Source organism: Leptosomus discolor, chromosome 3 (assembly GCF_034619465.1).
Source record: "Leptosomus discolor isolate bLepDis1 chromosome 3, bLepDis1.hap2, whole genome shotgun sequence".
In the NCBI taxonomy this organism is placed as follows: domain Eukaryota; kingdom Metazoa; phylum Chordata; class Aves; order Leptosomiformes; family Leptosomidae; genus Leptosomus; species Leptosomus discolor.
Window position 1 is genome coordinate 43,554,042 of NC_141393.1, and position 70,019 is coordinate 43,624,060.

General features: G+C 46.1%; 4 protein-coding genes across 5 annotated transcripts in view; 1 reads left to right on the top strand and 3 right to left on the bottom strand.

The window, feature by feature from the left end:
* Positions 1-8,111: 8,111 nt before the first annotated feature.
* SPINT1 (serine peptidase inhibitor, Kunitz type 1) lies at positions 8,112-26,080 on the bottom strand. The gene is made up of 11 exons (XM_009947736.2): positions 26,073-26,080; positions 25,412-25,890; positions 16,664-16,815; positions 15,300-15,438; positions 14,032-14,202; positions 13,297-13,323; positions 12,232-12,357; positions 11,296-11,346; positions 10,307-10,477; positions 9,564-9,620; positions 8,112-8,415 (listed from the first exon to the last, which is right to left on the bottom strand). Exons 2-11 carry the CDS (start codon positions 25,878-25,880, stop codon positions 8,219-8,221), a joined length of 1,560 nt encoding a protein of 519 aa, XP_009946038.2. The 5' UTR covers positions 25,881-25,890; positions 26,073-26,080; the 3' UTR covers positions 8,112-8,218.
* A 9,363-nt stretch (positions 26,081-35,443) lies between these two features.
* Positions 35,444-42,278, top strand: PPP1R14D (protein phosphatase 1 regulatory inhibitor subunit 14D). The gene is made up of 4 exons (XM_009947735.1): positions 35,444-35,626; positions 39,808-39,903; positions 40,113-40,145; positions 42,210-42,278. Exons 1-4 carry the CDS (start codon positions 35,444-35,446, stop codon positions 42,276-42,278), a joined length of 381 nt encoding a protein of 126 aa, XP_009946037.1.
* A 5,346-nt stretch (positions 42,279-47,624) lies between these two features.
* Positions 47,625-58,214, bottom strand: ZFYVE19 (zinc finger FYVE-type containing 19). Of its 2 annotated transcripts, none has more exons than XM_009947734.2 (11): positions 58,158-58,214; positions 57,461-57,582; positions 55,586-55,639; positions 54,914-55,074; positions 53,533-53,678; positions 52,554-52,668; positions 51,779-51,988; positions 51,571-51,650; positions 50,716-50,826; positions 49,270-49,412; positions 47,625-47,886 (listed from the first exon to the last, which is right to left on the bottom strand). In XM_009947734.2, the coding sequence occupies exons 1-11, from the start codon at positions 58,209-58,211 to the stop codon at positions 47,820-47,822; spliced, it is 1,263 nt and encodes a 420-aa protein (XP_009946036.1). In that variant the 5' UTR covers positions 58,212-58,214; the 3' UTR covers positions 47,625-47,819. The 2 variants fall into 2 exon arrangements, with proteins under 2 accessions (XP_009946036.1, XP_086319051.1); XM_086462925.1 differs by having other exon boundaries at positions 58,100-58,195.
* A 7,830-nt stretch (positions 58,215-66,044) lies between these two features.
* LOC104344050 (embryonic protein UVS.2) overlaps positions 66,045-70,019 on the bottom strand; it is an 18,462-nt gene continuing 14,487 nt past the window's right edge. Inside the window, exons 9-11 of the mRNA XM_086462994.1 lie at positions 69,627-69,852; positions 68,401-68,519; positions 66,045-66,275 (exon numbers count right to left, since the gene is read on the bottom strand). Of these exons, the coding sequence (XP_086319120.1) occupies positions 66,045-66,275; positions 68,401-68,519; positions 69,627-69,852 (576 nt within the window). The remainder of the gene's footprint in view (positions 66,276-68,400; positions 68,520-69,626; positions 69,853-70,019) is intronic.

A 70,019-nucleotide genomic window follows, 5' to 3' on the forward strand; every position in this document is an offset into this window, starting at 1 on the left:
TTTTCTCCTGACCTGCTGATGGTCACATGCACAACCCTGCTATCTCAGGCGACTTATGCAAAATAAGTGGCCGCTTTTGCCCCAAGCACAGGTTCTGCTTGAGGTTGTGCTCCCAGGCTGTCGCTGCCCACTCCACCTGCTGCTGAAATCCAGGCTCAAAGGAGAAGCTTCTGCAGTTTTACATGCAGGTTTCACCACTGCCATTTCCTGGCTCTTTCCTCATGGCCTCCTTGGAACAGTCTGTCAGAAGAGTTTCCAGCCCACAGTTAATTATGTACAATTAACATAAACCTGAACGCAGTGGGGAACAAATGAGAGCTGGGAAAGCCCCCTTTTCTCATCAGCTGGATGAGGCAATTTACAGAAAGCCTGGAGGGATGGGGAAGAAGGAGCCTTTCATGAGGTTGCAGGTCCCTGTGAAAGGGTGGATGAGGGTAGTTGGGGGCAGCACCCCTGGCCCCCTCAGCTCCAGCACCATGGGCCAAACCAGGACAGCCGGCAAGCCGCCTGCCCCAGACACCAGCCCCACTGCAAACAGTGCAGGAGAAAGCTCTCCAAACCACAGGGACGGCTGAGAGGTGAGATGGCACTGTTATTCCCAATACACCAATGAAGAGATACACGGAGCAAGAATATGACTTGCAGGACAACAGCAGAAGCTGGACGCAGTAGTTTTCTAGAGCCTCAGTCCAGTGCTGTAGACCTGGTGCATACAGGACTAGAGAAGATGTCAGGGCTGACAGGTATGGTTCAATGTTTCTGGGTTAGCTTCACTCAGAGATGCTCTCCAAGGCATGCTCCTGTAGGTTTTTTCCTGACAGCACTGATGTTCAGCTGCCCTAGCAGAAAACAAATCCCTGAAAAGCGAATAGCTTTTTGCCAGGATGTTTCAGGAGGGGCAGCGCTGATGTGTAGCAAGCAGCTGGAGCATGGGACTACCCCTTCAGCAGAGGCTAGCTGTAGGACACACTGGTGTTGCTCCCTCAGGCTCAATTTTCACCATCAACTCTGCAGGCTGCTGCTCACCCAGGGGTCCTGCCCTGTCTTGTGCACTTGGCTGGAGGCTCCAACCAACACAGAGGAACAGGCCAGCTGAAAGCTTACCCAGCAGAAAATCGGAATGTCCCTTCCAGCCTGTCCCACCAAGCAGACTGGGCTGGTGCTTGATGATAGGAGGACCAGTGCCGATGCAAAGGAGCCAGGCTTGCCTCCAGTGCATGGAGACAAACACGTTTGCAGTCTGGGAGAAGTGCTGCAGTGGATTGTGAAACATCAGCTGTGAGGTACAGCACTCTGATCTTAGATTAGTTCCTTGCATCCTGGGCCATGGGGAGGAAGAAAAGCCTAGTGGTGAAAAAAATATTGATGAAAACAAATAGCTACTTTCTTGGTATTTGGTCTTCCTTCTGGACTTCATCCATTGCCCTAGGGCTGGCCAACAGTGGAAGTTCCCCCCTACAATGCTTTTAGTATTCAAATGGAGTATCTGCCTTCTTTGACTATTTCCAAGCAAAGTCCTTCAGATGCTTACTCATTTTCTTGATGGCCAGGTATTTGCATGGGTTTTACAGCCTTGTGTGCTTAAGACACTAATGTGACAGGAATGCAACAGAAAAGGAAGAAGATAAAGCCTTGCTGGCTGAGAATGTGCATGTACAGTATACAAGGTGATGGGAAGAATGATACTGGGCACACATATTGTACCAGCTCTTCCCTTTATCTACAGGGTTGTGCTCAGAGCAGATTCTGTCCCTTAGCAGCTGAACGAGGAGATAAGTGGAAGGAGGGTGGAAATTTCACAGCTGAGCAAGCGGAGAGGTGGTGGAAAGATCAGTTAGCAGAAGATACGGCAGGCAAGAGGCAATTCCTGGGCAAATCTGGTTTCCATTTAAAACAAGTTAGTCCATGCTTCTGGGAAAGGGGGAAAGACCTCCCCATCTCCCAAAACACTAGGACAGGAGGGAGAAGAAGCTTTGTTGACAGGGTGTAATTCTACAGCATAAGCAGGGATAGTTTCTAAATATGAGAGAGAACCAGTTCAAACTGGTTTAACAGAAACTTTGTGCACCAAAAACCTCTAGCAAGGACATTAGAATAAGAGCATTGCATCCTTTGCAGCAGCTCCCATCTGCTCAGCTGCAGAGCCACACGGTCCATGCAATGACCCCAAAGCTCCCCAAAGTATCTGCCTCTGTCGTTAAGCCTCCCCAAGAGTGTCACAAATGCCCCTTCATCCTCTAATACAGATTTGCAGCTGCCTCCAAGGCAGAGAAAAAGGTTGTGTGGTGAGGTTTGGAAGACATGGCTACCCGCTTCTGAATGGGATGACCCTCTACAAAAGGACTAGTTTGGCTTGCTTTGGTTTTAATGAAAGCTCTACTGCCTGAAGTCCTCTGATTACAGGAAAAAAAATCCCTTAGTTCTTTCAAAACACAGTGTGTGTTGAGGGGAGGAGTAGAAGACAAAAAAAAGTCTGGGAAACTAATCCAGATAGATAAAAAAACAATAGGGAGAAGTACCTACATGCTTTTTTTTTTTTTTTTTTTCTTTTTTTTGCTTTTTTTTTTTTTTAGTTCTCACTGGAAAGTTTTTGCTGCTGGACTGGTGACCTCAGGAGCTGGGGCTAGCTCTGTATAATCCATACAAAACCCAGGGCATTGAGGACCCATAAGAGGCTTGGGAGACCTGAGGTCAATCCTCTGTTCTTCTGAAGGCTGTACCAGCTCTCCCCTGCCTTGGAGGTGGCTATGAGGCTTCGAGACCAGGAGCGGTATGGTAATATGGACCACAACATTACCAGACAGGGAGGAAGAGAACAGGACCTCACATCTTATGGAGCTCACAGGGGCCTGGATCATGTCACATCTTAGCAGTGCATTATGTCCCTGCTGGTTTGACAGTACAGTGTTCAAGGCAACACCGTGTGGGATATTAAGATATTGCTGCCCCCTCTTGTGGACAGCTCAGAGGAGCTGGCAAACCACACTGGGCAGCTGCTCTGGCTGAACAATAACCCCATAATGAATCAAAAGCAGTGCAGCCCCTAGCCGGCAGTGGAGGCGCAGGCAGGACGCAGGCAGCAGAGCTCGAGTCCCCCCTGGGGATGCAGCTGGGGGAGGGAAGGGCTCCCACGATGCTTACGTGAGAAGGACACCATCATTTAATTTAAAGAAGAGTTTCTGGATGGGGGAGTCCCGGCAGCTCAAATTCCTTGGCCAGTGCTTCACTTGGAGACTGGTCACAAATACTTTTTAACAACCCTGAAGCAGCCAGCATGTAGGTCAGGTGTGTCAGGACAGAGAACAAAGACACAGACACTTTGTCTGCACCGAGACTTGTGGATAATTTCCCCTCTTCTTGCCGGAGCACCTGGCTGGCTCCAGCAGAGCTCCTGGCCTGTGCAGGTCCTGTCAGCTGCTTGCTGTCATTTTGTATATCCTCTCATGTAGGCTGGCTCTGGGCAACTTAGCGAAGAGGGTAATTAAATGTTTGGTCTGGCCTCCGTCAAATCTCCTAGAGCTGTTACAGGAACTGATGGTGTGTTTGAAAAATCCTGACACAGCTGGAGATGAGGACATCTCAGAGAAGCAACAATTGACTAAGGGCCACAGAAACTCTGTCACACCTCAGGTGGCACCTTGCCCAGGAAACACTAATTTCCCTATGACACTGGTCAGCCAAGTTTCCTTGCAGAAAGGTTCCTCTATGCCCTTTTACATGCTGCAGAAGAGATCAGAACTGCTGTTAGTATCTATAGCTGACTCTATTTCTCTGTGACTATAAGCTATTACGGTAACATGCAGTTCTGTGCTTGATAACCGAGGGAGAGTATTTCCAATTTCTCTCTCCATTTTTTCAAGGAGAAAAAAAAAGAGTGTCTGGAAAGTTTTGACAGGCTATTTCCCACACGAGTACTAATTTAGCAAGCAATGTTTGCTTACCACGTGCTGGACTAGCTGTGGCACTTCACATCAGCATCATGTCCGTTTGGGAGTTCGAAGCACACTTCAGTACGAACAAGCCTGGTCATTCCTAACACTTGCAGTGAGGGAGGAGGAAACAACATTCAAGATTTATGCAGAGCTTGTAGACAACTCTGTTCCTTCTTCCCCCCAGCTTTAGAGCTCTCTTTTTAACGTGAATGACCTGTTTGACCTCAAAACCAAAATAATTGCTTCCTTAAGCAATAAATTAGGCTGGAGAGCTAAAGTAACTTATCAGAAAGTATCACATCACTGTGGCTTTTGTGCAGGGGACAATATTCTGGCCTGGCACTATGGAGCCATCCCTTGTCATGCTGGGTCAGCTGCTGTGTTTATTTGTAGAGCCATTGTGCCATGGGGAAGCTGGAGACACTCGATATTTAGCTGTGAGCTAATGCTTCCTGGCCCTGCAGCCACACAAAGCCTGAGGGTTCCTCTCCAGCCTGCTGGGATTAACTCGGCCAAAAGCTCAGGCAAGCCCTCCTTCCCGACAGTCCGAGCAAGGTGGGTCAAAAACTTTGCTGGTCAGGAAGGGATGAGAGGCTTGATGGTCTTTCTTCTGCCCAGGTGGAGGCCACCAACAAGTCAGGTAGCAGGTTGAAAACAGACAGCAGGTTTCCCTTGGTGGAGCAGCACAGTGGGCAGCAGCTCCCGAGGCCTGGCAGGAGCTTGGCTCTGTAAACCATACAAACCACTGACCTCAGTGGGGAAAACACTGCCAGCAACTACTGCAAGGACAAGGGACCAACCTCAGCCCCCCAGGAGCCTCCCGTACCACAAAGCAGCTGCGCTGGGGTGACGGGCTCAGTAGGGACACAATGGGGACCTCCATGCCAGGAGGAGCAGCTCTGCCCATAAACGACTAACACTTCACATAACTGCTTGTTTCTGGCCACAGCTGGGGGAATCATAAGGATTTGCTCACTGTCAGGCACAGCCAGTGAAGCAAGGCAGCGCAGTTTTCACCAAAAAATGTTTCTTAATCAGCTGGCAGCGAGGCAGCCTTCAGTTCTGGTTTTTGAGGAGAAGGATCTTCATTTTGCAGAAAGTTTCAAAATCTGGGCTCCCATTCCCGTTTGAAAACCAAACCCATTTGAAAGAGCTGGGATTTCCCACAGAGCAGAACCCCTTGTTTCTGTCAGGGGTGCGATGGCTGAAGGCGGGTGGGAGGCCCAGGGGGACACAGGGGTGCAGGGCCTGTCCGCAGCCGCCCCACGCGGGAGCTGCTGGCACAGCCCAAGTGACCCCACACAGTAAAAGCTGGGGAATGCAGACCCCGGCGTGCACCTGCAGGTGTGGGTGTGCGGCACGGCATCGCGGCCTGGGCCTGGCCCCAGTGCCAGCTGCATGTCTGAGCCGCCCTGGGTTGCCTTGTACCGAGATGGTGGCACTCCTCACAGTCCCTGTCCCCACTGAGCAGCAGGAGCAGCAGCTCCCCTTGGAGGAGAGGGTGCCTGCCGGGTGCCAATAGGGAGCAGGGTCTGGCCCCTTCGCTGGCCACCAAGCCCCCTTTCCCTGCCCTCCGGCTTTTTGGGCAGAAGGAGAAAGTGCTTTGCAAGCTGCAAAGCAAAACAGGGGGCTCAGGCTGGACCTGCAGACTCCACCAGGGCCATGTCTAACAAAGATGTGCTTTAAGTGAAGGAGACTGTAATACATGTCACCTTCTCTCTTTGGAGACTATCGAGAGAAGCAGACTTAGTTTCAAACAGCACTCTCATGCCAGGTGTTACTCGCACGGTGCTGGGACTGGTGACTGCATCAGCTGAGCAAAGCACGGCTCAGCAGAGAGTTGCTCCTGCGGCTGCTCTTCAGGGTACATGGGGGACAACATAAACATAAGTACTTGGAAAGGGCGGGATGGGAGAGCTGGTGTAGAGTGGGCAAAGAGAGAGGTGGTAGTGACAGAGCAAAGCCCACAATCCAGAGCAGAGCTCAGGGGAGAAAGCCTTCCCGCTGTGCAGCAGCATTTGGAGGCCCAACACTGCCAGGTCAGTGACGCAGGGGCAGGTTCGCCTGTTTCCCATACATATCCATTGCCGATTAGCCAAATTTACATTTAGCTAACTTTACATTGTGGTGCCTGAGCGATCACCAGCCTCCAGACACAGCTAGAGCAACTCCTGTTCGAAGAATAGTGTCTGCTTTTGGCTTCAGACCCAAACCTCAAACCAGTCTGACCAGCTGGAACCCAGTTTCAGGTTACACCCTGCCTTGCTCTCTGGGTGACTTAGTGGGTAACGAGCTCACTCCTAGCACACCTCGTGCAGTAGTTGCCTCTCCAGATATCCACACATGTTGCATCCCCCACTCCCAAACCTCTCCAAGCCATGGGACCGCAACACCCATGTGCTCTCCCCTGAGCTACCACAGTCTGGGCAGATGAAAGGATGCAAGATAGCAAGCATGGGAACGGTACCTGCCCCCTCTGTGGGTCATCTCTTCTCAGACACCACTCCCAAGGCAGATAAGACAAACAATTCCTTTTTATTATCAGTGAGCACACAAAAAAATAAATCAAGATGTTAGGTTTATTGCATAGCCATGATAGGCTGTGAGAGAAAAAAAAGAGATGGAAGAAATTATATGAGACAGATCACGAAAAGTCGTGGAGGAATCTGACTGGCCCCAGGGACACTGAGGCAGGTGCCCGTGACAGGGAGAAGCGTGCAGCCAGATTGCCAGCAGGCTGTGGGCAGTGGTTTTATCCCTTCCAGCCCAGGCATCGGCCCAACAAGGCAGCTCTCCTGGAGCTGAACTTGAGAGGACCTGGGCAGTGCCCTGAGCTGAACATGGCTTCACCAGAGCCTGCCAGAGACACTCTGCCCTCAGCCCTAAAAGGGTCCAAGTGTTTAAACTAAAGTCTGTACATAGATTTATGCTTCTTACACACATGCACACACACGCACATGCACACAAACACACACACACTGATCTCCTCTCTTTTCACAGCAGTTTTCCAAGAGCAGCAGGCACTGGGAGTTTGGGTATTGGTGCCAATCCCACAGCCGACAAAGTGTACCAGGCACTTCAGAAATATCAGCTTCTGCTCCCAACAGAAACCAGCTCCCAGAGGTACGAGCCTGGACAACAGAGATGCAGCAGCACAGATCTGGGAAGCACCTTACTGCAAACAGCCTATGGGGCAACACAAAGTGGGGATGGCACACACTGCCATGGGGCCAGGGATGAGCTCTGGACCTCCCGGGGCTGGGCTCATCTTGAACCGTGAGGGACAGGCCAGCAGGAGCAAGGAAGCCCAGAGATATTAGCTGATGATATCCATCCCATTCCTGTGCTCTGGGAGATGCCAGGGACTCAGGTCAGGCTGCATGCTCAGAGAAGAGCGCAGCGAAATCCAAGCTGCAGCAAAGGTCCAGCTGCGAGGGAGCTGGGTCCTTCCACCCTCTCCTCACTGTCAGCAGGAAAAGTAGGGACATTTCCTTTCCTTTCATATGAGAATAAATAGACATTTTCTCAATGTGTTTGGGTTCAGACTGAACACTGGAAAAGCAACCAGGACAACTCACAGAGAGAAAATGGCGGACACGTACTGTACACAGAAGGCTGCAACATGGCAGCGAGGCAGAAAAAAATCTAGGTGTGCTTTTCTGTTAAAAAGCAAACTGTAGTGATCAAAGCAGGTATTTCTGTTTCCTTCCATCTTGAAAATGGGAACTACTGGAGCGTGTCACAGAGCCCTTGGAACAGGTCTGAACAGTTACATGAATCTCACAGCCCTCAAGAGGCTCACCATGACCAGGAGGACTACTGGGAGGCAGGGCCACCTTGCAGAGGACTGGAGGAAAAGGAGGAAAATATGAGATTGGGTGGAAGAAAGTGGCACTGCAAACAAAAAATTGCTGGCTCTGGTGAGCTTGCATGATTCACTAACGTGAATGCTACACGGATCCAGTCCCAGGGTCCTTCAATAAGTTGAGTGGAGCTGTGCTCTAGGTTTGAGCAGGAAGAAAGATGTAATTCAGAGTTTCACTGGATTGTTTGAGGTTAGAAAGGGATAGACATCTATGCTTCCAGATCCTCACTTTCCAGAGCAGCCATTTAGCCAAGACAAACACAAACACTAGTACTGCCAAATCATGGCTAGATCTTGGCCTGATGCTACAAATGTCTTCAAAGAGAAAGAGTCCTTCAGGCACAGGCCAGTGTCTAAAAACAGAACACCAGAAGTTTTGGAGAGTGCCCCAGTGCTGCAGTGGAGAGCGAGAGGCTGTAGGTCAGACTGGTTTGGTGGTACTGCTGTAAAACAGATGCTCAGTGTCCTCTGTGGTGGAGAGGGTTGAGTTGGTAGCAGTGGTTGGCTGGTGGCGGCGGCTGTTCTTCTTCCAGTTCTTCAGGAAGAAGTAGCCGATGATTGCCAGGACCACCATGATGCAGATCCCCAGGAGCACGGCAAGCACTACCTCAAAGGCACCTGTGGAGGATACACGAACACGGTAGAAGGGCTGCTCCATGAGCTCTGATGCAGCAGGAGCAGTCAGGGAGAAGCAAGCACAAAAGCCGCTGCAGAAGATGTGCTGGCAAAGAGAAGAGGTGGGCAATAGCTGGCCTGACAGCGGAGTGGTCACTGCACAACTGGGCACAAAAGAAAGAAGGCAACCAACTGCATGGCATAATGTATGGTCAGGGTATAGTCAGCCTGTTTCTCCTAAATTACGGTTCCCGTCATTTCCCAGATTCACCACGCCCTCTAAAGGCTATTTGGTGACTTCGTCAGGCTTGGACATTTCACACCCCTATGAATATGAAGCCCTACTACAACACTGGCCTTGCTTCTTATGTCAACAGGGAGGCCACCAAGGGTGGTCGCAGAAGGTGCCTCCTGTCTTGCATAACGCTATCGGAGTGACCTATGGTGGATAGGCTGAGTTTGTGGGGAAAGAGCTTGTAGCAGTGCTGTGAGCGCTTGATCTTCAACAGCCAACCAAACTCCTGCATCATCAGTGGAGACAATCAAACATGATGCATTTGAGAGCTGGTGTGAATTTGAAGATTAAATCAATCTCTAGGGTTGAAGAATAGAAGCGTATAATTTCAGGAGTTTTCTACTGAAAAAAGAGGCCTCACAGCTCTGTGGTGAAAGGACACCAACCTTAACGTGATATTCTTTTAAGAACTTGTAATTCAATAGCTTTGGTGTTCTTAACAGTTGTAGAGAGAGTATATATGGTCATCAGATTTCCCCACAGCCTGGCACCCAACATTATTCACATACCTATTTGGGCCTTCCTTCTTGCAGAAGTTATTGTTCTTTATGTGAATTTGGCCCTTAGGAAGAATTATACTTGCCAATTTTTGATGTTGAACAGTGAAGCGTTTATGCAAGTTGATGGAAGGAAAATCAGAAGTCTCTGATATGAGCTACTGAGTCACAGACAAAGGAGAAATTGGACCACAGACACACAGTGCTTGCCACTGCTAGCATCCCACAAATCCCACATTGCTCCCTCAGCTTCAAAAGGGGGTTGGGAAAGAAGGCTATTATTTGCAGAGAAAGACAAAATATTTTTCAGGACAGGGTGAAAGCAACAAGCAAGATCTGTAGGAAAAACTGTTACTCACTTAAGATAGCACTTTGGGACTCAAATGATTCCCATCTCCGGCCAATGACATCTGCTTCTGAATTGGGAGCAGAGAGGGAAAAAAAAAGTTTTACAAAGAAAGGTGTGAACAAGGGATAAGATACGTTTCTGAGGAGTATATTTGCAGTGCTCTGAAGTGACTGAATGCATACAGCATCCCTCTTGACAGCCACAGTACTGAGCTCTCAGGGCAGGCTGTGAGGCACAGTGTAGCTGAGGGTGCAGTTTGGCAGAATTCCTCCTGTTTCAGCTGTTGGCCTCCACAGCAACACGTACAAAGTTCTACAGTGTAAAACCTTCCCTCTTGTTTGTTTAAAAATTCTGTCTAATATGTGTCATTGAGGATTTTCTTAATTTCTCCCCTTGCACTTGGGGAGAACTGGAGCCAAGCTAGAAAGTTAGATTCTCTTTAAAGAGGCCATACCATATCTCTGGTTAGTTTTGTCATCCTCCTCTGTCCCTTTTTCAACATCAGCACCTAAAATGTTTTCCATCTCTGAGAAATGACAGACTGCATTGCAGAAAGATGCTGTAGACGCACACCGTTCCCCATAAGCCATCGGTCATGTTGAAAAACACTGTGCGGCATGGACAGGGTTTGAAAGCAGAGCTGCTTTCACTGAAAACTCCCAAGTTGCCATCTCTTTGGGTCCACAGAATTTAATCTGGAGTGATTTTCATAGTTTGATCAGTAAAACTCCAGCCCTCGCCATGTCTGCTTACTTGTGATTCCTGTACATGATTTCATGCACTCTTCCTCTTCTTCAAAGTTGTTGTTGTTGCCACCACAGCCTCCGTAGGTGAAGGGGTCACATTTCTCAGAGAATGGGTTATAGTACCAGCGGGGGATGCTCTCGGTGCACTGTCCAGTATCAGGCAAGTCCACACAGTGAGCTGGCAAAGAAAGGGAGGGGTGCTCTAGCCCAAGCAGTATGTTCCCAGAGTAGCAACATTTTCTGCTCATAACAGAAGAGCACAAGCTCCACAGCAGAGGGAATCCATGGCCAGAGCAGTGGCTCTCAGGTCCCCACTGCCCGCTTGCCAGTTACTCAAATTGTCATTGCCAAGGTGAGCTGCTACCTGCCCATAAACCCGACACGCAAGGACGAAAAAGGAACATCAGGGCGTGCAGTCATGCTAGACTTTGGACTCAATCCCCTGCAGAAATGACCTGTCCTCCTCAGGAGGCAGAAGGAGACATGGAGAACCCTGGACACACAGAAACCAAAGTTCAGCTTGGGTCTCATCTACAAGCAAGCCACATTTAAGCTGACTTGGAATATACTCTTAGCCCAGTGATAGTACTACTGTCTACACTAGTAAAAACAAGGCAAAGGTATGGGATCGAGCACAGGCATATGATTACTCATATTATGCCACTGTTGTGTCCCCTACACTGCTTTGGTTTGCACTATTTCCAAAAAAGCGCTGCACGGTTTTGTACAGGCCAGGTACAGTGCCCAGCAGGCAATATGCATGAGACCCGCTTGGGTGGTAAAACTTAAGGCAGGAGAGTGAAAGCCTGCTATAAACAGCTGTTCTCAAGTTCAGAGAACAGGCCCTTGCTCATTTTCAGTACAGAGACTACCCTACTGAGATGCTACACCTGTTCTTGGAATTATACAGGGAAACACTTTTACCATGAAACAACAGACTGAAGAAAAATACAAAAGCTGGTGGATGTCAGCCTAGATGCTCTGGATGGTACATACCTTGCTTATGTGTGACATTGATTTTCTGCAGTCTATTGAATTCACGAGCATCTGCGAGAGAAATAGTTCATGTTAAAACTTCTCTCACCAGTTAAACAGATACAAAAGAAATGCCTCTGTCCATGCAGACATGGGCAGACAGGACTTTCTTGCACATTCCTTTACTATCACAAGCCATGGAAAGGGAGATATAATTTGAGGTTCTTAAATACCTCAAAGCTATGAAAGGAACATGGGAAAAATAAAATGTAGTAACGGAAACTGTTCTCAATTTCCGTTCCACAAATACAGACAGAACTAAGGAAAACAAAGGCTGCTTTGTTATATATATTTTTTTCCATCAAGAGGGAAACTGCTGTCACTCCAGGTTTTAAGAAGTGTGAAAGAGCACTAGTGCACGACATAAGAGAGGGAAAGAGAGATGAATTGTACACTTGCAACCTAAAAAGGCAACAAAACCTATAGGAAAGAGACTGTGAGAATTCTATCAGAAAAGGGAGGGAGGGAAAAAGGAAGGATTGCAGACTTGGGCAGCTCACCACTGATACATCAGCATAACGTGAGGATGTTAAGGGGGCTGTGACACTGGATAGACTGGGAGAAATCATGGTTTCATTTCCAATCTCCCAACTCTAGGAAAGCAGGTAAGATCGTTCAATGAGAAAAATATTGGAAGGAAGGGAGAAGCTCTGAAGTCTTACAGACAGATGCAGAGAAGAGAGTCGAAGAGTATTTAAGAGGCAGGAAACATCCCAGAAGGAAAACCAGCTCTTGCAGTCAGCAGAGGTATGGGAGATGGCAGAACCTGCAAATATAATACTGCGGAAAGAGATAACGCAGTGTCAGGCAATAAGGACAGAAGGCACCAAACCCACTCATTTGCACTCATCCCTGGGGAGACACTAGGTTGTCTAAGACAGAATTTGAGGTACTTACATTGTTCACAATACATCTCGTCTGATCCGTCAGCACAGTCGAGAGTCTCATCACACTCCAGATAGGCATCAATGCAGCAGCCATCTTTGCATCTGAAGAAGGGGGGCTGACAGTTCCCATTGCACACTGCGTCACAAACAGTTCAGATAGATAGCTCATTAAAATTCATTGTTTCTCCTCGCCACACAGTTTATGTGTGGCATTATGAAGGACTTAAAAGCTGCTGATAGAGCTGGCAAACAAGAAACAAGGCAGACTGGTTAAGGTCTCTCTTCAGTGCCACCCTGGACTCAAAAAAAGATTAAAAAAAAAATATTTCTTGTTTATAAACGAAACATTGCTCTGAGAACAGCCATGCTTCCTCTCAAAAAAGAAGGCAGAAGCAAGAAGAAGCTACTCGGGAAGAATATGAAGACATTGCCCAAGCATGGGGGATTAAATTAGGAAAGCCAAACGGAAACCTGCACATCAGGCTGTGAGAGGCAATTGAGAAGAGCGGTTATTCCCCTCTGCTCCAGAAGTGGTCCCAAGTGCTGAATACTGTGCCCATTTCTGCGCTCCCCATTGCACAAAAGACACTGGCATACTGGACTGCAGAGACTCAGAAGGGGCTGGAGCAGAAGACCTTGTGTGAAGTTACGGAAAAGACAGAGAGAGACTATTTTTGGAGGTGCACAGTAACAGGAGGAGCAGCAACAGACACAAGTCGCAACAAGGGAAAAAAAATTATAACGAGGGTCATCAAAAACTGGCACAGTTTGACCAGAGAAAGTGTAAAATCTTCTTCATCAGAGATACCCAAAACTGGACAGATGCAGTCCCAAGCAACACAACGTGACTCAAACCTGACTCTGCTTTGAGTAGTGGGTTGGACGAGTTGACATCCAGAGGTAATTTCCAACCTGAATTATCCTATGACACGGAAGTGAAAGCCTTAGTAAAGAAATTAGCCTTCAGTGCCTCACTTTCCACTCTGACAGAGTACTAATCAAAAGCCACAGGAATGGACATGAGACACTGAGACTGAGCTCTCAGCAGGATTACACAGTGGTACAGGAGGCTCACCTGGCTGTTGTCGCCCACCAACAGAACCTGAAGAAACAAGAGGAAAAATAAAATAAATTTACCACCACATCATTTTGTCAGTTCAAGATCAGCTTTATATTGCCTTCATATCTCACCTAAGAAGTGCATATTTTCTGGAAGCAAGGCCTATAGGGGTCAGGGAGGGGAAATATGGGTGCCTACCACCCAGAGACCCCAGATAAGTAGAACCCGTGTGAGGTAGGCCTGGAGGAGCACAGGGGAACTTCCTACCACTAGCTAGACCGCTCCTAAAGGGTCTTTCTTTTCCAAGGCTTTTGGCTTGTCTTTAAGCTGTGCACTGCAAAGGACCTGGCAAAGACTCAGCCCATTTATATGAGACAGGGTTAAATCATTCTCAGACTTTGCTAAGAGGGTGCCAAGGAGGAAGATTAATTTTATTTTGAGAGTGAAGCACTTCTGGCTCCCCTACAGCGCAATGCTACCCTCTGAATTTGGTTTTAAATGCGACATGAAGATTTGGTGAGGGTTTCTGCAGCCAGAGACACACCAAGGACACTGACCAGGGGAGCAGTGCTCCAGGAGCTGGGTCAGATATGTTGGCAGTGTAAGACTAGGACTCCCCATCCATAATTAGCCCAGTTTCCTCAGCTGTCTGGGCTGTAACTAGCTGCCAGCCGAGAAGCTGCAGTACCTGCCCACAGGGTCAGCACAATCCTAGGAGAAAGAGGTGGCTGATTTTCGAAGAAGACTCACCTCTAACATTCTTGCAGGCAAGTTTACACTCCTCTTCCCGTAAGTAGTTATTCTTGTTGGGCTTGCAGCCACCAAAAATGAACTCCTCACACTGCTGAAGGCTCGGGTTGTAAAACCAACGTGGAAAAGATCCCCGACACCAACCCACCTTCTTAGGAGTCAAACAATGCTCTATCAAGAAAGTTAATATAAAAGGTTCTGGTTAGCTTGCTTTGCCTTCACATATACAAAGGAGAAAATCTTCCAAAGGAAAGTTTGTCAACAGTGTGGACACTTGTCTGAAAGCTATAAGAAATCTTGAGCGGCATGGAGAAGGCGAGTAGGGAATCATGGCATATATTTTCTTATATGAAAGGCAGGGTCACAAAATCAAATTAGAACATAAAACAAAAGGAGCTGCTTCTCCACACAGCACATAGTTAAGCTGTGAAACTCCTTGCTTCATGATGTTGCTGCTGTGCAAAGATTACATGAGGTCAAAAAGGGATTCATCCATGGCTATTAAACACAAAGCCACCATTTTCTGCTTAAAAAAAAATCTACCAGCTGCAAATTCGTTGGGCACTAGCCAAGCATAGCAGGGATTTACTGATAGCATGTCATGTTCTTGTACTTCTTCCAAAATATCAAACTCTGGACGCTGTTGGATGCAGTGTACTGGATTGTGGACTGACCATTAGTGTCACTTGACATGGCTGTTCTTATATTTTTATGGCACCTGTGGCAGGAGGAGAAACTCCCTGCTTAGCTACTACTAGTCAACCATTTGCCAAAGAACTCCTCGCTCCTAATGCACTTGTAATGATGAATGTTTTGATCATTAAAAGAGGCCATTAAAGTAAAACATATAAATAAAGCCAGGGACACTTTGAATGTCATGCAGATGGCTCCACCTATCCTGCAGCTCAAGGGGCCTTCACAGCAAAACCATGAAGTCAACAAGACCTTTCAGGTTCTCCTGTCTTACACCCCAGGGTTCAGCCACTCTGGTGTTACCCAGCAGAGGGCAATGACATTCAGAGAGCATGGGGTTATTGCAGGCCACCTCTGCTGCAAGAGGATGCAAAAGCCCTGAAATAGACTACTATGAAGGCAGAGACCTTCCACTACTGGTCAGGTTCAGGCTTTTATTGGGAAAAGTTGACATGCAAGTCTGGTCTCTTGGTTGTGCTCTTTTCCCAACCATTCCTCTGAGAAGAGCACCCATAATGCCAGAGCAGCACCCATAACTGGGGACTCCAGCTGGACATCCATGGGCTCAGGCTCACCTTCAGTCTGCTCAGAATTCAGCACCATGATGGTGATGTTGGTGAAGTCTTGCTGTTGTGCAGTGTCTGTGACAGTAAGCTGGAAGACGTAAGTCCCAGCCTGTAGGTTGGAAATTTCTACCTGATCTTCTTCATGCTTCTGAGAATGGAAAAGAAAGGCTTATGCAGAAGGTATCTCTAATGAGGGAGTGAATGAAGCCATGCAAAGCCTACATTCCTGCCTTAGGAAGAAAGGAGCTTGGCTGGAAACTCCCAAGCAGATGTCTGACATGAAAAGTGTCTCAGTGCTATACAAGCCCCCCAAATCTGTGGGCTGGTACACAGCTGGAATAGTAGAGAGAAAGACTACAAGTGTAATTAGATATTTCATGTTTTGGGGCATTGTGAAGGCATGAGAGGAAAAAAAATAAAAATCTTTGGAGAGGACTGAAATACCTATAGTTTTTATTTTACTTTTTTAAAAAATAAAACCTATTATGAATCATTTACTTAGTACATAGGGAATAAGCTAGGTGCATTTGAGAAACATATACTCTTTCATTCTGAATATGACAAGTATATTTAGTTTGAGAGGTGGAAACGAGTGCCTATTCTTTGCCTGCTGAGAGGTTTCTAAAAGAGAGTGAATTGTTTTGTCAGAATTGAAAGCTGTGATTTTATTGACACAACCTTTTCCCCTATATTTGCTAACAATATTTGGCCTCCATTTCCATGCTATCCGCCTTTTTGGTTAGGTTTCAAGAGAACACAGTGTTGCCGTATTTGTGGCACTTGTAGATATGGTTTAGCGGGCATAGTGGTATTAGGACAACGGTTGGACTTGATGATCTTAGAGGTCTATTCCAACCTAACGATTCTACAATCATCTTTGTGTAGTTAAAAATGGCATAATACTAGAGGACTTCCCCCACCCCCCCCGCTCCACCCCTGAAAGTTGCTTTAGTTGGGCTAGGGGAAAGGGAAAAGGAGAGGAGCACTTCCAAATTTCCACAGCCCCCTCTGCACCCTAGAGCTAGGCATTGCTGCTCTTCAAAATAAGCTGTGGCCTTGATGCATTCACTTGCTAATGCTTCCAAAAGGTGCCACAAGTCTCCATATGAGTTCCAAGGTTTTCCAGAGCATTTTGCAGAAGTTTAACAGTAATAATTTGCTTTTATAAAGCCACAATTCACGTCTCAGTAGTGTGCAAGAGGGCAGGGGCAACCGTGAGGAGGGCTCCATAGCTTTCGGGAACAGGCTTGTGGGTAGACTGCCTCAAGGAGGGAAGGACAAGGTGACCTCTAAGTCAGTGGCTGTGAGAGCCCAACCTAGTGCAGACCACAGCGTGACACTGAGCAAGCTGCTTCCTTCCTGCAGCTCCCTACCTTCATCTCCACGGAGGGGTCACCGAGGACCTGTTTCCATTCATAGCTGACTATCCCTCGGTCATCTGTGCTCTCTGTGCCTCTCAGCATCACTGGCTCTCCCGGCTGTACCCTCATGTCCACGCCAGTGCGGGCTACTGGAGGATGGTCATCTGCAGAAGAAATGCAGAACAAGGCTTGGGTAAGAGGCTGAAGGGTCCAGGACTTGTCTCAACTACGGGAAGACAAGTGAGGGGGATTCTTCCAGGCTAAATCAATACAAACTTCAATGACTGAAAGGAAAACACTTTTATACAGCTGTGCATCTTGCAGCCTGAGCAAGCAACAGGTGATCAATACCGTTATTACTGCCCTCACTAATTTAGTAACTCCGCAACCCACTCTGGCAGTGCCTTTGAGCCAGTTGGCTCCCTGGCCACTTCTGCCCACAGAAACCACCATAAGTGCACTTCTGACCATTGGACGGCATCCTCACAAAACAGCACAGAGCAATCTCCACCTTTCACTTAGGGAGATGGACCTGATGTGGGTGTTGAAGAATGTGGAACTGACTCTCATCACTCCTACCACCATCTCTAAGCACTACATTAGCATTCTTAACCAGAGCTATGCAATGCAGGATTTGAATGGATTTGAATGGGAAATATCCCTCCTCCACCTCACCTTCCACCTCACTTTCTGACACGCATGCCTTAAAATATCAAACAAATGCCATTCATTAGATCAATATTCTTGTGCCATTCCATGAATTAACTTCACAGTAGCCTCCACAATTCATTAAACACTTTTCCAGACTGTAAGTGTAAGAGATGAAAACTGATCCCTGCCCATGCCAGCAAGAACAGCCAAACAATGACACCATTGAGCCTGACTCATAACTCCTTTCAGCCTGAACATCTCTGATCGCAGGCTTCCTGCATAGCTCAGCTCATAAAACTACACCTGGCAGTGCTTGTACCAAGTCCAAGACTCAATGTTCAAATTCAGCCTGAGTCTTTTGTAAAGGCATCGATCAGCAGTTATGAGCTACGTATAAATCACTCTACCATTACACTGCTATATCGACTGTGACTGAAGAAGAGGACTGGTGCCCAAATCCCTTAGAAAACTACTCCATCAGCTACTTTTTTTCACTGTTGTAGACTTGCTCCTAATTTCCTGTTTGAGTGTTTCTGAATTCAGGTCCCAGCTGCTGACTCTTGTATCAGAGGTCCCTTCAGTAGGCTCTAGCAAGAGAAACAAAACAACCCTGACATTGAAAACAAGCTACTTTTTAGCTCTTTCATCACTACATTCTGTAGGATGGAGGGCTTTGCAACACATATTCCAGATCGGTTACCACAAATCCATCCAGAATCTTCTATTTTCTAGTATCTTTTACCAAATGAAGACATTCTCATTCTATCCTGGTCTTACAAATGCTGCAGAAAGCCACACAGAAAACAACAAACCTTCGCTTGTTCCCACGTTCAAGCATTGCACTCAGGCTGTTCAGCCGCACAATGGGGGAGGGTATGCTCATGCCAGCCCTCTGAGGTTCCCCCTGCAGCCTGCTCCCCAGCTGCAGCCCTGCAGCTTGCCTCCCTCATCACCAGGCTGATGGGGCTGTGGTTTTACTGTCTGAGAAGAGATCAGCCACTTCCAGCTTGTGCAGCTGCAGTGCTTCTGGTTACATTTATCGCACCAATCTGTGTGCTCTCTGCAGTCTGTCACTGGTTGTATCTTTTATTCCATCTTTTCATGAAAGTACTGGGTGGGAACAATACGGGACCAAGCTCATATTATTGATCTTGATCCAATCACCAAAATAGGCAGAGTCCAACTGGACTGAAAGGGGCCAGGAAGACAACACAAGCAGAGGTGTCCACCCTGGTGTCCTCTCACCTTTGGGTGAGGCACACCTCCCTGCCACTCCTTCCTCAGGGCTGCGTGCCAGAGTGATGGGTCCTGTCCCAGTCAGGCATGAAGACTGCTGAAAGACATTGAGCAGGGCCGAGAGAGCCTGGCACCTCTTGGTTTTGAGCAGGGCCAGTAGAACAAATAAAGAGAGTTTTGCTTTATTTTCCAGCAGTCTTGCCATAAAAACATTCATAGGCGAAAGCCGTGACTGGAGCTGGCAACACCTTCCAAACCGAACAGGAAAAAACAGCCCCCCCGCACACCTCATACACAGCACTACAAGCTCTGGAAAGGCGGAATGTTCCTGTCATACCTGCAAGGCAAATGCCATGAGCCTGCTAGGGAGAATCGCAGGCTGCTCCCTGCCACCCTCCTGCCAGCGTGAGCCCCACTGCACAAAGGAAAGACCAGTTCTTCAGCAACACAGAGGCTGACCATTAACTATCAACTCCAAATCATGTTTTTCCTTGACATTTTTAAGGATGTACACATAAAAACCCCAAAATTGCAGGCCAAACATTTCTCCTCAGGTCAATTTAGTTACTCTGGTTTGTGGATTGCATGGTAAAATAAAAGCTCAGTTCTGACCAACAGGTGAGCAACTTCTCCAGATCCCGTCTCTGACCAAATTCCCTGACCCTCCTCACCTCCAGAAAAATAGTCAGAGTATTTGCTTATCTGCGGTGACTACCAAGGAGGAACTCCCACTAGAAATTAAGGACTTAATTTTCAAGTCCCTCCCTTTTCTCCTTTGGACATCTGAAAGCTCAGTGACTTTGGAGTATTTCTGCTACACTGACTGTATGAACCCTTCAGTGACAACGTGGCTGTTCTCCACCTGAGCTTCATAACCAAGTGCTAACTGAGCCACAGTGAGTATCAACAACCTGCTCGTAGAAGGGAAATTCTCCATTCAGTTTGTTTGCTCTGAAAGTCCATTTGAAAAATGAAAGTCACCTTTGCTATAAAGCTCTTTTGATTATGCAAAGTTTCTGCTGTAAAACTCTGTAATTAACAGGGCGATTAAAGCTTTACAATGCTGTTCTGTGTGGTGCTCTTTACTATGGAACACATGCTCCTGGAGTCATGTAATTAAGTGACAACTTCTACTTCCATTTTTAAAATACATCAGAAGGTGAAACCTATTTTCTTTATGATCCCAGAGAAAAGCTTCATACCCCATTTTTTGCTTTTTTAAAAATTCCATCTAGTTTTAAGGCTTATGCTGTCAGTGGCTTGTCTGGCTTAATCTCTAACAATGAGTAAACTTGAATCAATATTGATGGGGGAACAGGAATCTAAAAGATACTGAATTCCAACAAGGGCTGCAAAAGTGAGCATCTAGGTCGGGGGACAGACCCCACTAGGGACCTGCTATCAGAACATGCAGGCACCAGTGAAATCCCGCAGCAGAAAGCACTTGCATAGCTCCCAGTTTGCGGACTTCTCTTTTGGAGCTCAGGTATCAGCTCTTGCCCCCAAGACACAAACTCACTGAAAACCAGATTTCCTCCATTCCAGCGCTCATGCAGATACACCCTGAGTATGTAAGACTATAAAGGAATGCTTGAAAGTACCTCAGAATGATTTGAAGCTGCACTAGAAAGAGCTGGAAAGCTTTCTCATGGTCACTGAGGGACTCTTGCAGCCTGCTCCTGTCTGCAGTGGCAGAAGCAGCTTACAAACGAGACAAGTGCAGTTTGCACTGGGGACACCGAGGCACTGCAAAGGGAAGGGCCTCACTGGGGACAAAAGTCAATGCTCAAAGCCACTGAGAAGGCCAGGAACAGAGACAGGAGCAGAAATGAGGCCATCCAAATTCCAGCGTCCATGAGATGTGCAACCTCAGAGATTTCAAGCATCAGACGCCAGCTAAGCCTGCCTGCTGCAAAAGCAGGTGGGCAGGGGCAGGCAGCGGCGCTGCTCTCCCCGCAAACACTAAAGCTTTGCTCTAACCTTGCTTCCAGGTAAGTAATTCAAAAGTTAACAGCTTTCAGGGAGGGTGCATTTAAATCTCACCCATCGACACTAGAAAACTCTCCATAGTAACAGGCAAAGGTAAGGAAGGAAGATGCTGCTGCCAGAATGTTAATTTGCCTGAGGAGGAGGAGAGGGAGAAGAGAACAAAGCAACACAACACCTGGAGAAAGAGAAAAACAGGCTTTTTCTGTAGCGATTCATCCTGGTTGGACAGCAAACACAGTTACAAAAAAGCCATATAGTTTTTGGTCAACTCATGCAAAGCCAAGCAGTTCTCAGTGTTAACTTCTAGAGGTTTCTGTAGTGGTTTGTAAGAGGTGCACACAGCAGGCCAACTTAACCTCTCTAAAACAACGCAGCATGACTGAAAGGATTATATTTTCAGATTAATGCAATCTGCTGCTGCCCCAGGCTCCTTCCATCCTTCCTCAGGGTGTGGGAAACCAGTCCGATTTGCTTTAGCAGGCAGAGGGAGAGTCTCCTGTGGGTCTTTGTGCCACTTTACTAAAGATCAGTTTGTTACTCCAGATCAGTTCATTACTCTGGTCTCGTTAGATAGCTCCAGAGCCATGATGTGAGGTAGGCACAGCATGTGGCACTTCAGTAAATTCTGCCTGACAAACAGTAGTTTCACAGTGAGTGGAAGCTGCTCATCACCTGCTCTGAGCAGGGAGCTGGACCAGCTGATCTCCAGGGGCTCTGCCACCATACATTAGCCTCTGCATCTGTGATGTGGGTACTGAACATGCGATTCCCCCCTCTCCTGGCCTGAGCTGGGTGCTGGAGGATGAGCAGCTGGCTCAGGGCTGAGCAGCATCAGCCAAGAAGAAACCAGTGACCAGACCTGCCTCAGCCCCGGCTGGGATCCCAGCACCGCTCATTTTAGTTGCACTGTACCCACAGAATGGAAACCAGCATGGACCAAACATTTGATGAGGGATGAGCTTCAAATGTGGGAAGCTCTCCTTTTTTAATGCATTACCAAATTTTTAACCTGCAACTCTCTCTCCATGGTGAGGCAGGAGCAGACACATCCTGAACCCTGCAGTTTCCCAGCACTTCCCATCTCCCACTCACAAGCCCTGAATTCAACAGGAGGAGGAGAGTGTCACCGAGCATTTCACAACCAATGCAAAAAGGTTCAGTTCAAGAAACGAACAAAGGTTCAGGGAGGTTATTTTCCAGTTTCACACCCAGAACTGGTTTGCCTAGACCAGAATAAGCTCAGGTTAGTTACTTAAACACTGGGCTCCATTATTACCAATAAAGTGCATGGTGAGCCTGCCCCTCCCGCATGAGCCAGGCAGAAAACTCGTACCAAAGTTCAGGCTGGGGAACCATTTAAGAGGATAGTGCCTTTTAACAATAACATCAGAGACTTCGGGCTGTACGTTAGCTGGAACAGGCAAAAGAGCCAAGCTGTCATCACCAGCTTATAAAGGACTCGGAAGCTCTTGTTCTCCAAAATACTGAAAATATACTCAGATGGTGTGCAGAAGCTAGATTTCAGCTGTATTCATTGTTGCCTCTACCCACCATTTTTTCTGAAGTCATGACACCTTAAGAGCAGCTGCAGTGGGTTAGAACAAGACTGCCTCTGACCCTGTGTTCTGTTGCCACCAGTCTTGCTGTGGATGCTCAAGCAAGAGCAAAGAACGGGGCAAGCACACACAATGTTTCCCGTGTAATACTCCATCAGATTTCAGCTACTTCCATCAGGCTCCAGAAAGATTAAATTTGCCCATTCAGCAGCTGTGCTCTCTTTCAAGTGTTATCTAGTCTCCTCCTGAACATATTACATAAGCCTCTTAATTCAACAGGTCTGCTCCCTTTAGTAGTACAGTGGGCCTTGCAATGTGCGGCTTTTTTGTTTAATGTCACCCACTGGGATCACTAAATAGATATTTCACTATTCACTAGAAAAAACATGCTTTTAATCCTTATTATTGCAGAGGACATTGGAAGATTGCCACATGGTCATACCCTAAAGGCTCCTAGGACACCTGACAGCAGCACATAAAGGAAAGGGATGGATAATAAAGCAGCATATAAGCTTCCTGCAGACCTTTAGAGCCAGTCTCAGGGGGCTGACAATAACCTGGGCTCAAGAGCAGCCATAGAGCTTCACATTTTAACAGTGATACAGCACAACAGCAGGAAGACTAGACAGTTTTGTCTCCAGTCCAAAACCTTGGCCAAGACTTTTTGCCTGTAAACATTTGGGTGGAAAACCTGACATGCCAAAACCAGCTTCCTCAACACTCATTTCACCTGGCCTCTTCAGACATCATCCAAAGGTCTAGAAGCAAAAATGCTGTAGAGCTTCCTTATGCTGCCAGGTGGACATACTCAGTGCCCAGGGGCTCCTTCATTTGGCCTCCTGCACCTGCACCTTCGTGCCCTTCCCCAGACCCACTCAGTGTCAGCCAGGCACCCACCTTCTTGCCCAGACAGGCCCATTCCTCCCACATGAACCCAATCCCAGCATCATGGCTGGAGGGGCTTGGGGTTTTGTTTTGGATTTGTTTGTTTGGATCTGAACCAAAATCAAGATCTGCATTCTTAAGTGTCTCATCAACTGCTGTGGGGAGGAGGGCCCAGCTCATATGGTCTGATTTAGCCCTTGTTATTATTTGCCGTTTCTCCAGTAAAATAACTCCTTTTCAGCTCTGGATTAATAAATAGTAACAATCCTTCATCTCTTTTCCTGCCACCTTCTGATGTAATTCAAGGTGATTCAGAAAGCTTTTGGTATCAGTCAAAGACAATGCCTAAAAATTTCAGGAGAGGAGGGAAACATGTTTCCCATTGAAGCCCAGCATGAAGGTTGCAGCCTGATCCAAACACAAAGTAGTGAGCTTCCCAGCATCTGTCGCTACAGCTGGAGACCTGTCGGGCATCTTGCACCCCCCCGAGACTGCAAACACAGGGTGTAGAAGGGACTGAGCCTTTCCTACACCTGCAGCAGTATTGTGGCGCAAGCTCCATGTGAGCAAGGAGGGGCATGCTGCCTCGGCAGGCAGAGTATCCCCAACAGCATTTTTGGCATGTTTTTGACTCCTCACTGATAAGCCCTCCTGGGTCTTCCTGCTCCACTGCAGCCATCCCAGCCTCTGTGGAAGTAGCATTAGCGATGGTCTGCAAGGCAGCATCTGCGTATTGGTGGCAGAGCTGCTCCAGCTAGGTGCCATGGAGTGGTAAACACAGCACCGCTGGCGGCACAGAGAGCTCAGTGACCTGGGGACACTTTCTAGAGACCTGCACACATGCAATGCCAGGCCCTGCAAACAGCTCAAGGAGGAGAGGGGGTTGCAGTCTCCTCATATGAGGTGCTGGTCCACAGAGATGAAGAGTAAATTGCTCAACAGTAGCCTGTATTTTAATCTAATCTTGTGAAATCAGGATGTACTGGAGATGATGCATTCCCTTCTCCTTTTACAATAAAGCATGTAGGAGTTCAGACAGCTGCCAGCATGCCACCTCCGGTCCTGGAGGTGTGGGCTTCAGTTCCTCACTAACTGCAGCTCCTATGGAAAGGATTTTGAGCCTGAAACGGAGGCGCAGGACAATTACTGCTACAGAGATTTACCAGAAGGCCCTAAAATGGGGTGAGAGGTGACTAGCAGGGACAGAGGACAGGACAACCACTTCTGCCACATCACTGCTCAAACCAGCGATGCCCAAGGGCTGCTCCAGAGCAGCTGTGCCCTCCTTCAAACCCCCCACACTGCTACTTAGGATGAACAAAAGTGGGCAGTGTGGGGTTTGGTGGCATTTCACACCTCTAGCACTTACAACCCTCACAGGCTGGCACATCTCAGCAGAAGATCAAAGACCTATTCATCTCACACAGTCCAGCCTAAGCGCATGTGCCCACCCAGTGCTCCCCTTGTCATCTTCACAGATGCTTTCTGTCCACACCACAGGTGGGCTGGCAGGGGGCGTGAAGAGGATTAACCATACAGATATACCCTAATGCCTGTGCATCACCACATAATAAACTGGTTATGGATGGTTGCCAAAGACCCAGCCAGGCTACATATCCCCGTCTCATGAGGCTTCCTCCAAAACATGGACCAAGGAGGCAAAAGGAGGAACTGCCATGTTTTCAGTGTTCTGAACACTCTGCGTTTCTTTGAAGATGGCAGAGTGTGTGGCAAGCGGCCAGCTCCAGATTAGTTTGTTTTCCACCTGGTTTCCTGGGTCCAGGTGCAATCTTTCAGAGCAGGGAACCAGGGATTGGGGAAGAGAGACCCACCCCCAAAGGGTAAGTTTTCTAATCAGCCTCCCCCAGGTGCTCCCTCTCCCTCCCCCAGCAGCAAGAACCAGCCCCAACAAGCAGAGCGATACCAACATGCCTCACCATCCAGGCTGCTGCTCACAAAATTCAGGCTGTGGCAAAATGAAAAGTAAGTAGATCGTGTCCTGCCTCCAGCCCCTAAACAATTAAGAGATTAATGCAGCTCTTTAAAACGTGGTGATGTGTAGACTTTTAGAGGATTTCACTTTCGAACCTCAAAGGCCCAGGGACAGGGAGAAGGAAAATCAGTATCTTTTTCTCTACATTGTGAAGTATCAAAAACGCCGCCTGCATTTGGTAATCACTCGCTCCATCCTCTTCAAACAGGTTAAAGAACAATTCCCTTTCCATTTACTAATAGGTAAACTGAGGCACAATTCTTAAGCGAGTTCATCAAAGTTAAGGAAAACCTTAATGGCAGAGGGACATATAGAAACCCCATCTTTACACCACTTTATCCCAACCATTTGGCAGCACAGCTGCACAAATGACAGCTGGAGGAGCTGGCACCAGCGGCTGTTAGTGCTCTTCCAGCCCTGGTTTGCACAGATCCACTACAGGCACCTTACCACTAGATCCGTGATTCTGCATTGCCAGGTAGGAATCATACACGTCCTTCTTCAAGAAGTTGAGAAAGCCGATCTTCCTGGCAAACCTGCAGACAAAAGCCTGCTCGTAGAGGCAGTTGAGAAGAAAGCAGCCCTGGATGTGATCTTCCTCCGTGCCTGGGACCTGCTCCACAAGAGCCAGATTACAAGCCGGTTCCTTACAGCAGGCTCTCATGCAGTCCCTGCTCCGATGGACCATGGGGGACGACAAGAAGGTGGCTCCATTCTGGACGGAGGCGTCTGTATCCAGCACCAAATCCGGCACCCCTGCCGTAAAGTCCTCCAGGCACGTTTCACCGAAGGGTTTTTTCTCCTGCCCTTCGCCAAAGCCAAAGTCCACCGCCAGCACCAAGCCAACCCAGAGCGCAAACCACGGACCCGGACTCCTTCTGGCCATCTTGGCGCCCCGATCCTCAGCACCTCGGGACATTAAGCCTTTCCTAAAGGAAAGGAGAAGGCAGATGAAGCCAAGAGGGGTGGCGTCCAGGCGCCTGCCACCCCGGGGAGAGCGGGGGGGACCCGGAGGCTGAGGCTATGCTCCGGGTCCCTGCTCGCCCCAGGGTGGCCAATGCGTGCCCCTACCCTGCAACTCACCCCCAAGCACACACTCTCAGCCACCCACCTGGGCGGTCTCAGCTGAAGCCGATGCTAGGAGCGGGGTGTCCCCCTTGGCCCCCGGCTCCTTCACCCCTCAAGTGTGCCTTCGTCTGCGCCCAGCGGAGACAAAGGCACCGAGAGTGCAGGAAGTGAAAACCAACTCCCTGAGAGAAGGGGGGGAACCGAGTCCCTCCCCTGCATGCTGAAGTGCGTAAGAGGAAGGGGAGGAGAGCAGGGCTGATACCATCTGCCACGCCTCTCGTGAAGGGAGCGGAGGGAGCTGGGCGATGCTCTTGCTCGTTCTGGCAGGTGCCGGGGCACCCACTGCGGTTGAGCATCCCACCAGCCGGGTGCTTGCTGCATCCCCGTTTCTGTTGCGAAGGAACCCGAAGCCCGGGAGCTCCCGGTCTGTGTCCTCCAGTGGTAGCCTTCTGGCATGGCCAGCAGCATGGCACTGAGCACCATTAGCCCAGGTCTCACTAGCCCGAATGAGTCAACCTTGCAGCCACAACTACAGCGCCCGCTGCCATCACTGCTGTGAGAGGTTTCGTGCTCAGTGCAAGCATCTCGAAATCACGAATTCCCTGCTTTTAGGATACAATATTCCTTTTGAGTGAAAGCACTCAGTCGCATGCCTGGAGGTTGCCCGTGTGGCAGAAGCCCCACCACCACAGCACTGAAAACTTCTAGTAATCACCCCTCACTGATGAGCAGTATTCCACTGCTCTCCTCAATCTTGTATAGGGTGGTCACGGTCCATTTATAGTGCCCTTGTTAGGCAGGACAGTGCTGTTTGGGGCCATGGGAACACAAAGGCCACCTGCCATAACTTCCATGTATTTTCTGCCTTCCTGCTTCTACTCGCAGATGCATGATCAAATTCCTCTGTTCAGCAGATACACCTGTGTCATCCACCCCCTCTGTCAGTAAACAGTCCCAAAGCCCCTGGGTCGTAGTCCTTAGGAAAGTAGGGAGTGCTTGTGAGTTGCTTGGACATTATTTGTAATGAAAGATTGCATCACTTAGAGCGGCAGCAGCAAACGGGAGATGGTATTGAATGGCATATCTTCAAAAAGAGATGGTGAGCAGCAGCTATGTATCACACAGCAGCTGGCTTGGCGGTTCCGGGGACCATTCTGGTGTCCAGCATTTCAGTTCTTGCTGCGTCTTTCTGTACCACTGATCCAGCTTTATGTATCCTCACAGGATTTATTCAGAGCCTTTAGAGATGTGTTTCCCCCTTCTGCCTGTCACACGCAAACACTATGGGAATGTAATGTCATGGAAATATTATTTTTCAATACCTCTTATGACTTTCTGCGGCCTGATGCTGACATTCATGTGTAGTACTGACTTCTGTTTAGCTTTGATCTGGCTATGGTAGGGTATAAAAAAAAAAAAAAAATAGGCAAAGCCTAAACCATGAAAATAAATGGTAGGGCAGTAGGAAACATGCATGTCTGCAGAGCACAGAGATGTTTGTTTTCCTTATTGGCTATATGAATCTTTGTCAGAAGAGGCATGGGTGTTTCCCCCCACACACTCAAACCCCATCTCTACACTAGGTCTTTAGGACCCACCTGCAGACCATGCAAGTGGTAAAGGGAGAGCTGACCTCGCTGTCCTGAGAGGACATGTCCGCATCTTCTGAACACACGCAGGAGAAATAAAAATGGCAACAAGGTTATCTCCTTCTTCTATTCTGCACTGCCTGAGGCACTCTGCTGGGGGCTCTTTCTCGTATTTAACCTGGAGGAAACCTTTTCCTGGATGAGTATTTAAAGCCTTCAGTCTGGAGCCAGGTGAGGTGCAGTGCAGTTCCCTGACACAAGACCATGCTGCTCAGGTGCTCAGGAAGCAGTTGGCCTCATCCCCTTTGCAAACCAGTGACCGTGCTTGGATATCCACACTGGCAGAACTGCTCCTAAACAGTCTGGTCTGGTATTTTTGTCTAACTGCCAATAACCCAATCTACCTCAGCAGTAGTGTTGTGTTACAAAATCTCTGTCAAGGGTTTCCTGCAAACCTGAAGGACATGACGTCTCTTCTACTTGGGCCAGATTATGTAACTCCTACAAACACAGAGCTGGGAGGACTCCTTGATTGGCATCTCTAGCTCCACCCCCTTCTTTTTTTTTTTTTTTTTTTTTAATGTTTATGGAGGGATGAGCCCCTTCACAAGCTGATCAAACCTCGTGTTTAGAGCTGGGGGTTTTACTAGCTTTTGCTCTCAGTAGAAGTCTGTGTGAATGTCCTGCTGCAAGGTTTTCTGCTGATCACCCTAAAGGTATTTATAGTTACTTTATATTCAGTTTTCTTGTGCAGTATTGTCCTTTCATTTCAAAATCTTCTTTCGTCTTCTTCAGCTGTATTTATTTTGGTGAAATCATATCCTAACTCAGTCTTCAGCTTGCTAGTGCAAGCAAGCCACGATCTTTCAGTCACTTCTTTCATGGTAGAGTCTCCATTTCCCCTCTGTTACCCTAATGGCCTTTTTTCTGCACATTCTCCAGTTTCAGTTTTATTAATTATTAAATATGTGTTACAAAATTCTATGCCACAGTCTAAAGAACCAAGTGTTTAATCTTCTGTCTTCTCGAACTATGTTGTTGAATACATCTTGGGATCCTATTAGTATCACTCATAGGCTCAGTGCAGAGCCAGCTTATAAACAGTACATGTTTTCTGGATCTTGGTCTTTTACTCTCTGCCATTTTCAGCTGATCAGTCTCCAGCTTTTTTTTTTTGGTGACAATTTCCTAAGTATGTGGTCTTACTTTTTAAATTCTCTATTATTCTTAAATTTGACCTATTTTCTTCTGCTTAGCAGATGGGCCTGCCTTGTTTATTTGACCTTCAAATGTCACATTTTTGGTTCTCTACTGTAGGAGGAATGCATCCCACCACTGTGCCAGTAGTACAGTTTCTAAATCTGCCCAGTTCCTTCAGGAGAAGTTCAGTAATTAAAATTTTAATTGAGATTAGTCCCAAGATCAAAGACTTCTGCTAGGAACATCTCTCTGTTGCAGGAGCTTTCCTTCCAACTCAGTAACTTTCTCTTTGCCCTCCTAACCTAGAAATCCCATCTCAGCCCCCATCTTCTGCCAAAACAATGATTTCACATAAGCTGTGTCTTATTCACATCAGCATGAAGGGAAAGTAGGGTGTGTGATTTTATGACTTAGGAGTGTTTTTAAGGGGTCCTGAAACAGTGAGTCAGCGTTTGTCTGTCTTTGAGAAGTGTCCGCTCTCAGTCTGGCAATAACTATTCAGGAGATGACTCGGGAGGGATAAACCACACCATAGTTTAATATTTGACTAAGATTATAAGAGCTCTTAGACACGCATGGCTTGCAACAAACTCAGTGCAGGAGCCTGCGTCACCTGATTTTTGTGATTGCTATGGAGACCCCAGCACCCGTCAGCAGGTGAACACCCACCTTTCAGAAGGAAGTGACCCCAACAAGCAGAAAAATAAGGACAACTTGGACCAGGTCCTCTTTGCCCTGCTCTGCAGCCCAGCTCCGTGGCATCACTGTCTGCAATGACTTCCTGGCAGCACCTTGTCCCACCAGCTGCTGCAGACAAATCCATTCTGCTGCACTTTACCTGGGAACCGCTCCATGTGTAATTAACACTTGGGAGACAGGTTTGCTTGCTTGTTTTGTTGTATTGCCCTCAAGTTAAACCTCCTGGTGTTGTTTAGGGGTGAGACCCGGATGCAAGTGATGGCATAAAGATGTGGCAAAGGAAGGAGACAGGGAGGGACCTCATCGGGCCATGACTAACCACTGGTCCTGTGAAACAAAGCCAGGGAAAGGATGACAGGCTGCTGAGTCCTCCCAAGAGCCATTCCCATAGCATTGAGGGTAGCTTTGGGGAAGTGAGTTACAATGAGGGTATATTGTTTCTTTGGGGAAGTTCTTGTCTACAGTCCTGCATGGCACTGGCTTTTATTTTAACGTTGCTGTCAATGTAAACCCTTAAGGGCAGGAGCACTGGGAAAGGAAAGGGAAAAGGAAAGAAGCCTAGTATTAAGACTAGTTACAGCCAGAGAGTATCTGCATTTTTTCCTACACTAGGCTTTTACAGGGAAATGGGTATGGAAATGTGTGAAGCAAAGAACCTTCAATTTGCAGGAACTAGAATAAACTTAACATTTCCCATTGAGGTCCCCATAGGTAACCTAAGCTGTTCTTCATAGCACCGGGTGGAACGGGATAGGCCGTGGGGTTCCCTACAGCCTCTCGTTCTCTGTCACTTCCTACAGTGACTGCATCCCCAGAAATCTTGTGACTTTCAACACATTCAGGCCAGCTGCCACTGCCTCCCACGAAAAGCTGCTCTCCCTGTGTGTGTGGAAGGCGATTTCCCTGCAAGTGTAGTTGCACTCTTTCAAAGGGGATCAGGTCGCAATAAACTTCTTGGTGCAAGCACTATACAGATGGGCTCTGCAGGCCTGAAATGTTGAAAGCAGGCTGTAAAACAAGGAGGATCCCCTTCATCTATTCAGCCAGTGCTTCTCTTGTCTCCAGCTATACCATTCAGGGACTTGCTGAAACATCTGTGCCACATGAAAACACTGGTAAGGCTTTCAGTGCCGCAGGCCATTTTCTGTAGGGAGACAGCAAAGCAGCACAAGAGGAAGGGCAACAAAACAACACGGACAGGTTTTCAAAGATCCCCAAATAATCCATTTGGCATCTAATTCATGTTGTCAGCTTCACTTAAGTACTCAAGGGGAGGCAGAACTTCCTCCTCAGTGGAGATGCTTACTCACTCCACTACCTACAGGATGTCTGAGATGGACAAAGATAAGCAGAATTAATTGCCTAAATAAGGAGAGAGTCCAGGGTTTGCTACTCCTCTGGCGTGCCAAAGCAGTAAGTACAACTATTTCTTGTTTACCCTTCTCAGCTGCTGATGAGCCATTAGCCCTTACGCTTCACTTGACTGCCAGTTACAGAGGCAGGAGGGAGGGCAGGCAGGCAGGCTGGCTCATCTGGCCTCCTATCTTTATTGCTGAGACCTGTCTATTTTCTAAGGCAGTGCCAAATAGTGCAATTTTGGGTTGATCTGTCAAATACTAAGCTGGGAAATGTTTTTCTCTGTCTCTCAGCATTCTTCCTTCTCAGTGCCCTTTCATTGCCTTATGAAAGATGAGACCATTGGGGAGAGGAGTAAGACTGAGTACTGATTGCCTGACTGTGTACTGACTGCATCTCTGTGTGCTGGTGGGAAGGTAGCAGTACTGCTCAGGTGAGAGGTGGGGACTGTGTGAGCTGGAAACTCCCAGCTGCTTCCTTAAGTCTCCAGGAGTTGAAGAAGGTGATATGCTCTTCTTCTTCTTGCTAGAGCTCTGGGGCAATAGTGCAGCCTTTTTGGTTTCCAAGCTCCTGTGGAGACACTGGAGGATAAGGGGAGCAGATGATGGATGTCAAGATACTGGGTGTACTGGGATTGCCCACTGGATTTGGATTTTATGAATCTCCAGCCCTGGCTACATTTTCTGATCTGCCTGTTCCTGTTTACAGGAGGGTGCGGAACCTCTTTACCTTGTGGTGTCAATGTAGTATTGATAGTCACCTCCGCTGTCTTCCCTGGTTTACTTTGTGTTAACTGTCATGTTTGCAACCACAGGGAAAGTGATTATTTTCGAAAACAGGTGGAGGGACTGTCTTGCAGGGAAATGTTCCTCTCTAGGCTGGGACTGAAGGGAAAGGGGCCAACCTGGTTCTCTGGAAAGATGAGCTGGGGCCTTGCTGAATTATTGATCATGCACGACAGCCGTCAGCTTGGAGAGAGAGAGAACCAGCTTAGGTCGCAGGTGTGGGATGGAGATTATTAGCTTCAGGAACAGAGGAATGTAACCAGATCTGCCTCATGCACTTGGCTGCTCTGCTGCTGGGATCAGTGTCACAGCTGCTTGGCACTATGACACGGATGCTCGGCTTGGTTTGGTGGCTCTCTCTGGGGCCATAGACAGTCACAAAAGCCCAACTCCACAGTATCAAATCCCTCTCTCATTTCAGAGGCAAACCCTCACTCTTAGGGCAGGCCTGGAGGAGCAGCAACCCCAGGTCACACACGTGGAAACTGAGGCGCAGTGTTTCAGCCTAACACTCAAATGTGTTGGCCACATTTAAACCCCCTTTATTCACCTACATAAATGATAAGCAGATTTGCAGAGGACGTGATCACCAGCAAGTGCAGCAGGAGCTCCATTGGAGCTTACGTGTGTGCAGCTCTTGCGAAAAAACAGGCTGTCTGATTAGATGACTTAGTTGCCCAAGTGTGTGTTCACTTCTGAAATTTTGGTCCAGGTTGTATTCCCAAGGCTATAAGGAGAGATAACTAGGTTGAAAATAAGATCTCATCTCCCAGCCATGTCTGAGATCTCCCAGATCCCCCATGCTGTGCATGTCCAAACAAAATGGTGAATGTCCTTCTGTCCCTTTGGCCACCTGAATCTGCTACGGTGTGAGGAAAGGACAGGATGGGGTGCAGCACTTTGAAAAGAGTCATGCAGCTGCTTCTTGTTTGGTGGCAGCTGGCACTTACCAGTACTGGCAGGTGGCTGGTGCACCTGTAGGAGATGCTGCTGTGTTCAAAGGGGACAATATCGCTTACCCTGTATGAGGGTCCCAATCCTGTGCCTGCAGGAACTTCTACCACACTCTCATGGAGTGCTCTTGCACACTTTTTCTTCTTCCTCTTGCCTTAATGATAGATTAAAATAGTTTATTACTGGAGGAAGCCTACTTCATCTGTAAACATTTGTTTCTATACTGCCACCTTATTACAAAGAATTAATGACTAAGCTTATGTAACCCAAAGCAGTATGATGAACATCCTGTAATCTGGCTCATTTGGCTTACAGCTTTCCTGAGAGGGCCTCTGAATGTCTTACTCTGTTGTAGGGTGACACTGATAGAGCATCACAAGGGCACCAGGTCTGCTTATTACTTTGTCGACAGAGTACGGATGGTGGGATGACTCTGCCTGTGGACCTTTTCAGATGTGGTATCTGAGCACATTTCTTGTGCTTAAGTGAGATTACAAGTCAACAGTGGCTCAAGCTGTTTGAAGAGCCATTAGGGCAGGTTGTATTCCCCTTTCCCTCTTTCTCACACCTTTCCCATGATCTCTGGATCCTGTGCTTCATAAATTCAGCTACGTTGGCAGAAGATTAACAGGGCAAACTCCACCTTTCATGTAGAGTTGGACTGAACTGCTCAACGAAGAGCACCAGAGTCAGCACAGGGCATGGAGGAAGGGAGCAACTTCTCTGCCAGCCCTTCAGCTGCTGCAAATTTTTAGACTGACTCGGGGATGCCAGGTAACTTCTCTTATAAGTCTGGTACTCTTTCTCTGGTCTTAATGCCAACCTGTCTGGAGTTCCTTAGGACCAAAGAAAATATAGGTTATTTTCTCCTGTTAAAAAAATGTCAGTCCTTGAATAATAAAATAGAGCACTTCTGTTTGGAGATGGGAACTTGTCATCTGGCAGTGTGTGTCCTTTGTTGTGAAAATCTGTCCGTGTTTGGCCAGCATATGAACCTTTGAAAAGCCAATAGTTGTAAACACGTTATATGATGTTCCATGGGTTTTGCAAGGTTTCTGACAGTTAAGAATCTCTGAAGAATCTGCGCTTACTGAGTATGCTCTGAGCCTCTCACAGCATGGATTTTTCTGGGAAATTTTGGTCTAAATAAGAGAGTTTTAGGAGTTAAATTAGAGGGAGGATACAGCCAAGCAATGAGGAAAAATGGGTAAAGCTGCTTAAATTGAATAGCTGACAGCTGTCTTCTGAATGGAAATTTTAGGCTGTCTGAAATGCAAAGGAGACGATAGCAGTTTCAGGTATACTTCAATACTTTATCCCTTACTGATGTGGAAGCAAGTTTCAGGACATTGTTTTGTGGAATTTTCCATCAGAAAAATCTTCTAATTTTTGCTCAAATTCATCATGAAAAGAAGGGCTGGAATGGCCCTGCCCAGTTTTCTATCACCCTGTGTACAAGTTGTTGCTGGCTGGCTGTACCACCATCCCTCTGGGCACAAGGATGTGGCTTTGGCAGGGGGACTGGATACCACTTCCAGAGGACACCAGCCCCCCTTCAGACTGCCCCATGCTGCCCAGCAGCAGCTATCAGTGGGAGAAGGGTTGACTACTCTTCCTTTGGTTTATCTAGCTCTTGGTCTCCAAACTGGAAGTACCTTGGCTGCCAGGAGCAGCAGAGACTTACTTGCTTTTTCCACATAAATCATGAGACTGGGGTTGTTGGATCTGCTTCATGATGGAGGGTCTCAGCTGGTTCATCCATTTGATAGGGCAGCTCCCTGGGCAGGTTGCCGGAGGGCTCTGGGAACAGATGAATAAAGGGATGTGATACAGTGTCTAGAGGGAACACAGGTGTCCCAGTGCCTTGGCACCCTATAAACACAGCCGGCCTGATTTCCCTTCCTCTGAACAGAGCTGCTTGCGCACATCCTGCTAAAATGGCATAGGGCAATAATGCTGCAGACCTTTAACCTGACTTCCAGTAAGAAAGAGATTGTAAATGAAGCAATGATAATATATAGTACAATAGCAGTTTATAATCTCAGAAGTGCCTTGCTCAAATGATCTTAAATTCAGGCCACCGGCATTTCTACAGAAATTTTTGAGAAAGCTGGAATAAATTTACAAATAGTAGAACAATGAAAAATGGGACTGCTGAGCCCAAGTTTGGCTTGCAGTGTCACTGACCTAGTATTCCCACTCTTGTAAGTGGATGTAGCCACCTGACTCCAGACCACTTCTCCTCATCTGTGCTGGGTCCAGTGCTTTCGCCACAAAACGCTAAATACACCATTTCAATGGGAGCTAAGCCCTGTAGCTGCAGACAAAGTAGTTTACAGAGGCTCCTGGCCCTTGAACACAGCAGGATTCAATGCATTATGTATGGATCAGCCCTCTGGAATTGCACATGCATGTAAGTTATGCCTGTAGGAAAACAGTAATTTAAAACCTCCTCCTTCCCCATCTCTTGGAGCTGACTTGTGTTAAATATTAACAAACTCGGTTCATCAATTCCCCGGTTCACTTGGCTTCTTTTAACAACAGATGTTATTACAACAACTCTTCTGCCTGCCTCCCTGCTCCTGTCAGCACAGCCAATGGTGAAACCCAAGAATCTGCTGCTGTAACTCTGCCTGCAGAGCCTGGCTGCTGCCCCAGCCGTATGGTCTCCCCCTCATCTCTCCCTGGGATCACCAACGCTGCAGCTTGTACTGTGAGCCACTAGTTGCAGCGAGGCCTTAGTTAAAGGAGACAGAGAAAAGGAGCAAGGGAGCCCACGGGAAGGTGAGTTCCTGCTGTCAGAGGAGGAGAAGGAGGAGGAAGCGGTGAGCATGGCCAGCAACTCCAGCGCGCTGTCCCGGGTGACTTTCCAGACACCAGAGAAACCTGGTGAGGAATCGTCACCAAGGAAACTGGGCAAGTTGACCATAAAGTACAACCGCAAAGACCTACAGCGCTGGCTAGACCTGGAGGAATGGATCAACACCCAGCTGCAGGAGCTGTACCAATGCCGGGTGAGTAGCTGGGGCAAATCAGCCCCTCACTCGTCAGGTGAATGGCACGAGAGGCCCTGTGTGCTGTGACTGAAGTTTGCTTGCTCTGCCTTACTGGAAATAGCTTCTCATCTTCAGTCTTCATTAGGTGTCTTATTGCCACCTGCTACAGCACTCTGTGTGACTGGTGCGCCTGCAGTCAGAGAAGCTTGCACCAGTATAAGCCAAGTAGCTTTAAACTGCCTGGTCTTGTACCTGCTGGGGGTGTGTGAGGGTGTAGCTATTACTCAGCACAAGTAGCAGAACCTAGAGAGATGTACAAACCCAGGATGCTGCTTGTTGGTGAGCTCCAAGTGGTGTCTAAGCTAGCTGGGTTAGAATTATCAGTGTATCCCTTGTTCCTTTTGGTCACAACAGTGTAGCTGTAGCTGCTGTTCAGGTGAGACACTCTGGATAATGCCATTTCTGTAGCTGCAGAGTCTGGACACGCTACTGGCAGAAGGGGAAGAAAGAAAAAAAAACCCAACATGCTCAAACAGAGACATCTTAAACCTTCATCTTCATAAATCCCCAAAGGTGTCTTCTTTGCCTGAGATTCCCTTTGCACTAAGGAACAATCCCTGCAAAATTCTTCCTGCCTATCTGAGAGCTGTCCCACTAAGACAGATCCAGGAGTACCAGTCTTTACTTGAGCTGTTGCAGGGTATGTGACATTTTTTTCTTCAGGATGGTGTGACATTTAAGTCTAGTTCCAGCACTGGCTGGGTACACTGAAATTTTAACCTGGAAGTATCACTTCTATTCATATTTTGTGCTTAGATGGATAGCATTTACACTGGGAGCTTTCAGAAGGGATAGTGCTTTTCCTTGTTTGACGTAATTCCTTTGGAGTATGCTACAGGAAAGTGTGAAAGGATTTCCCACATTGTACATGATGGTCTTAAACCCATTTAAATATCTTGACTAAGGGTTTTGCTTTTATCTGTAGGGCAATGGCTGATGCAGTAAGAGAACATAGCTTTCTTGACTCACAACCCAGTACGTGTTCAACAGAAGAAGTAGATGGGTTTAACAAATTGTGTAAAACAGCTTATTCATGTCCTGGATGAAGACAGAGTAAATGAACTGTCAAGCCCTTTCTGCCTTGTTTTCTGTATTTGCACCCCAGCACAGTGTTAAGCACATTTTTGAGATACAAGTTAAAAAGAGCTGATGATTGCTTAGTCTTCCACTCTGAGCATCAGCAGTTCCAAATTGCAATCAACAGTGGAAGTGGGCACGTTAGAACAGCCCAGGAAAGGCGATTTTTGTGCAATATGCCATGATGGTACAGAGAAGCTTTTGCCTGCCCAGGCTGGTTTTTTGAGCCTGAGAGCCATAGAACAATGTCAGCTCTGCAGCTGAAGAGCCAAATTTCAGGAACTGTCTCTGAGGCTGTCTTTATTATTGTTGTTGTTTATTAGTATTATCATCATAATTATTATAATCATTTTCTGTGTGAGCGTTTCCTATTCGAAATTTGTGGGAACATACCAGGTTCTCATGCCATGGTGGGAGAGAAAAATAGTTAATTTCTGGTTTAATTTCCTGCATATGCAAAGAACATGCAGTAGAAAACAAATATGGAGAAAAAAGGTCCTCCCTTCTGTCGCAAATGCATGGCTCCTCTGAAAATGAGTATATTACTGCTCCTGTTCTGTTAATTAACATTCTTAGAGTTACCAAACAATTTTATACCTTGTTTAGTAAAAATGACAAAGGATAAAAGCTCATAATCTCTTCAAGACTTAATAGTGAATTTCAAGCTGTTTTCTATAGTCTATAAAACTATAGTAATACATTCTCAGCTGTATCTTAGGATAATGCACTATGAAACATTATATAGTGTACGTAGGAGCAGATGTTACTGCTAGACCTAGTCAGGCAGACAAAATTCAGCATGTCTGAGAAGTGCTAGAGTGGTGGTCCTGGTGAGTGAAGGCTGTGCAAAAGGACAACGGCAGCGACAGTGTTGCTTGGAGCCATGCCTGCACTGGCATTTAAGGGACTGTCCCTGGGGTTCGTAGCTCAGTTCAGAGAGCCCTTAGCCTGACTGTTGAGATTTGCCAGAGATAAGCAAGGAGAACATCTTGCCCTTATTGCAGCTTTAAAGAGATGGTTTGAGGGGTTTTTTTTTTGAGACTGACAAGAAGCACTTGGTACTACCAGTACCATAATCCAAGATGAGGTTCCCTGAGTGCTACTCCTATTTGTCCAAGTCTACAGATGCACACTTGTAAAGGTGTCAGAAAAACAAGTCAGGTTCCATTATCACTTCTGGGTTTCTGAGAATGAGGATCTGTTTACTGTCATCAGAGTCGCTGCCCAAAGGGGATATTTTTTTCCCCACCACAAAATCCCAGCAGGCATGTGTGAGAAATCCAGCCATGCCCTTACAGGAATTGCCTTTGCTAGCACCTCTCCAGCACAACAGGTTTCCCAGCTTCCTGGTGTATTTGGGTCAATCTAAGAGATTTGCTACCAGGAACTACATAACACGATGCTGTGCCAGGTCAGAGACTGTTAATAGGGTACAACAGGGGGTTACATAGGGTCTTTTCAAATAAACAACACAAGTGGCACAGTAAATTACTTGTAATCACCCAGGCCTCCAGCAGGTCCTCCTGCTCTCCTCTGTGCACTGTGGCAAGACTATGCAGTTAGCCCTGCTAGTCTGGGCTTCTTTGGATCCATCCACTTCCATTGCATTGTCTCTTTGTCAGCTTCTTCTTTTGCTCCACCTCCCCTTGGCAGTGCAGTGTTCCTCAGTGTCTCCCAGAAACGTGTGTGACAGTTAGATTAAACAGCATTGCAGATTCAAATGCCAGCAAAGTTAGTTCAAACATCGCCTCCTGATACAGACAATCTGAATGCTCTGCTATTTACTGTCACGAGGCTTTTTGCAACAAAACTAAGACTCGGAAGACAATTTTGATTTTTCAGGATGATTCCCTGCATGTGGAAGCCAGAATACCATCCATACTAGGCGCAGAAAGCTGAAGGCAGTTCCTGCCCTGTCTCACCCTCCTGGCCTATTTAGCTTCTTAGCCAGAGACAAAGTCAGGCTGGATCAATACCTGTTGTCCAAACAGTCACATGAAAACTATTTATTTTAAGGAGAAATGCTGTGTCGGTCACAGTATAATGTATTCAATTCTGTTTTACTACATATTGTCAAGTCAGCTGCGTAACAAAGCTGGACAAAGGTTTTCTACTTCCTTTCTGGCTTGGTATCAGAGACTGCTCAGAACAAGTTTCTATTTTTCCTGTAAGTATTGTCTTTATTGTTTAATGTTTTACATACACATTCATAAATGTTACCCAGCGATCAAGTACTGTGCTGTTTACTCAGTATGCTTATTCTGCTGATGACTGTGTTAAAATATCACTAGTGTTGTGTTGTCAAAGATTCATTTTGCAAATACACTGGAAGCCACAGCCTGCTTTCCTTACAGTCTTGTAGAGACACGTGGAGCTAAACTGTGTCTGTAATCAAGTTTATGAGTGTTTCCAACTAACACCCCCATGCATTACAAGATTATTGCTCCAATCACCAAAGCCTGGGGTCTCTCTTACATTAAAGGAGACTTGACATCCCTCTCGTGTCTGTTAGAGAAAGCTGGCAAGATGCTGTTAGGCCTTTCAAAAGCATAATTGTTTTTCTCTCCATTATTGCAAAAAGCCTTAGTATAAATACCAACTATGTAAATGTATTTCGCCTAAAAGCCTAAAACCTCCTTGTATTAGTTGTACCTCTCTAAGATTAAGCCCACTGGATTTCCATTTAGTGAACGCTTCATAGATGGGGGTTGTCCAAGGCTCGCTTACATTGCATTGCAGTTGGCAATTGTAGTTGGATATTCTTGAAAGGGTCTTCCAATGATGAACGATCATCCCTGAGCAGTGGTATCAAGTGTTGAGGTGGGAAAAGATGAAGAATGTGCACATCAGTATGTGTGGCTGTAGCAGACACCACAGAGGGGCTGGAATCTGTGCCCTCTTTATAAGAACCTCCTTATTCTGAGATGATTTATATCTTTAGCAACTTTGTAGCATAGTTTTATTGTACTAGTTCCTTCTCAGCTGCTCAATTCTTTAAAGATGGCCTCTAGAGTTCTTAGAAGTTTGAAGGTTTGATAACTGTATTTTTTTTTGCTTTTTAGCTAAGAGAGGAAACAGAGGCAGCAGCTCCTGAGCCACAAATTGATCTTGAAGATCTCCTGGAGGTCCCTAATGAAGAACAGAAATTAAAACTACAGGTCAGATAGAAGGACTTGGTGACTTTAAGTTAGGGACTTCATAAAGAGAAGCAGTGGTGTGTGGGATACAGAATACATGCATACAGTGTTGCATGATGCTTCCCTGTGTCTTAGCCTGTTAAGTGCAGTAAGATTACATACCCTTTTTGTAGGGAGGGGAAAACAGGTCAACTTACAAAATACTAAAATCACTCCTCCTTGGTTTTTAGGAAATCCTCCATGAGTGCTCCAGCCCAACAGAGGTGAGTGAAGCACCATATATATATATATATACATATATATGTTATACTGTGCTGTAAGAGTGTGTCTTTGATGCTGCTTGGCCGGATAGCCAAGGTATTGCTGTGCCTAACATGACGCTGCAGATCTGTGTAATTCCCAATGGGAGGTGTTTGCCACTTTATCCTGCCGTGTTAGAAAAATACACGTAAATCTCCATGGGTGAGATGAAGGCAGAGCAGTGGAGCAAATAAGGAATTATGTTTTACAACCAAAGAAAGTTCATTCCATGTTTTAGACATCCTAAGCTGACCAGGCAGAGTTGCTATTTTGTCCTCAGGGAAGAAAAGCCATAGACAGTGATACAGCTTACGTAACCATCTTGCACGCTGTTAACTAAATGCATTTTTAGCTTAAACCACTCTAGTGTGAGGAGTGACAAGAATGCAGGATGGCCCTCAGATGGATTGGGCAGGTAATTGTTAAGCAGTGGCCACTTAAGTTAGTTTTACACATTTGCTTTCACATGTGAACTTTACAAGTACTGTTTTTGAGTCAGAGAGCTAAAGAAATCCCAGAAAGCTGTCACAATGTCCAAAGGAGTGGAGCCCAATACTTTGCACATAGTGCATGTGCCACATGGCAACTGCCTTCACTGCAGGGCATACCTGTGCAAAAAGGCATCCCCCATCACTGCTTCAGCCACATGCACTGCATGTGAACATTGTGTTTTGACATCATTCATCAGTCTCCACATCTTATCGAGCTTATGCAGCTGTACAATGATGAACATACAGAAAATGAGGTCGATGCATGACTATCATTGAAATTAAACTCAGCTGTAGCAATCATTACAGATAGTCTCCTGGCAGGATTCAGCAGACAAGGCTGGCAATAGTGAAATAGTTTTCAGAGTGTCTGAATTTCAGGTCTTAGGCAAGAACCCCACATTCCTAGAGACATAACTGGAAAGAGTTTGCTCTACTGATTCATGAGCCACGAAAGTGTCTTGCAGACAGCATGGTACTTGCTAACTACAAAGAGATACTGCTGCCCCATTGGCAAAAATATGTACTTTCACCCTGGTGATCTTGAATCCAGTCCACTTAGATCACAGCAGCCTGTTTGCAGAAAACACACAGAGGAAACAAACTGGGTTCCTCTGAAGGGACTGACTGAAAAGGTGTGTATGATCCTAGGCATTTACTTTCAGAGCACGCTATAGCAGGCAACCTCTGATCACCCAAGCGAGGAAGCTGGGCTTCCGCACAGCACAAATGTTAACAAGCTGTAATGCTTCCAGTGACCTTGCCTAATTACAAGGACATGTAGCTATCTGTTCAGGTGAAGAAAGGCTGCACACTCCTTCATGGTGATTTTACTTGTCATGCAGAGGGTCAAGTTTGCACTAGTCACATTGACATCTGCTTGGAATAACCAGATGGTCCAGTTTAGTTCATAGTCCCTGGCTGTGTCAGCAAAGTAGTAGGAGTTTATCTCCATTAATTGCTCATCTATCTGCTCTGCTTGTCCTCAACCCCTGCTCCAAGTTATCATTAGTCCTACGTGAGTTTTGCTGCACCTCTTCTCTGCCTGCCATTTCCTTGTAGAATTGGCACAGCTCCGAGATGGTTTGCAATCCACAACATGGAGCTTTACAGGTTCATCGAGAGGGACTGCTTGCTTTGCCCTATATTGGGAGGGCAGCAGGAGTGGGCAGGAGGTTATGGTGACAACAGGAAGCAGTGGAATCTAACAGAGGACAACAGTATCACGAGGTCATCTCAAGGTGGAAAAAGGAGGTATCTGAGTTGAAGAGGGGCAGGCTGGCTCCTGGGGAGACAGTAAACATGGCTGCTCCAGAGGGAGACAGGGGATGGGTAGTAGAGGGGCTTTTAGACGCTTCTGATCCATCAAAAGGTCTCCTTTCCTAAGCTAAAAGATAGGTTTGCTCAATACATGTCAGAATTCTGGTTTCTGCTCAACATGAAGGCAAATGTCGGAATAATGCAAATGCCATAGTACTCTTTGGGCTGGTGAGTACTGGAATTAACATGACATCCTTCTTCAACCAATTCTTATTGTAGGACTTCATTACGGAATTGCTTAGTCGATTGAAAGGTCTCCGGAGAGTCACCAGTCCTCAGAAGAAATGACCTTGCCCACATGGACATCCAGCTTTGGTCACAAGGAAACGTCTATCTTCCCCACAAAAACCAGGATCACCAGCATCCCTTCAGAGTATGTTTAGGACTTACTGTTATTGAGAAACATCACCAAATTTGTGAACTTTGTACCAGTGGTTTAAAGTCTCCACTCCTTCCAGATCTACGCATACAGAAGCGAGCTAGATTGTACATTTTCCTGATTCTTAAAGGGCATGTTAACCTGAGGAACAGGACAAGATGTCCTTCCTTTAGTTTCTTCTAGGAATTTCCATGCTGGCTGAGGAGCACTGAATACAATTCTAAGGAGCTCATCAAGACTTTTTTCTTTCCGTCCACTGCAAGGAAAACAAGGCATTGGTTATCACTCATTCATCAACATGGAAAATTACTTACTAGTAAGTTGCACCCTGTTTCAATCTGGCTGGGACCCAGCTGTGATCTTCTGCCTGTTACTGCTGCACCTGACTTTACAGCATTGTACGTGCTTAATAGGACTTAAAAAGTCTGTTGTTACTCATGAAGGTTGGACAGAAGATATACAGTAGGATGGAAGGAAAATGTTCAAGCGCACCTGGTCTGCTTAAGGGGAAGTTAGTGAAATAGCTGCTAAGGCTAGTGGAAGAGAGATTGGGTTTCCTTTTTGTGGAATTTAGGACTTAATGATTCAGAAGTGTCTTCTAAAGCAGCAAGGACTGGGAATGATTTTTCTCACAATTTAAAAAGATGTTGGAAAAATGCTTATTTTGTATATTAAAATAGAGAAAACCAGCCATGCACTGTTGCTTTTGCTCTCTTTTTAGACACTAAAGAAAAACTGAAGTGAAAAAATACCTCTCCTGATTTCCCAGCAGGGAGCATCTTGCAGCAAGTCCTGTGCAGACAGGTTAGTCTCACAAATGAGAAGTAGGACACATTGTCTTGCTGCACAAACTCTTCTGGCTACAACTAAAGTGTGGCTGGAAAAACAGAGAGGAAACTACATCCAGCCTTTCAGCAAGTCAGTAACTTGACATGTGGCTAGCAAGTAAGACAGCAAATGGAGGCTGATTTCTTAGGTAGAGCAGACTCTCACATTATGGCCTGCCCCTATGCTGTCATGCCTGCCACCAGAGATGAGTTGCTGAGTCACATCCAGAGGGGCTCCTCTGTACCAGTTTGCTCAAGGCTAGTGTTTGAGTACATATTTTGTCAGACAGGGACAGAAGAGGCCAAGTCTGGAACAAAAGGAACATGTAGGTTAGCTAACAAATGAGAACTCTTGGGCTGGACCAGCAGTACCTTAAATACATTACTCTTTCCATGTTTATCAGTAACAGGGTGATGTCTTAATAGTCCCTTTTGCTTCCCTCCTATTTTCCAGCAGAAGTGTCAGTGAACAAGCTGTGAGCTATGCACATCTCTGAAAGGACAAAATCCAAGCTGCAGTTAACAACTGTGATGTTAAGGGCTTGCTGTTCTTGTATGCAACAGCCTCCACAAAGTTAGCAAGCCATGCAGCTCATACCTTGTCCTAAGGCTGCTCTAAGAGGCTCTAAGCCTCACTCACTAGGCTGGAGAAATAGTCCTTCTTTATCAGGTCCATATAGATCTATGGTAGCCCTAGGGACATGCCATTTTTGGCTTAGTAAGGGGCTAAGAAGACATGCCTGCCCTCCTGAAGTCTCAACTTTGTAAGTAAAATAACAACAACGCAATTAAATCCAGAGCTGCACTGGTTGTAGATCTGGCATTGCTCATGGATTGACACCTGCTAAGACTCATGTATTACACCCCTTGAGAAAGGAAAGCAGCACACTGACAAAGAGCTCTGAGCACTGTTAAAACTAGGTTCAAACAGAAGTTCAGGTGGAAAATCTAGGTGGACAGGCCATGAGCTGAGTGGCCTAAAGTAGAGCTGTAATTAGCTGCAGTACAGTAGTGCATAGGAGTCCAGATTAATTACGTACCCTACCAGGTAGGCTTTGTATTATTCTGCTGAGCTGCAACAGCAGACCTGAAATGCCTCTCCTCTGGCTCAAGAGATTTTTTTTCTACCCTGGGCATTGTTCTGCATTCCCTCAATACTGAGTGACACAAAGAGAACTTTTGTCTATGCTTTAAGGCAGACATTGTCAAAAGGCAGAAAAAAAACAGGTTCTTGAAACTCTACTTGACAGAGGTTGTCTTTGTGCTTTTTCTGCAAGTAGTAGAAAAAGAGTAAGCTGCAGTTGCGCAGTTGGTTCTGACACATGAGGACATCACTACATGAGAGCGCTTCAAGAGCAGAGTGTGATCACAGCAAACAAAGCAAGATGTGGCCAGTGCTAGATGACTTCTTAGCTCACGGGTGCTGAAGAAAAAGCAACATAAGGCAATCGGAGCAACTTCTTTTTTGTTTAGTTTGTAATAGCAGTAAATTATACTTGATTTTATTTACTTTTTGGCTGTTCTCAGCTGAGACCATACAGATAGACTAAACTCAATTTTTAAATTTTTTTTTTTCTCCTTACAAACAGCTTCTAGTCAACTTCCTGTTTCTCAGCACCATCACTAGCATAAGGCTGTTTCTTTAAAGGAACTTTGCCCTCTTGATTATACCAAGGTAACTCAGAATATATGAAAGTTCACATGCTTTTCTAATTGAAGGTTTATGAAGGTGTATACAATACCCTTTACTGCAATTTTCCTTTAGTTATGATCAACACTTACTTATATGGCCTTTAAAAATACCCTGGCTGATACATTTGGACATATGACCATGTTACAACACTTAAGACCATGTGCACGCTCCTGAACCACAGCAAATGCAAGTTAATGCAGTTTAAGTAAGCTGAGACCTCTCTTTGTAAGCTAATCTGAGTTCAGTCTTGTGTTTTCACTATTTTGAATTCTTGTTGGGGTGGAGCCTACATTTGATAGTTCACATACAACATATGTTGAGAAGGAAAAAGAATCTTCTTGTGCCGTCATGGCAGGCTGTAAAGACAGAAGCAAAGCAGCCGATTCTTTCTTGAAGATACCAAGCTCTCTTCAGTTCTTGAATGGCTTTGACTGAAGTTGATCTGGCCTGTCAGGAACTGATTGTTTACCAGTATCTTTACTTGTTTACCACCACCTTTCCAAAGACAAAGACAGGGAGTAAGCAACACAGCTAAAAGTGCACTGCCCACTTAAAGGTCACGCAGCATTCCTCTTTCCCAATGACAGGTTCAGCTACGTTTGCAGACAGCTGATCTAGATACCCTTCTACATGAAGGTCACTGAGGCAACAGCTACAGTGGGAATGGCTTTTCAGGGGAAAGTGATTGGGCTGCCACTAAAATGCCCACTCACATGCAGAAAGCTCAGCAGCCACAAAAATGTCCATTAGTGGTACAGGGAAATCATTGGCATGTGTGCATAAGACTGAAGAGACTCTTCCACGTATGACTAAGTTCTATTTCAGGTATTGGGTTGGGTGCATTTCTGGATTCCTTGGGATGGCCCCACAGAAACCAAGCCAGGAAACTAAGTAAACTGCTTCTGGCTGTAACCTGCTCCTTTACTACTGATGTGAACAGGGCAGGGCTTACAAGACCCAGGCTGCCAAACTGCACGAGGAGCTCAAGGTTCGGTTGTGGCTGATGAAGCATGCAAAATGTTGCAAGTGGCGCACCAGCTCATAGGAAGATACTGAAAAACCAAACAAACAAAAAAGCAGCTGTAAAGTAAGAATAGAAGTGTCTGCTAACTGCTTGGAAAAGACACAGGCTGAAGGCCAAATGTGTGGATCAGTCTTAGAAGAGATATAAGAACAGGTATTTGCATCTTTTCCTGTGCATGCAAAACACAAAGGACTTAACCTAAGACAGAAACAGTCTGTCTTGCTATCAGACTAATTATCCATGACAAATAGCAATGAAAAAGTGTCATTCCTACAGTAACACAAAGCGAGAACAGCATTTTGGTTTAAGACTACAGCTCCTCAGGGCAGTAACTCTCCACTTAAATTTTGTGTAACACAAGGCTCATTGTGAGCTCTCATGTCAGAACAACTCAAGTAGTTTTCCTATCTACCTGTCCCAAAGAGACAGGCACTGGTGAAGCAAGGACTGCCAGGTGAAAGAAGATCCCCCATGAGAGTCAGGTTTTCCCACCCCTTCCTAACAAAGGGTTTTGATGGCACTGCTGGATACACTTGCAATTTTTAGTGTGTTAACCTTCAATATTACTATTCTACATTGTCTGACACAGGTTTCTGTTGGCTGATCCAGTCCAGCATGTTAGCACAAAAATCATCTTCAGCAGTAGTTTAATTTATTTGCAGGGGTGGCTGAGGTGCAAGCAAATGCTTTCGTCAACTCACCTACAGAGGCAGTGACCTTAAGCGCAAGGGCAGGGCAGACAGCTGGGAGTGGCAGTGTCAAACCGGACAGGCAAGATTCACTGGAAACTCCCTGTCAAAGGCAAATCCTTCATTTTTTTGCCATTGGAACCTGTCAGCCTTAGAGAGCTGTCTTGGAAGTCACATTATAGTCCTGGGAAAAGCTCATCTTGATGGGATACTAGAGACAATTTAGGGTGAGTTTAGTTGGGTATTTGAAGCAGTTATGGGTGCTATAGTTGCTGGCAAGTACCGCTTGCATCTGGACTGTCTCCAGGGAGAGGTATCAGCATATTAAACTGAGCTTCTCTCATAGCCAGATAAAGAGCATCACACAGGTAACATCTTTATCCTAGCAGGGGATCAAATAATAAACAAAGCCAAACCCCTGCTTTCAGACTAACAGACAACTCTTCGAGACTGCCATGCTGCTCTTACAGACCACATGGAACCTCAGCACAGCCGCTGCAGATCACAGCATTGTGCATCAGTAGCAGATTACCTTTACAAGGCATCCTTCATTTCCAGTATGTGAGCAATACTGCCTATCAAGGCATAGCAGCCCCTGCACCTTTTCCAGCCACACCACAGAAACATTTTTGATGATTTCATGATCCTTCATTTCTTTCCCTAAGCCACTTGACATTAGGACTAAGATACCATTACAAGAGGGAAACACTCTGTAAAGGGCTATCAGGCATTTCCAGGAGAGACTTTAACCACAGGCCTCCATAAATAGTTTTTATTATGCTTTGGAAGTTCTCATCACACAGGTGATCATGACATAGACAGTCTTGTTAGTGCAAGGTGCTTTGCTGCCTGTTTGAACCAGTGTATCTGCTGTTAGCAAAAGCGGGAAGTTACTGATCAGCCAGTCAGTACTGCCTTAAACACACAGCTTTACTGCTATTCACGTTGCCTTACCATCTGTATTGATAGACTCATATCCACCTCCTCATATCAAGTCCTCATTTATCCCCAAGCATGCACAGCAAACTCTGCACTTCTCTGGTTGTATTTGTGAGGACAAAGTCACATGCTTTCCAAGCCTCTCTTAGATTACAGCACATCCTTTAACTGTCCAAAACATCACCCATTTTGGCTGCAAATCCACTTGGACTCTTCCCATCTGGCCAACTCCTCTCTTTTCCCATCTCCTTCTCTGCCCATGAAGAGCATGATCACTTCTACTTGCAAGGAAGATGATAGCGGGAGATGTGGTGGTCCTTCAGGTCAAACTCATCGTGGCCTTCCCTGAAAAGCAAACACAAAGTGCATTCAGAAGTAAATACCCAGGCAGGGAACATACCCTTAGCCACTGCACAAGATGTCTCTCAGCAACCCTTAACTAGAAACCTATCCCAAGGGTTAGCTGTGAGGACCTGACAGAGCCACATGGACTGACTATTTAAGATATTTTTTTGTACAGAAACCTCTGAGTTGTTTTGTGGAAAGGTCTGCTCATCTTTGCCTGTTGGAATGGAAAATGACAGTAAGTCTCTCTGTCTCTCCCTCTTTGAGAGATTCATGTAACTGGTGGCTCATTTTCAGCACCATGTCTGATTCCCAGGCACATTAGCAACTCCTAACAACAGTCAAAATGAAAAATAACTGTTGTGACTAAAATGCAGTGTATTGGCAGCTGTCTTAACCGTGCTCAGAAGCAGGCAGTGTTAAGTAAGACACAAACTTCCATCTGCAGCATACAACTCACACACTCACCTGCCAGACTGATGCTTCTGCTTTTACTGATGTTTGCTGTCTGACACTTGTTTGGTTGGTTTGGTTTTAATCACCTAATACTGCCAGTCATATGTTTTCTTACCATTTCCATATGTTCTCCCCCACTCCATTTCCATCTCTTTACAAAAAGATTTGCAGGAAATTAGAGAACATAAACAAAAACATCTCTTACTGTCCTAACCAGATTCTTAGCATCCTGCTGTCTAAATGTCATGCAGCACTAATCTGAGAACCCAGCCAGCTACCCAATACTTTTAAGGCATGAAAAAGAGAAGCCACACAAGCTGTGAGGAACAGCTTTGTATTCAAAGGAATTAACCCTCCAGATCTGACATGCAACTTTTTAGTCAAAAATCAAGCTAAATGTTTAAGAACCAAGACTATAGCTGCTGCAAGGCCTGACTGATGCATACATATTTCATATAAGATTTTTCAACAATGATTTTTGTTTATATGGTTTAAGACTGCAGACTTTCAACCTAAGAAAAGCCTCTGGAATTTATACTATCTGATCTCCCCTCCTATGAGAATCCAGCCCAGATCATCCATCAACATCATTAACAAGCCATAGGAGTTGCTGAACAATGGTCTTGCTTATACCATCCCACGCAATGCAGCACATCATCTGCTCCAGAAAACACTCAGACAATGTGCCCAAACACACACTGGAGCAGTACAGATAGAACATTTCTGCCTAGGACTTGTTTAGTCCCTGAAACCTGGGATAACTGCTGATTGCACAAAGTATTTCCATAACTAGCATTCAGTTCAGATCTGGCTTCCTCAATTCTTTCCTCCTGAGGCCTGCTTTTCTGCCCAACAGGAAGAACAAACAAAAGCAGCCAAGCTTACCCGTGACCCACCTCTCAGACCAAGAGGAATTGTGAGACTTACTGAAAACACCGCTGGCAGTAGAGGTCCCCATCGCAGCCATGGCAGCGCAAAGTGGCATCTTCATTGCAGATACAGCACCAGGGTAACTCGTTCTCATCACTGTCATCTGCCCTGGCAAGAGCTGTGGTGGTTGGAGTCTGGCTCTAATTCACAAAGAAAACAGAGACACAGAATTCAAACCCAAATGGCATGATGGCCACAATGACATGTCACATGGCCCATAGTTCTCTCTCTGTTGATCCTAAGTCTGTCAGATGAACTTGCCCAGACCCCAAGGATAGGCTCCATACATAACTAGATTGTCTGCAGCAATATACACCGTCATTGTCCGTACTGTGTTAAGGGCCTGAAGCCCAGATCTTCTGGCAGGCACCACAGCAACACCAAGTGACAGACAACCCCTGCTGCAAAAGCAAGTGGTCAAGCAGTTTTGCTGAAAGCAGTTATGTGGGAAGGGAAAGCAGTGGGGAGGTGTGGGGGGTGTGTTTTCTCCCTGTTATAGAAAGAAAACTGGGGGACAAAGGAAGTGATTTGTCAAAAGGTCCCTACTATTGATTTGCACCTGAGATTGGGCTGAAAAGATCTTCTGAAAACATAATCTAAAATCTATCCATAAGGCCATCTATTGTCTCCTTCTGCTTTACAGGGAACTTTTGTGGAACTGAACAGCCCTACACACACTGGGACACAGTGCCTGGACGCTGGCAAAGACAGCTTCCTAACACAACATCAGTAAGATGGCACTATCTTTTACATCAGTAATCTCAGAAGTGCAAGGTGGCGTACCTACGAGATGGACGTTTTCAATAATGCTTACAATTAAATCATTTTTTCCACTGGGGACAGGCCTGTCAGGTGTCTGAGTCACAGGTTCATTTCATTCTTGTAATATACATTACAGAAGGTGTATATATTTCCATAATAGGCTGGAATCCATTCTGAGCACAGGATATCTTGTTACTAATTCCTTCCTCTGATGTTCTATGAGAACACAGACAGTCGGTTACTATCTAAACATTCTATTCTGCACATGCTGAAAGCACTAGCAAACCTCCCACTTACCCTGGTTCAGGCTGTATAGTACCAGACCATGGCCTTCTTGGTCTAATTATATTGGCGAATTAAAAATCCTTTCTCTAATAGCCATCTTGCGAGGTCTATGCTAACTTCTCTGAGTTTAGAGGACACCAGCCCATTCAGCAGAAAGCCAGCCTGAAAGGAATTGTATTCCAGGGAGCAATTCCTTTTAAAAGTACAATGATGACTCACAGCTGTGCTCAGGGCTGGTCAGCCTTGCAGAAGCCACTCAGTTTGTCTGCTCTGGAGAAGCTGGTTTGGGTTTTTTTCTGCATCAAGCCTAGGATACAGCAAGCTTTTGTTGCAGAACTGTACTCTCCTGAGACCCTGGAACATGTAATTTCAAGAGACACTGATCAGCTCACTGACCTTTTGTTTTGCTTTCTTATGCAGGTTTTGTTGTGAGGGTCCTGGTTGGGTGGTCTGATCTGGAGGAATGTTGAATCCACTTGCTTCATCCAGGGCTGCTTCCTCTGTGAGCTGGTAACAACAGAAAGCAAGAAGCCTCTTGTTTCAAACACAGTTGAAGGCTCATTCTAGGCTCTAAGTCTCCTGCCCTCCTCTGTGCTCTCCTGCCCTTCTCTGTGCTCTCATGCAGTAACAGGAGATGACAAGCCTGAAGACATCTGGTGTTGTCCAGACATATGTGAACTTGCTCTATCTGCACTCTGAACACTGTGTACATTGCGAACAGTCAGTGTAGCAGCAGGGGCCTTCATCTAACACACACTGCCTTGCAGTGCAGCTATCAGCAGACTCTCAACATCATGCTAATCAAGCACACGTGGTCTGTAATCAGGCAGAAACTAATGCACAAAATGCTCGTGTCTGCCAGCAAGACAATTCATAGACATTTTAGAGAGAAATCTAGCCATAAGCTGCACTAAACAGCACATATCTCATCACCCATGTTCTAGCTGGGTGGGGGAGAAGATGAAACAAGAAGTAAGAAAGTACCAGCAGAGTGGGGTTAGAGACAAGACACACACCACAAGAGACGCTAAGCATAAATGAGAAAGACAGTGTGACAGACTAGAAGTAATGCTGTCAATCACCTGTAGCTGAACGGCTCTTGAGAGCTAGTATTGGAAAAGCATTAGGAGGGGAAGGAGTGAAACTCTGTCCAGGAACAGAAAACCCATCCTTTCCAAGCTTGCCAGGTTAACATACACACCAGGAATAACTGAGAGGAAGCTAAACAAGGCCACAGGTAACACTTCTGACCTGTTTCAGCACTCTGCAAATGGTTTCCTCCTCAGCCACTTCCTCATCACTGTCAGGGAGTTTATAGGTTTCCAGTGTAACTGCAGGAGTAAGAGACAAGAGACTGTAACCCACACCTGCCTCAAACTTTGTGCCCACTTAGGTGCCAAAGACAATCCTTTGTGGAGTGAGACGGTTTTGGCATTCTGGCTCTGGGTCTGCTACCCACCTTTCTCTGGGTCCTCGCCTCTAAGTGCTGCCAGTCTCTTGGCAACTTGTAGGATCTTTTCCTGCCTAGTGTTCTCTTCTCGCAGCTCAGCAGCAGCTTCTGCCAGAAGTTTATTCTTCTCTTCCTCTAGCTGTTTTGGGTGCAGATTTGCAGGGCAAACACAATCTTCAGTTTCCCGACTGAGATCATTCAAACTTGGGCTACTAACCGCTGCAAACAGCAGACACACAGAACATGCTGGTGACTCAGCAGCAATGTTCCTTGGGCACAGACAACACAGCTGAAGCAATGGTATGAGAGCAGCTTGCTGCTCTCCATTAATCTGGGTAATAATGGGAGAAGGCATGCCACAGTAGGATCCGCACTATACCTGAAGAAAAGAAAGTGAGCTAATCTCTGTTTTACAGTGAGATTACATAGAAAGCACCACAGCTAAGAAGATAATGGTATCCCAGATTCCGATGTTTTGTAACAGAGCACAGGGGTGTTGGGAGTAGCAACAGCTCCTCCCCAGGGAAGGGTCACCTTAAAGAAAGAGAGAGGAGCAATCTGAATAAGACAACCCAGAGAAGAAGGAACCATCTCCAGGTTGACAATGAGACCCAGTATGGAGCTGGATGGCTGCTCTTGGTCAATTTGGGAGTCATAAGGGGGACATAAGAACAAACTGGACACTCAGCTCACCTGTACGCTAGATAGGGAGGCAATACTCCCTTCTTACTATAGCACATACATTATTAGATAGAAACAGGTCTTTGGAAGCCAAAATAGATACCTTGAGGCTGGACTCTTGGTCTGTAATGCTCATCAATGGCAACTTCCTCAGACAGCTGAGTTAACAGGTCATCTGTCTGCTGGACCAGACTTCTGGTATCAGGAGGTTGGTGTACCTAAGAAAAAAGGAGGGCATGGGAAAAGGCAAATGAGAGGAAAGTGGCATAATCAATCAAAGGAAAAGTTTGGTAATCAAAATCACCCTAGGTGGGAGCAGTATAAAAAGATGCATGCACTGATCTTGAGAGTCTCAGCTTACAGTTATCTGGTGTAAGGCTTTCAGGGCTTCATTCTCAGGGGTGCTAAATGCGCACAACTCTAAAAGCAGTCACCCAAACAAACTGGTGCTGAATGTATAGGAGTATATGCTGCTGGGTCCCAACCCCAGCCCTGCCACTACCTCAAATGGAAATAAAGTGCCATTCTCAACAGTGCTGGGTGTGCAGCCCTGCTGAAAAAGGAGCATGAGGAAACGATTTCTCAGGGACAAGGTAATTCATATAGACTTTGAAGGGATATATCCAACTCATTCCTCTGCAATCTCAGACTAACTACTCTGTGCTTCCATTTCTGAAATAATTAACAGGATTTTGCCCAGCTGTGACGCAGTAACAACTACAAGATACAATTAGAAGGCAGGGCTGAGAAGCCCCAAACACGGACAAATAGCTCTGAAAAAAATATCAGACCACTTAGGTATACAAATGGGTTGAGTGGAAAAAAACTTTGCATCTATCTTTAAAAATAAACACATGACCAACATCTGGCATAAAGGAACGTACTGCATTCAAACTGAAGCAGTGAACTGGTGAAGGCTGGCCATTTGCTTCTGGAGAAATGACACAAACAGGAAACAGATTTCTGAACGGAGCCACTGGGACACAAAAAAGCTGAAGAAGGAAGAAGGGCTAACATGCTGGGACACCAGTTACTGTGTCAACTCAGAATACACTGCTGGCTAAAGAGCTGAGGAAGCTTACAGGTCTGGGAGCCTGGGAAGGAGGATCTCTCCCCTGCAGGACAGCAAATCGCTCCTCCATTTCTTGTGTGGATGGAACAGGTCCCCAGCAGTCCTCCTTTAGGGCAGCCAGCCTAGCTTCGATCTCAGCCTGCGTAGGAATGGACTCTGCAATTCAGAATAACCCAAGGGAGGAGATTACTCTGTTATTGAAAACAAAAGTCTTCAATTTTTTTTTTTTCCTTAAAATTGTATTTCTTTCTGGAATCTGACTCTGAACACCTGAGCAAAAACATCCCTCAGCCCCTGACATGAATGAGGGGTTATACTGCAGTGACTCAGAGACTACCCTAACACTAACTGCTACCCTTTTCTTCAGAGTCCTTGCATCCTTCACAGTTTATCTCCTAGCCATAAGGTGAGTATTAGGGTAATGTCATTTGGCAATCAGCTTACTCGGGATACTAGTGACAGGCAGAGAAATAAGTGTCATTTAGGCAGTACAGTCCATTGCTCCCACATCTCTTAACATAATCCTAGGTGTATCAGACTGAAACCCTCCCCCGCCACATAACAGAATGAGAGGAAATGACCTCACGTTGTGCCACAGGAGGTTTAGATTGGATATTAGGAAAAAATTCTTCACTGAAAGGGTAATCAAGCATTGGAACAGGCTGCCCAGAGAAGTGGTGGAGTCACCATCCTTGGAGGTATTTAAAAGATGTGTAGATGTGGCACTCAAGGACATGGTTTTAGTAGTGGACTTGGCTGTCCTAGGTTAACGCTTGGATTTGATGATCTTAAAGGTCTTTTACAACCTAAATGATTCTATGATAATCAGGTAACCACTTCACAGACTGTTCTTTCCTTTTAGAGATCACATATTTTTAAAATAGTTTATTCTCCCACAGGCACCACAAGGCTATCCCAGAACCTGGCAGCTGTGGACTGACATGAAGTCCTTTCTCTCCTCTGTGAAGCAAGGCTGCCCAGAACATAATCTCCCACTGTTATTGCTCAGGACAATGACCCACAGGAAACCTTCTGCAAAACAGTTTGGCCAAAGACCCTCATTTCATTCTGCCTCTATCGGGCTTGACACTTTTACCCCAAACAATGGAAAACGAGAACATGATTTTACAGGTAAGATACTGCCCCAAAACTGAGAAGCAGTTTCAAGGGAAACCTCAAGAAGCAAAAAGAAACCAGAATATTAATCTAAAATCATTGCAGAACCTGGCCACTGTGGCAGCAGGACATGGATGCTCTGTGCAATTTTAATCCTTCAGTTCCCTAAAAAGGCAGCCTTTGAAAGCCCAGCACTCCCCTCTCCCTCCAGGTTCCATGTTTCCCAAATAGCAGTGTTCCCACCCAAGGCATCTCAGGTATCCTCCAAAACTCACTTGGTTTCCTTTCCTCCCTGAGCCTCTCCAGTCTCACTGCAATAGCTCTATCCTCTTTTGAGAGCCCCTGGTATCTGGAGCCTGCTTGACCTGGTGGTTTTGCAGCTGCCTTCTGTTGTTCTTTCAGCTGGTTTTGCTTAGCCTCAAAAGCTGCTACACGCCTGTGACAGATGGAAAAAAGACATGACAATTGAGAACAGGGGTTTAAACCCTGAGATATGAAAACATCCTCTGTGAACCCAACAGGCTACTTGAAGAACATCAGTTTAGAACAGAACAGAAACCACTGCTTCCTTTACCAGGCTTTCCCATACTGGCAGAATGAGGTACTCGCAAGAGTAAGGAAAACCTTAGCTCATAGGAGCAGCACACCTGGCACCATCTCCAAGAAGACAAGGAACATTTCACCACCAGGTTCCTGTTTCCAAGCCAACCCTGATCAGTCACAGATAAAGGCAGGTGGCTGCTCAGGAGTCTATTCAAAAGAGCACACAGCCCAACCTCTCAAACAAACAAATGAGAAACCAAACAATAAAACAAAAGCCCCATCTAATTCTGAACAAGCAAATAGCCATATCACAACCCCCATTTCTGCTGGTCTCTATAGGGGAAGAGAAGTGAGGGCCTGAAAGGCTACTCTGCAGCAGAAACTGATGGGCAAGCACAACTCACTTTTTGTAGTTTTCTGGCGGTGACCATTTCGCAGAACTGCTCTGAGATCCCTCTCTGGAAGACAAAACCAACAATTTCTCTGAACTTAAGACACCAGCAACTCTTCAATCATCTAGTCTCTCAACTCTAGAGAAATCAGTATACGTTTCTCAACCTCCTGGTACAGTCCCTTTCATAACCTCGTTAATATGGAGAGTGATCAGCTTATGGAAGGGATTAAGATAATATAGCTGCCTGGGACAGCAGAGGACTTCATTTCTCATCCTTTGGTCCAGTTGTTTTGCATCTGGACAAACTGGGATTTAACAGGGTCACCAGTGATCCAAAGGAGGTGGGGCTGAAATACCCTTGCCTCCCACAGCCTGCACCTCCCAGTGCACAGAGCAGATAGAGAGTAATTAGGTAGGACTCCCAGTGTAATTAGCTTCCATTCAGCAGAACACTGAAAGGAGCTGTAGCATCCAACAAACACAGAATTACATAACGCACAAGCTAAACAAAATGTTACAAAAATTATTATGTAACCACCATTATCATAACGACATCTTCCAGCACACTTGGACACTACACACCACAAACACATATTGTGTAACTGTCTTCTACGTTCTATATTCAGGTTGAGCTGCTAAACTCTACACTTATGTAAGATAGTTAGTATATTTTATTCATTCTTAGAAGTCACAGCTACAAACACAACTGCGCTGTGCTCAGGCCTGTATAGTAACGACTGAAGGCAACATGGTTGGACTGCTTTCCAGTTCTAAGGTTTCAGTTCTGAGAGCTATTGCATGAAGAACAACAAGTTCAGCTTACAAAGCTGCAGCCTCCGTGTATTATCTACCTGTTATCCAATCAGGGAGGATTTTTTCCTGCTGCAACTCTACAGTACTGATATTAAAAAGATGAGGAAAAAAAAACAAACACAAAAGAAACACGGAGAAAGGCTGCCCTGATTTCTTAATGGCTTTGGAATTGCAAAGGGAAGTCAGAAAATGTCAGATCTGAAAGACTGAATACTGTATTTCCACCATCAATAGCTCACACTGTTTTCATGATCCAGTGCTTCTGAAATGAAGTCCTCTGCTAATGAGAGGCTCTTCTCCTTTAGACACCTGCAGAGCCAGAAAATTCTCCACTCACTGGTGAAAATTCCTTGCTATAAGGAGACAAGTGGGGAAGAGAGGTAAGAGAAATGCAAGAGGAGGGAGAACACAGAAGAATTGGTTGAGAGAGGGGTTCTGGTGTGCTCTTGTGTTATTTGTTCACATGTATAACTCATACTGCTACTGTATTACATTTTTGTTTGTTTGTTTTCAACAGGTAATTTACATGTTATGTTTACAAATTTTTTTTTTGTTTTAAAAGCAAACCCATTTTATGCTACAGAATTTTAAGTCTTCAGGCTACAGGTAGAAGAGACTCCTCAGCAATGAGGATTTGTGTCACTGTTTGCTCACAGAGGTAATAACACTTTGAACATCTTATTGTCAGGCCGTTCAACTACTACATGTCTGAAAAGACTGCCAGTGCTTTCAAAGGGGTGTATATTTCTGGGCAAAACCATGGTGGGGCTTAACCTGGTCTCGTCTAGCTAAGATATCCACAGGCATTCAGCACCCACCCAAGAAGATTTAAACCTGGTTCTTTCAGACTACTCTGTTGCCACAGAGAACAGCCTCACAAATCCTAATTCCTATCTTTGGACTGCATAGCAGTTCAGTAACGGCCTGGCTTGAAACTCCAGGGTACAGACAATGTGAATGCCCACGTGAAAGGCACAGCTCTCACGCAGAAATCTGCAACAAAATATTGGGATGCAAAACAAAGAAACAAAGCAGGATGCTGTCTTTGCATGAAGAAACACTCCCATCTTACCCAGTTAGTTTTCCGTGACACTGCTTGCACACCTTCTGCTGATTACTTCCACAGCAGGGAACAACAGCCCTGAAGCTAAGGCAGCCTGAGCAGAAAGACCGTCCGCAGTTTCTGCATCCACACTGCAGAGATACAAGAGAGGGGCAGGACAGGGCTTTGTCACCTGGTCACCATACACACCCCATTGCCCTGGCTGGCCGTGTGCAGCAACAAGGCCCATGCCAAGGTGCACTAAAAAATAACGCTGGGGTTATACTGATTTTTTAAGAGAACTGTATCAGAAGCTGCTGCTGCTGCAGATACGGAAACTCTTGAGAGCCTTTGAGCACCAGTACATAACTCCCGCTGGAAGCAGAGACATCAGTTCATTACATAGTATAATAAAGCGTGTGTGCAGGAATTCTCCAAGGCAGTGACTGAATATTGGATTAGAGGGATGACAGTCCATGACGACTTTTTTCTTACCCCCCCCCCCCCCCCCCCCGTCTGCACTAATCACCCGTATTTAAAGACATATTGAAACGAGGCACCACGACAGCTCAGTAAGGAAACAAGGACAACACCACTACAATGCTGGTCGGGCAGCCTGTCCCGACGCCAGGCGAGGGCAGTTCCCCTCTTCCCCTCTCAGACCCTCGCACTGCGGGGGAGGCACCCGCGAGCCCGGCCGGTCCTGACCCCCCTCAGCCGGACTTGCCTCTTTCTTGAAGACAGAGAACTTGGACGCACACCCATAGCACCGGCTATCCATGGCACTACCGGAGGCGCGGCCGCCGCCCGGGCCGGACGCGGCCCGGCGCTCAGGCACCGCGCTGCGCCCCCGCTATGCCAACCTCCATAGTTTCCCTCCCGCCCCCGAGGTCCTTTAATGCCGCAGACCCAAAGCGAGGCAGCGAGCCGGGGCACTCAGTAACGGCGAGGCCGAGACACCGCCCTCCCGCCCCTCACACACCGGGCTGGCGCCGCACGGCCCCGCCCCGGCGTGGCGCACAGCCCGACGGGAGTTGTAGTCCTTCGAGCCGCATTCCCCGCCTCTAACCGCCGGGCGGTCCTCAGGGGGTAAACTACATTGCCCAGGGCTTCGCAGGGCCTCGGCGCCGGGTCTGCCGGAAGCCGAAAACATCCTGTTCTGCCGCGCTATGCATTGTGGTACGTGTAGTTGGGTGCCGCCGTCGCACCCTGTCCGTAGCGAGACACGGGGCTGTCGGGGGCCGGGAGGACTCCATTTCCCGGCAGGCAGCGCGGCGGGAGGGCCGGGGAGCCCAGCGGCGGCGGGGCTGGGGTGAGCGTCAGCCTCTGGTCGATGGCGGCGGACTGCTTGGCCCCGTACGCCCTGCGGTCGGTCGGGGAGGAGGGGGGCCCGGCAGCGCCTCCTCCCTGCACCCCTCCCCCCCCAGGAGGGCACACAGAGCAGCCGACCCGACGCCATGGGGTGGGCGCCACCTCAGCCTACCTACCCCTTAGGGGCCCCCTCGCCCCGGCCTCGGTCTCATTCTCGGGTGTTCGCTGCTGCCGCAGCAATGAAAGTCACGGTCACTTGTGAAGTGGGAGAGGGGGGCCGGCAGGCTGGCTGCTGCACTGGTTTCGCGTAGTTAAGCAATGGCTTACAACGGTCTCAGTACAGCGTCGCTGCCTCGTACGGCGACGTGCCATGCACCCAGTACAGCAGACGTGGTTAGCTGGGTGTTGCATTTCTGCCAGTTAGCTGTAATTGGGTCCAAAGAAAAGTGTATTCTCTAATACTGACAGGGCTGCGCTCAAGTTCCTCTGTTTTTTTGTCTTAAACCTGTGGTGAGATCCTGGTTCAGCAGAGCATGAAGTCAGCTGAACTGCAAAACTCCAGTTATCCCCAGCCCGTCCTTCTGCCAGTGCTGGTTTGCCTTCAGAGTTGACTGCCCTACAGTGTTTGTAAAAAAAAGTTCCTCAGTGTAATTCTTGGTACCGTTTTTTCCCATGAGTCATCTTGTTAACCATATGGGTTTGCAATTACATTTTGCATTCTTTCCACGTTAATTGATAAGTCCACGCTGTAAAGACCTACACTGATCTATTCAAGGAAGTAAGACTCATAATATCTGAACTAAGCTAGATTTAAAGGAAAAAAAAAAAAAAAAAAAGGGTTCCCCTCTCAAGCTTTCGGTCTTTTTTTAATGGTAAAGAACATTAGAGACACATCTGTAGAAAACTTGGAAGCTAAACTTTTTACCTGTCCAGCAACTGTATTAGAGGCCACCTGGAAATTCCAGGTACTGTGTAGGCATAAAACTGGGAATCGAGACAAATATAAAACAGAATTTACTGAAATAAAAGACTTCGTTTGATGTTGTCTTTGCTATTGACCTGGCCAGTGGGAAAAGAGGAAAAGGAAATTTTAATCTGAATGTTCTAGTGCAACCTGCTGACTGGCAGGTGGAATTTGGAGTGCTGCTCTTTAACACAAAATACAAGCAGCGACTCAAAGAACCTTCCTATCCAGAGCACACCACCAACAGAGGTGCACGGGAGGGAGCAAGACAGTTAAAAGGAATTGAACGTACCTGTTTAGAAACGCCTCAGCTGAATTTGCCGGATGGCACCGGAGAGTCTTGACGAGGGCAGGAGAAGACACTCTGCCATGTCTGGAGAAGAGGAACGAGGCACCTTCACCTGCTGTTGTCCACCAGAGGGGGCCCGGCCCCCGCAGTTCTTTTAGCTCCTGCACCAGAAGGCCAGTTGGCAGCTGAACATCAGCAGCTTTGCTTTTATTTCTTCTCTTGCCTGCAGATGTTTCCCATGATAAAGGGAACTCCGATTATTAAAATTGTATGGGACGATTTAGCCCATAAGGTTTTCAATTTATGTTTGAAGTGTAGGAGAGATTAAGTGGTCTTTGGTTCGTATGTCTTCTCCTTGCCAAACTTAGTTATTGCACAGTAAGGTGTACATTCTCTGTCCTACATAGTTATAGCTGCGAATGCTGAGTTCTTTAACTTGCTGTGAAACTGTGACCCAGTGTATTAGACGTGGCCTTCATAAGCTTGGGGCTGGATTACCATAATGGAGCACATCTAGAAGTAAAAACTTTTGGTCTGAAAGAGTTCAAATTAATTAAAAATGTGGCCACCTGCCTACTAAGTCTCCCAGGCTGTAATGTTTCTCCTTGCAGTTCAGTGTGATAAAAAAGCAGATCATCACCACAGTGAAATTGAAAACTGAGCTTCAGTACTCTTCAGTAGGCTGTTTCTTCTAGACGAGGAACCAACTGTTCTAGCAGCATGCCAAAAGCCGCCCTTATTTTCTTTCAGGCATTGTTCACAGTCCTGAGAGATATGAGTCAGGTGAAGAGTAAAGTCAGGACCCTGAATTTTGGGAAAGCAAACTGCCACCTGTTCAAGGACTTAGTCAATAGGACCCCCTGGGAAACTGCCCTCAGGGACAAGGGAGCAGAACAGAGCTGGTGGGCAGAACAGAGCTGGTGGATCTTTAAGGATGCTTTCTATAGAGTGCAAAAGCTCTTGATCCCCAGGTGTAAGAAATCAGGCAAGGAAGGCAAGAGACCAGAATGACTGAGTCGAGGCCTCCTGGTCAAACTAAAGGGGCAAGAAAGAAATGCACAGGCAGTGGAAGCAGGGGCAGGTATTCTGGGAAGGGTATAGGGACGCTGCCTGGTTAGGGATGGGGTCAGGAAGGCCAAGGTGCATCTGGAGCTGAACTTGGCAATGGACACAAAGAATAAGAAGAAGGGTTCATACAGGTGTGTCAGCCAGAAAAGGAAAGTCAAAGAAAGGGTACCTCCCCCCGCCCCCCCCCCCCCCCCCCCCCCCCCCGATGAACGAGACTGGCAAACTGCTAACAACAGATGAGGAGAAGGCTGAGGTACTCAACTTTTTTGCCTCAGTCTTCACTGGCAACCTCTCGAGTGGATGGACTTCAAGGCAGGGACTGGAGGACCAAAGTCCCTCCTACTGTAGGAGAAGATCAGGTTTGTGACCACCTGAGGAACCTGAACATACATAAGTCTATGGGACCTGATGAGATGTATGCCAGAGATGTATGCTGAGGGAGTTGGCTGATGTAGTTGCCAAGCCGCTTTCCATGATATTTGAAAAGTCATGGCAGTCAGGTGAAGTCCCTGGTGATTGGAAAAAGGTAAAAATTGCACCTATTTTTAAAAAGGCTGGAAAGGAGGCCCTTGGGAACAACTGACCTGTCAGACTCCCCTCTGTGCCTGGGAAGATAATGGAACAAATCCTCCTAGAAGCTCTGCTAAGGTACATGGAGGACAGGGAGGTGATTCGAGACAGCCAGCATGGCTTCACCAGGGACAAGTCCTACCTGACCAACCTAGTGGCCTTCTACGATGGAGTGACTACATCAGTGGACAGGAAGAACTACAGATGTCATCTATCTGGAATTCATTGAGGCCTTTGACACGGTCCCCCATGATGTCATCTGTCTGGGATTCATCAAGGCCTTTGACATGGTCCCCCACAACATTCTTCTCTCTAAAGTGGATAAATATGGATTTGATGGATGGACTCTTTGGTGGATGAGGAATTGGTTGGATGGTGACATCCAGAGGGTAGTGGTCAAAAGCTCAAAGTCCAGATGGAGACTGGCGACAAGTGGTGTTCCTCAGGGGTCCAGATTAGGACCAGTACTGTTTAATATCTTCATCAATGACGTAAGACAGTGGGATCAAGTGCACTCTCAGCAAATTGGCAGACGACACCAAGCTGGGTGGTGCAGTTGACACACCTGAAGGATGGGATGCCATCCAAAGGGACCTGGACAGGCTGGAGAGGTGGGTCCGTGCAAACCTCATGAGGTTCAACAAGGCCAACTGCAAGGTCCTGCACCTGGGTCAGGGCAACCCCTGGTATCAATACAGGCTGAGGGATGAAGGGATTGAGAGCAGCCCAGACTGAGAAGGACTTGGGGGATGAAAAGCTGGACATGAGGCAGCAATGTGCACTCACAGCCCAGAAGGCAAACCATATCCTGGGCTGCACCAAAAGAAGTGTGGCCAGCAGGTCAAGGGAGGTGATTCTCCCCCTCTACTCCACCCCACTCGAAGTACTACGTCCGGCTCTGGAGTCCTCAGCACAAGAAAGACATGGACCTGTTGGAGCAGGTCCGGAGGAGGGCCACAAAAATGATCAGAGGGATGGAACACCACTTCTATGAGGAAAGGCTATGAGAGAGTTGGGGTTGTTCAGCCTGGAGAAGAGAAGGCTCTGGAGAGATCTTATAGTGGTCTTTCAGTACTGAAAGGGGGCTTATAAGAAAGATGGGGGACAGACTTTTTAGTGGGGCCTGTTGCGATAGGACAAGGGGTAATGTTTTTTCATTAAAAGATTCAGACTAGATATAAGAAAGACTTTTTTTTTTTTTTTTTTACTATTAGGGTGGCAAAATACTGGCACAGGCTGCCCAGAGTGGTGGTAGATGCCTCATCACTGCAAACATTCAAGGCCAGGTTGGACTGGGCTCTGAGCAACCTGACCTAGTTGAAGATGTCCCTGCTTATTGCAGGGGGGTTGGACTAGATGACCTTTAAAGGTCACTTCCAACCCAAACTATTCTATGATTCTCTGACTGGGCTTCTAGTCATGCAAGCAAGCATCATCTCAACCACAGTTATTTACCTAAGTAAGGGAAACATGTTTTAAATTAAGCACAAAAAAAAAAAAAAGACCTACGAGTAGTATGGTTTTTGTATGTTTCTGCAGTGCTTTATTCCAGGCTGGTTTTCTCCTACAGCTGTAACTGATAGATCTCTGTTCTGGTTCTTACAGATTACAAATGCATACCACTAAAGACCCTGATTTGCCTCCCAGATAGGAACCTGGACAGTCCCAAAGCAGGTAAGATTGGAATACATGGACACAAACGTTCTTGTCTCTTCCACACGCACAGGCTTGTGGAAGTGGGTCTCAGCACAGATCTGATTTTGCACACAATTAAGGTAATACCTCTTTGTGTCATGAGGTATGTACATATATGGGAACACATATACATATTCATCACTGCTAGATACCTCTGGGTTTTTAGGTTAAATCCTTACAGGTTGGATTTCAAAGGTATGTTAAGTGAATGCTGAACTTTCATTAGAACCTCTCAAAATCCTCCTATGGTGGTATTTGAATCCTAAACTTTTGGCTATACTGTCCATTGTGTCTACTGGCTGGTCACTATTAATTCATCTGTCTCAGAACATTAATAGCAAGCTTATACATAATTTTTATATATGGGCAATACCTGTTGTGGGAGGATTATTCTCTGTTAGATGCAAGTCCCCTTACACTGTGCAGTTGGGTTCACCTTAAGCTCTTAGCAGGGTTTGTGAATTCTACAGATTCTGCATTTAAGATTTGCAACTAACTGTGGGTGAAAATGAGCAGTAGTCATTATAAGAAGGATGCCATTCATCAGGGTGGTTTGTGTTCTGCATTTTCCTGTTTGGAAATCTGTGGAGTTATAGATGAGTAATGTATAACTAGAGTGGAGACTGCTGGCAGGAAACCAGAGATTTTAGCAATAATTAAAGGAAAGCTGAACGTTTTGATATCTGCAGAGCATTAGGAGGTGGTTTGGAGCATGTGTGGAAGCTGCAGCTAACGTGCATATCCCTTAAGGAAAGTGGTTAACAAGGACCCCTAACAGAACTCATTGAAAGCGGAACCTTTAGATCTCAGACTGAAAAGCCTTTCCTATGAGAGAGAGAACTTATTCATCACTTAATATTTCAGCCTGTCTGTACATTCACGAATGCATTTCTACATCATTACTGTTGAAGGGATTGCTTACAAATAAAGCACCCTGATCAAGTCACATTGCCAAGTCTCAGGCTCCTACTTAAAACCATATCTCTAGGGACAAATTGGAAGACCAATATTCCCATATGCGGTACATTGCTGTTTCAACATATTGTTCATGCTTCTTCAGCAAATATGGGTGAACATCTAAAACACTGGACCTATGTAGAGCCCCACATCAGGCCATGGGAAGGGAATATAAAGTAATACTCAAGTTACAAAGCTGTTCAGCACTGTATGTTTAAAATAGGGACCCATTCATCTTTGTATACAGTAACAGTTGTCACGGGGTTTTTACTTTTGCACCTGCATGGAAGTCCTCAGACTCAGGGAGAAGAGTTAGCTTTTGTGCAATCTGAAGTTGAAGTTAAAAACAGAAATTGAGTTTAATTTTCTCTCATGCTGCTGAAATTGTTACATCCTTCAAAAAGGTGCCAATCTAAATAGTGAGCTAAATTAAATGAAGGAATACTTTTTATAGCCAGAAGATGGGAGTTTGTAAGAACTACAAATATTTGTTATCTGCTGCACATGCACTTTCACACCATGATGCAAGCAAGCTCTAGACCCTGATGTCCACAACTTAGCAATTATCATTCTTCTGAGGGTGAAAATTAACCAGTGCTTAAAAAGGAAAACATTACAGATCCTTAAAAAAAAAAAAAAAAACAAACCCAAAAGTCAGCATAATTCGAAATTTTCTTGGCTGCCTTCCTAGCACCAGGAACGTAAATTGGCATTTTCTACATGCTGTTCTTCATAGAAGCATAATTGCATCAAGAATGTGTATTATTTACTACATTTTGGCATCTTCCAGTTTGGCATTGGCATTTAGTTCTGAATACATCAAGTCAAGGCAAAGTGTTAGCTGTCTGCAGTGGCGATTTCTTTCTTTTCTTCAGACGTCTCCTCAAAGGTGGAAGATTTCTCTCTACAGACGAGGTACTTCACAACTAATATGTTCTCCAAAGTTACTGGCTCCATATATGTTCAGTGGATTTTGCATTAGGTTTTCAGGCCTCATTTTTAAAAACTCTTTTGGTAACACCCCATGGACACTTTCAAAACCCAACTCAGACCACAGCAAAATGGCAACAATAGGTGCTTTGCTCTGTTCCCTCTCCCTCACTGCTTGTTCCTGCAACTCTTAACTGTTTCTTTAGTTAAATCTGTTCCTTGACCTGGCTCTTCTCACAGAGGAGTAGTGCAATTCTTTGAGTTGAGGTGCTGTACAAACATCCTAGTTTGCACCTTCAGTGTAAAGTGGTGATTTCTAGGCTAAGCTAAGGTGCCTATACAAACTGTATAAGTGAGCTTGGCTTCAAAGCATAAACAAACACGTGTCTGAAGGTTTTTTGGTATGCATACTGCAATGCATATTAGGGTTGGTTAATAAAATTTGTCACAATATAGGTGAAAGTTGCTATATAGCCTTATTCTGATGTTTTTATGGGCACAGTTTCTAACGCTAGAAGTTCTTGAAAATTTGCTTACATAGTTCCAGTTCTGCTATTGTATTTGGCCATGCAATGCCAGCAATGGGAATACTATAACAAAAAGCTTACAGTCTCAGATAGAAGCATCCCATGGGCAGGAACATTTTTGTCCATAATTTACCATGCAAATTACACCACTGTAGACATAAGACTAAGAGATCAAGCTTCAAGCTTGTTAAAGGTATCAAGGAGATATATTTTTTGCTGAAATTGATGACATCTTGACTTATACCTGTGGCTGGCTGGTCTCTTACTTTCATTCTGTGTTTTCCAACTCCCATCGGTATAGTACTACCTACCAAATGTATAACTCATCACAAATCCGGGCAACTCCCAAACTGTATCACTGTGAAATTCAACCAGCACAAAGTTCCCGGTGGAAATAAAGTCTGCAACCTTCTCTGTCCCACAATAAGGGCCAACTGCAGGTGATGTAGGTCGGCTTCCATCGTGTATGAGCAAGTAGTCATAGATGCATCTGTCACTATCTTCCAGCTCAAAGGATAAAATTTTGAGAGAGATCTGGAGAAAATACAACAAAAGCACTTTGCTTCCAGGTTATATCCTTTTCTCTTACCCTTTGTATGTAACAAGCACAAATAGCCTAAATTCCTTATGTGCAGGCATTGTTTTTTATTCTGTGTTTGCACCACATCCTGATCTCATATTGTAATGCAAATTAGTAGCAAATTATTTGCTTAGTTCATCAGCATTTGGATTGGAAGGAGAAGCAAGGGACAAGATTGATCTTGTATGCTTTAAATTCTTTTCTCTAGAGAAATATAAAAACAGCACCTGTGCAATGTTTCAGTTTTCTAGTGGGAACTCTTACCTAGGGATTATTCTGAACAAAGCCTGCTGGTACAAGCTAAATTTGTAAGAGTTCATACGCATGTGTAATGGTTTTCCCTTACTGCACACCTCAGGTATTTTTGTGTTCAGATTTTTACTCTGAGAATGCCTGCTCAAAAAGTGACATTACAGCTGTTATTCTCCAACGCAAAACAAGATTCCATTAGAGAACATCCCCAATATTGGACATTTTTAAAATTCAGCTGGACAGGGAGCTGGGCCATCTTATCTAGACAGTGCTCTTGCCAAGAAAGGTTGGACCAGATGATCCTGGTTAACAGGGGAGGTCCCAGACGACTGGAAGCTTGCCAAAGTGACGCCCATCTACAAGAAGGGCCAGAAAGAGGATCTAGGAAACTACAGGCCTGTCAGCCTGACCTTGGTACCAGGGAAGATTATAGAGCAGTTCATCCTGAGTGCGCTCACACGGCATGTGCAGGACAGCCAGGGACTAAGGCCCAGCCTGCATGGGTTGATGAAAGGCAGGTCCTGCTTAACCAACCTGATCTCCTCCTATGACCAGGTGACCTGCCTAGTCGATGAGGGCAAGGCTGTAGATGTTATCTACCTGGACTTCAGTAGAGCCTTTGACACTATCTCCCACAGCATTCTCCTAGGAAAGCTGGCAGCTCGTGGCTTAGACATGGGCACACTAAACTGGGTTAAAAACTGGCTGGATGGCCAAGTACAGAGAGTGGTGGTGAACAGAGTTAAATCCAGCTGGTGGCCAGTCACAAGCAGTGTTCCCCAGGGCTCACTATTGGGACCGCTCTTGTTTAACATCTTTATCGATGATCTGGATGAGGGGATTGAGTGCTCCCTCAGTAAGTTTGCAGATGACACTAAATTGGGTGGGAGTGTTGATCTGCTCGAGGGTAGGAAGGTTCTGCAGAGGGACCTGGACAGGCTGGATCAATGGGCCAAAGTCAATTTTATGAGGTTTAATAAGGCCAAGTGCTGGGTCCTGCACTCGGGTCACAACCCTGTGAAATGCTACAGGCTTGGGGAAGAGTGGCTGGAAAGCTGCCTGGCAGAAAAGGACCTGGGGGTGCTGGTCAACAGCTGGCTGAACATGAGCCAGCAGTGTGCCCAGGTGGCCAAGAAGGCCAACAGCATCCTGGCCTGTATCAGAAATAGTGTGGCCAGCAGGAGTAGGGAGGTGATCATGCCCCTGTACTCAGCACTGGTGAGGCCGCACCTCAAATACTGTGTGCAGTTTTGGGCCCCTCACTACAAGAAAGACATTGAGGTGCTGGAGCGTGTCCAGAGAAGGGCAATGAAGCTGGTGAAGGGTCTGGAGAACAGGTCTTGTGAGGAGCGGCTGAGGGAACTGGGGTTGTTTAGCCTGGAGAAGAGGAGGCTGAGGGGAGACCTTATCACTCTCTACAATTACCTGAAAGAAGGTTGTAGTGAGGTGGGAGTCAGTCTCTTCTCCCAAGTAACAAGCAATAGGACGAGAGGAGATGGCCTCAAGCTGCACCAGAGGATGTTTAGATTAGACATTAGGAAAAACTTATTTACTGAAAGAGTGGTCAAACATTGGAACAGGCTGCCCAGGGAAGTGGTAGAGTCATCATCCCTGGAGGTTTTCAAAAAACCGTGTTGATGTAGTGCTTCGGGACATGGTTCAGTGGGCATGGTGGTGTTGGGTTGACAGTTGGACTTGATGGTCTTAGAGGTCTCTTCCAACCTAATGATTCTATGATTCTATGATCCCTGAGATCCCTTCCAATCTGGTATTCTATGATTCTATGAACACTGATGAAACCCCCAAGTGAATTCATCTGTGCCTTACCTTGTATCCTACTGGAGAACTGATGACCCAGAAGCATGCTCGGTTTTTGAGGTATTTATTGGGGTAGTTTGGAGAGGTGATGACTCCATTTGAGTCTGTGAAAGTGTCTCCACAATTGACTGAGGAGTACAGGAGAAAAACAGAGAAAGGTGTATTAACAAGAGTGTTTTGGCAGCAGAAGTGAGCTTGCTTATATTCTATTCTAGTTTTTCTTCAAGCAAGGAAAATATGTGCTACCATGAAAATCTACTGCTGAAATACTTTATTTCTTCGTTTAGTATTTGTATCAGCAGCTGTACTGAGAGAACTAAAAACATAGCTGCTAAATAACCTTTGTAGGATGGGAAACAGCTGCATCTAAAGCTGTATCTGTCTTTACAATTGAGTGTTACCATATTAGCATAGCATTATGATGGTACTAACTTACTGCACTTCCAGAAAAGAATTAGCTCAAGTATTCAAGATTGCATTATCAAGCTAGATCTAATGCTATCCAGAAATGACTCCATTGACTAACAAAAAAACCAGTAAAAACGACACATTTCTAAGATTTCTTCAATTTATGCTTTAAAAAAGTTTGCATTTTGAGTTGAAATAAGGCAATAACAAGTTATTTAGGTTACTGCCTTCTAGCTGAAAGCATGTGGCAGCACAATAGAATTTTATCCATCAGTCCCTAATGCATTTATATGTTCATAAAACAGACACCCCTCATGTGACTACAGTAAGCACTGTTTCATGTAACATAACAAAAGCCTTTAATTCAGAAAGTGTAAGTTACCCAAGGTTAGTACCTCTCCCATTACATAAAATGCCACAAAACCTTGAATAACATATTGCCCAGATATTGGCTTTACATCTCATTTGTTGAGATTTCTCGTCAAATTCTGCAGTTTTTGTGCTCTTTGGCTGCACTGCTCCTATTAGTTACAGTTGTTGCATTGGTTTTATTTAAAGAAATTGTTCTAAAGATGCGAAGAAGCCTAGCAGAGGCTCTCAGAAGAATATAAGTGGGTTCTCAGGATTACTAACACGAGGCCCATGCAACATCCCATTCTGTTTCCTGCTAACCTTCAGCCCCATCATTGCCTAGCTTTCTGCATTAGCAATTGCTATGGAAGTGTAAAGAAAAACCCCTACTCTGGAGTACCTGTTCAAAACTTTCAGTTCTTTAATACAAATACTATTAATGCTGTCCTCCAAGCTCTGTAAAGAAGTGTTCATACCCCTGTTGTAGGAGGCTCTGAATCCTGTGGCTGTAATGCTCTCATCACTTGCAAACTCTACCAGCATTGTCGATCCAGATGCTACTAAGGAGGGCAGTGGCCCCTTCCCACAGTATTTGTCCAGCAACACAGGGGAATTCTTGCTGTTTCCATTGTAAATTTTTATATAGTCAGAAGAACAGTCTGAGGAGGGTTGGAGATCAAAAGCCTCAAACTGCAGGAAAATCTTGAGAAATAAGAAAACAGATGTTTGGTTTAATGATATACACAGGGAGAAATTCAAATAATCTAATTGTTATGAAGTGATCTAGGACTTCATATTCATTTTACTATCCATGTATCACTGAAATTTTACTTTCTGTATAAAAAGAGCATAGAATTTCACCTAGCCAC

Bases quoted from the DNA above. Each gene is read 5' to 3' on its own strand.
- PPP1R14D (XM_009947735.1), top strand. From the start codon at position 35,444: ATGGCCAGCAACTCCAGCGCGCTGTCCCGGGTGACTTTCCAGACACCA. The intron at 35,627-39,807 runs GTGAGTAGCTGG...TTTGCTTTTTAG, and splicing joins AGGAGCTGTACCAATGCCGG to CTAAGAGAGGAAACAGAGGC. The intron at 40,146-42,209 runs GTGAGTGAAGCA...TTCTTATTGTAG, and splicing joins AGTGCTCCAGCCCAACAGAG to GACTTCATTACGGAATTGCT.
- ZFYVE19 (XM_086462925.1), bottom strand. From the start codon at position 58,195: ATGGGTGTGCGTCCAAGTTCTCTGTCTTCAAGAAAGAGGCAAGTCCGG. The intron at 51,989-52,553 runs GTATCTATTTTG...TGCTGTTTGCAG, and splicing joins ACCAAGAGTCCAGCCTCAAG to CGGTTAGTAGCCCAAGTTTG. The intron at 47,887-49,269 runs GTAAGTCTCACA...TTTGCTTTTCAG, and splicing joins TACTGCCAGCGGTGTTTTCA to GGAAGGCCACGATGAGTTTG.
- SPINT1 (XM_009947736.2), bottom strand. From the start codon at position 25,880: ATGTCCCGAGGTGCTGAGGATCGGGGCGCCAAGATGGCCAGAAGGAGT. The intron at 11,347-12,231 runs GTAAGTACCTCA...TTTCTCTCGCAG, and splicing joins CGAGATGTATTGTGAACAAT to ATGCTCGTGAATTCAATAGA. The intron at 10,478-11,295 runs GTATGTACCATC...TTTCTTTGCCAG, and splicing joins CAATGTCACACATAAGCAAG to CTCACTGTGTGGACTTGCCT.